This window comes from Mus musculus, chromosome 1, assembly GCF_000001635.26.
Source record: "Mus musculus strain C57BL/6J chromosome 1, GRCm38.p6 C57BL/6J".
Lineage (NCBI taxonomy): Eukaryota > Metazoa > Chordata > Mammalia > Rodentia > Muridae > Mus > Mus musculus.
In genome coordinates, this window is record NC_000067.6 from 106,917,989 (window position 1) to 106,990,077 (window position 72,089).

Consider the following 72,089-nt stretch of genomic DNA (forward strand, 5'->3'; position numbering starts at 1 on the left):
AGCCTTTAAAAAAATGCTCAAGTGTTTTACAAAGTAGCACATTAACTTTTTGTCCAAGTAGCTATAATTCCCAGATCCAAGGTCTCCAAAGACTACCAGGAGTTGACGTTGTGTGCAAAAGTCTTCATTCAATCTTAAACTTGGACCCTTCAGGCTCCTCTGATGCAGCAGGGTGACCCCTAAAGGTCCCATCACTTAAGATTTAGCCTTTTTATTGAAGTTGCAGCAGGGTTAGGAGCTTTCCAACTTGGTAGTTACGTGATTGGTTGTGCATGTAAAACTATAAACATTTCACACAATCATTAGCTAGCAGTGAGCTCAGTTATCTTGAGCAATTTATCTATGACATCTGAAGCATTAGGCACTGGGTTCTTTCCTCCTAAGGGCTGACTATCTATTTCTTTCAGCAATACTTTTCTCCTAAGGGCTTTTTATGACAGCTACCAATTCTTATTTTAGGCAAGGTGGCAAGGTGTCTTTGGATTGGCTGCTCTCAGCTGTGGTTGACTGACCACAGGTTCCTGGATTGGGTTCTCATTTCTGGGAAACAAAAACTTAGGCGTAGTCTCCCAATCTGCCAGTGTGCTGCCTGACATGGAGTCAGCCTGGCTCTGGCTAACTCCTAAGTTTAAAATGGAGCCTGCTTTAGGTAGAGTTTTGTTCTGTTATCAGGCAGGGTCTCTCACATCTCTCAACAATGTATGTTCCTGTTTCTGTCTGATTATAGTCGTGTCAGCAGGTTTAAAGTGAAATATCATTGGGACTTGGGTTTGTATTCTCCTAAAAGTCGGTGGTGGTAGACATTTTTAAATGTAGTCATTAGAACTAACCAGTATCCCGGAGCTCTTGAATCTAGCTGCATATGTATCAAAAGATGGCCTAGTTGGCCATCACTGGAAAGAGAGGCCCATTGGACACGCAAACTTTATATGCCCCAGTACAGGGTAACGCCAGGGCCAAAAAGGGGGAGTGGGTGGGTAGGGGAGTGGGGGTGGGTGGGTATGGGAGACTTTTGGTATAGCATTGGAAATGTAAATGAGCTAAATACCTAATAAAAAATGGAAAAAAAATAACACAAACAAACAAAAAAAATGTAGTCATTAGTCATTTCTTGGTTTCCTTTAGAGAGGTTTTTTTACTGAAATTATTTCCCCCAGTTTTGAATTGGGTTGCTTTAGGAGGTATTTCTATACTCTGGACACAAGTTTTACTTGACTGTAAAAAAAATCACAAGTATCTTCTTGCCCTTTGTGGGCTATCGTTTCTAGCTCTTGATAGTGTCTTCTAAAGAAGAAACTTTTAAACTTTTGATGAATTCTAGTTATCTCTAAGTTTCATATCAAATTTAACAAACCATACCACCCACCCTAGAACCATATGTGTATGTGTGTGTATATACACAAAATTTAGATTTTTATTCTTATGGAGATGAAAAGGTAGGTGGTCTAGTGGGTAAAGAGCTTGTGGACAAAGCTAATCACTTGAATTTGACCCTCCATTCACCATAAGGTAGAAGCAGATAAATAATTCCCACAATTGCATTTTAACTTCTACACACTTGTATAGCACACACCCACCCACACATATATGTGCATATAATAAATAAATAAAATGAAAAAAAATAAAAATTAGCTTTTACCTATAAGTCAGTGTTTTATTTTAAGTTAATTTCTGTACATAATTCCAGGAAGTATCCTCTTTTATTGTTTTATATGTGTACTTAAGACAGCAAGGCATGGGCATGTGGCTAGGAAGAGAATTAAAAATTCAATAGTAAGTCTTTTCAGTTACATTCAATTGTTTTTACAAGAGTGCTGAGACAATAGAATGGGGGAAATAACAGTTTTCCAACAAAAAGTTTTGGTTCAATATCTATGGATTTTAACAAGCTGAAGGGCCCAAGTAAGGACATCTCAATCTCACTTGGGAGGAAGAAGAAAGCAATCACAGGAGAGGGGAGAGAGGGAGGGAAGTGGGTGGAAAAGGAAACAGGGAGGGGAAGAGGAGAATATGATCAGGTATTGTGTAGTAGAAAATGACTGAAGCCCTGAGGGCCAGCAGAAAGAATAGAAACAGGCAACTTTGGGAGGTAGGAGGTAGGGGAACCCTCTAGAATATACCAGAGACCTGGGAATTGAAAGACTCTCAGGACTCAAAGGGAGGGATCCTAGATGAAATGCCCTATAGTGGGGAGAGGGAACTTATGGAGCCCACCTCCAGAAGAAAGACAGGGCATCAAGTAAGGGATGGGGTTGCCATCCTACAGTCAAAAACTCTGACCCATGATTGTTCCTGTCTGAAAGAACTACAGGGACAAAAATGGAGAGAAGAGATTGAGTAAAAGGAGGTCCAATGATAGGCCCAAGGTGGAATCCAGCTCAAGGGGAGGCCCTAAGTTCTGACACTATTACTGAATGTGGGAAGCCGCAAACGCCAATACAAGATGTCGCTGGTTTCTTTAAGCCAACACCCATGAATATGGGTAAACAACCAATGTGCGCATGTGCATAAGAGTTTTTTGCCGAGTCACTGTCTGGCCCGAGGCATATTAATGAGGTACTGGTAGCATAACCAATCAGGTATGGACATGTCACTTCTAGGCCTATATAAGCAGCGCCATTTCTGGGGCTCGGGGTCTTTCGCCTACACAGTCCATGCTCTCCCAATAAACGTGTTGCAGAAGGATCCTGTTGTGGCGTCTTACTTGCTGGCAAGTCGGGCGTCCCACAACTGAAACTGTGGAGTGCTCACAAAATGGGGGCTATCATGACTGCGCTTCTAAAGACCCAACAAGCAGCTGAAAGAGTCAGATGCAGATATTTACATCTAACCAAAGGACAAAAGCTGCTGACCCCTTTGGTTGAATTAGGAAAAAGCTAGAATAAGCAGAGGAGGAGGGCAACCCTGTAGGAGAACCAGCAGTCTCAATTAATCTGGACCCCGGAGATCTCTCAGACACTGGACCACCAACCAGGCAGCATACACCAGTTGATATGAGGCCTTCCAACATATATACAGTAGAGGATTGCCAAGTCTGGGTTAAGGCAGAGAAAATGCACCTAGCCTTCAAGAGACTGGAGTCCCCAGGAAGTTAGAATGTCTGGTGGGGTGGGATGGGGACATCCTGGTGGAGACAGGGGTTGGGGGGGAGAAGGTATGGGATGTGGAACAGTCAGAGGATGTATGGGGTTGGGGTGGGGTGGGAGGGGAGATAAAATCTGGAGTGTAAAAAAAAAGGATTAAACAGCAGATGCTGGCAAGGATGTGGAGAAAGAAGCACTATGCCATTGTTGGTGGGATTGCAAGCTGGTACCACCACTCTGGAAATCAGTCTGGCGGTTCCTCAGAAAACTGAACATAGTACTACCGGAGAACTCAGCTTACCACTCCTGGGCATATACCCAAAAGATGCTCCAACATATAACAAGGACACATGCTCCACTACATTCATAGCAGCCCTATTTATAATAGCCAGAAGCCGGAAACAACCCAGATGCCCTTCAACAAAGGAATGGATACAGAAAATGTGAACATTTACACAATGGAGTACTACTCAGTTATTAAAAAACAACGACTTCATGACATTCTTAGGCAAATGAATGAAACTAGAAAATATCATCCTGTGTGAGGTAACCCAATCACAAAAGAACATTCTTGCGCGCACTCAACTCGCCAGGAAGAACGACGCTGCAACAGGATCCTTCTGCACACGTTTATTCAGTCCTGTTTCTTCTTGTTTATATCTCCCTTGTTTTTATCTCTCCCTTGTTTTTATATCTCCCCTGTTTATATCTCCCCTGTTTATATCTCCCTTGTTTATATCTCCCCCTTGTTTATATCTCCCTTGAACCCTGGGCCTCTCACTCTCTTATACTCTCAGTTCCCATCCATGCACAGCAGGCCACACCACCTCACCAGGCACGCAGCTTCAGCTAATCAGGGCAGCAGGGGCAAATCTCCACCAAATTGGATTCACCTGTATCCTGGTACACCTGTGCAGCACTCAAGATGTTTGTGTCTTATATGAGGAAGTCAGGTGCAAGTCATATGACTTAGCTACAGTCCCTGGCGCCTTTGGGACTGCCGCCACACCCGCTCCCCACAATTCCCCCTTTTTTCTTTTTTGGCAGAGAGAATGTCTGTAGATAGCCCCCCGCAGCCATGCCCCTTACCCGTCCTTGGGTGACAAACAGCATTGGTTTGATCCCTGTCTTAGGTTGGTGACATGCCCAGGGAGTCTTATCACTGACTACCTCTCTATCATGCCAAGCCACTCCTGGGGAGATTGTGTTTTGCTTGCGGCAGGTGCATCAAAGGGCCAGGATGTTGATTAATCTATGGCCAGATCTTAATTGCTGCAAGCAAGCCTCATGGGTGAAGGTAGAGGTCTGATCCCCAGTGTGCAAGCATAGGGGCCCTACACAAAACCATCCCTTAGGCTCATCACCCAGAGAGGTCTTGGCCAGCTCCCGTGTCGTTTTTCCTGGGGGAAGGGAACTAGGACACTGACCCTTCATGCAATCAGACGTGCCTTCCACAGGATGCCAACAGCAAGCTATCCTCTGTGCAGTGCTTAGCCTCGCAACCCATGGCATAAAGCAGCATTATTTCTTTTAGAGCGGCAAACCGAATCTGAGGAGATTGTCCCGCCTCCACTGCAGCAAAAGCCTATGCTACCATGGCGAAAGTGCAGGCCGCACACTCTGCACCTAACACATGTGCCAAACACAAAAAACACACACACTATAACAAGCATACATCCCAGGGCTCTCATCCCCGCTCATCTTCCCTGAAGCAAGGGATAGATAGCCAGAGGGGCTATCTCTTTAAGGGAAATTCAGGGATCAAAAAGCGTGGAAAAATTTGAATGTCATGTCGAGCTGGTATCGGCTTCTGGAACACCGAAAGGATCTCTCATCTCGGCTCCATCCTTTGTGCTTGTGGGATCATCCACCACATCCACAGGGGCAACTGGATCAGGAGCCTCATTCTTGCAGCGTCTCACCAATCTCTCCGGCACCCAAAGAGGTTCCGTCTGGTCCTGTGGAAACACACAAACAGACCCTCTCGCCCACGTCAACACCTGATCTGGTCGATCCTCTCCAAATCTCCGGACAGAAGGTCCACCTACAGGTGGCTGCTGAGGAGGCATAGGGAGGCGGCACAAAAGCTAATTCGCCTTCCTCCTCCACCTCGGCTCTTTTATTTTGTCCTTTCTGTCCACCTGATAACACTATGTCTCCTTTCTTTTTCCTTTTTCTTTTTAAGCCCTTCTCCTCTTCCGACATACTTTCTTGTTGCTCTTTAAGGATTTTCTGACCTGTCTTGACTGCCTCTACACACAGTTTCAAACAGTAACAGAGTCCATATATCAGAACAAACAAGACCAAAACTATCAGACCTACCCACAAAGGGTCAATGGGAGAAAAAAGCATAACTACACAGCAAGGATCTATTGATCACTACACTGAGTTTATCATAGTTCCTTAATCTGTCCTGAAACCGGGAACCTTAACTTATCCCAAAACCGGGAACCTTTTGTTACCTTGTGCCTGCTTCCTGGCAACTTTATGCTCACCTCTATTTTATCCGAGGTCCTTCCCAAACTCCTGGGTTACTTTGTACCTACTTCCTGGCAACTTTATGCTCACCTCTATTTTATCCGAGGTCCTTCCCAAACTCCTGGGGTCGCAAGTTTCACTCACCGCGAACTTACCCTGCCGGCAACCACTAACTGCTGAAAGTTCTGAACTCGGTGGGCAGTCAGTTCCCAGTACGGGCCATCAATTGTCGCGCCCGCTCTCGACCAGCAAGAACGACACGACCACCAGTCCTTCTAACAGCAGTTTATTCCGTCTTCATCTTTCTTCTTTCTCTTCATCAGTACCGTTCCCCAGCTGAAGAGTTCTGAATCCACGCCGGATCCTTCTCAACAGTCTGTTTTACGGGAACACTTTATTAACCGCTCCTTCCCAGTGATGCAGTTCTGAATCCTCCCTGTAGCAGGGGGTCTTCACTCATGCCTGAAGATGTTTCTTTTCCCGGGTTTCGGCACCACTTCTTGCCCGCACTCAACTCGCCAGGAAGAACGACGCTGCAACAGGATCCTTCTGCACACGTTTATTCAGTCCTGTTTCTTCTTGTTTATATCTCCCTTGTTTTTATCTCTCCCTTGTTTTTATATCTCCCCTGTTTATATCTCCCCTGTTTATATCTCCCCTGTTTATATCTCCCCCTTGTTTATATCTCCCTTGAACCCTGGGCCTCTCACTCTCTTATACTCTCAGTTCCCATCCATGCACAGCAGGCCACACCACCTCACCAGGCACGCAGCTTCAGCTAATCAGGGCAGCAGGGGCAAATCTCCACCAAATTGGATTCACCTGTATCCTGGTACACCTGTGCAGCACTCAAGATGTTTGTGTCTTATATGAGGAAGTCAGGTGCAAGTCATATGACTTAGCTACAGTCCCTGGCGCCTTTGGGACTGCCGCCACACCCGCTCCCCACAGAACATACATGGTATTTAGTCACTGACAAGTGGATATTAGCCCCCAAACTCCGAATACCCAACATACAATTCACAGACAAAATGAAGCTCAAGAAGAAGGAAGACCAGTGTGGATACTTTGGTCCTTCTTAGAAGGCGGAACAAAATACCCATGGAAGGAGATACAGAGACAAAGTGTGGAGCAGAAACTGAAGGAAAGGCCATCCAGAGATTGTCACACCTGGGGATCCATCCCATATACAGTCACCAACCCAGACACTATTGTGGATGCCAAAAAGTACTTGCTGACAGGAGCCTGATACAGCTATCTCCTGAGAGGTTCTGGCAGAGCCTGACAAATACAGAGGTGGATGTTCACAGTCAATTATTGGACTGAGCACAGGGTCCCCAATGGAAGAGTTAGAGAAAGAACTGAAGGAGCTGAAGGGGTTTGTAACCCCATAGGAGGAATAACAATATCATCCAATCAGACCTCCCAGAGCTTCCAGGGACTAATCCACCAACCAAAGAGTAAACATGGAGGGACCCATGGCTCCATCCACATATGTAGCAGAAGATGGCCTTGTTAGCCCTCAATGGAAGGAGAGGTCCTTGGTCCTGTGAAAGCTGGGTGCCCCAGTGTACAGGAATGCCGGGGCAGGGAGGTGGGAATTGGTGGGTGGGGGATCACCTTCAGAGAAGCAGGGGATGGGAGGATGGGATAGAAGTTTTCTGGAGGGATAAACTGGGGAAGGAAATGACATTTGAAATGCAAATAAAGAAAATATCCAACAAAATGCACTTTAAAAAGATTAAATAATCAGGCATGGAGGTGCATGCCTTTAATCCCTGCACTTGGGAGGCAGAGGCAGGTGAATTTCTGAGTTCGAGGCCAGCCTGGTCTACAAAGTGAGTTCCAGGACAGCCAGGGCTACACAGAGAAACCCTGTCTCGAAAAACAAAAAACAAAAACAAAAACAACAAATAAAAGATTAAATAAAATTGAAAACAAAAATAAACAAATAAATAAACAACTTAGAAAAGAATAAACAGGTTAATTTTTAGAATTTTCAATTCTTTATTTTATTTTTCAAATAATGTTTTTGTTTTTGTTGTTGTTTGTTTGTTTGTTTTTAAGATTACCAAACTTCCAGTCCACAGGCACTTCAGCAGACATCATTTACTATGGTCAAGTAGGCTTCACCCTAGGGAGTACAGAAGTGGTTCAATATATGAAAATTTATAAACATAATCCACTATATAAGCAAAGTGAAAGATAAATAGCTCATGATTATTTCATTAGGTGCTGAAAAAGCCTTAAACAAAACCCCACCACTCCTTCATGGTAAACGTCTTAAAGAGATCAGGAATTTAAGGCACATACCTAAACATAATAAAAACTACATGTAGTCAACAGTCAATATCAAATTAAATGGAGAGAAACTTGAAGCAATCCCACTAAAATCAGGGACAAGACAAGGCTGCCCAATCTCTATTCAATATAGAACTTGAAGTTCTATCTAGAGCAATAAGATAACAAGAGGAGATCAAAGGGATTCATATAAGAAAGGAAGAATTCAAGGTATTACTCTTCGTGGGTGATATGATAGTATACATAAATGATCCCCAAAATTCTACCAGAGAACTCCTATAGCTGATAAACAATGTCAGCAAAGTGGCTTGATATAAAATTAATGCAAAGAAAAATAGGTTTCCTTTATACAAATGATAAACTGGTAGAGAAAAAAATTACGGAAACAACACACTTCATAATAGACACAAATATTACAAAATATCCAGGCATAACTCTAACCGAGCAAGTGAAATATCTGTAGGACAAGAACTTCAATACCCTACGGAAAGAAACTGTAGAGGCTATCAGAAGATGGAAAGATCTCCTGTGCTTATGGATTGGTAGGATTAATATAGTGAAAATGTTTGGCCATCCTACCAAAAGCAATCTACAGACATAATGCAATCCTCATAAAAAGCCCAACACAATTTTTACAGGCCTTGAAAGAACAATTCCCAACTTCATATGGAAAGATAAAAACACAGGATAGCCAAAACAAACCTAAACAACAAAAGAACTTCGGAAGGAATCACCATCCCTGACTTCAACCTGTACTACAGAGCAATGGTGATAAAAACTGCTTGGTATTAGTACAGAAAAAAACATATTGATCAATGGAATAGACTTGAAGATCCAGAAATGAATCCACACACCTATGGACATCTGATTTTTGACAAAAAAGCCAAAAACCATTCAATGTAAGAAAGCATTTTCAACAAATGGTGCTGGTTTAACTGTCTGACTGCATGTAGAAGAATTTAAATAAATGCATTTTTATCACCCTGCACAAAACTCAATTGCAAACCAGATACACTGAATCTAATAGAAAAGAAAATGGGAAATACCCTTTAATACTTTGGCTGAGAAGACAACTTCCAGAATAGAATGCCAACAGCTAAGGCAGTAAGATCAACAATTAAAACTGGGTCCTCATGACACTGAAAATTTTCTGTAAGCCAAAGAACACTATCAATAGAATAAAATGGCAGCCTACAGATTGGAAAGAGATCTTCACTAACTCTATATCTGATAGAGGGTAAATATCCAAAATATACAAAGAACTTAAGAAGTTATACTACAAAGAAACCAAAAAACCCAATTGAAAAATGGGGCATGGGACGAAACAGAATTCTCAACAGAGGAACCTTGAATTGTGGAGAAGCACTTAAAGAAATGTTCAAAGTCCTTAGTCATCAGGGAAATGCAAACCAGAATGACCCTAAGATTGCATTTTACACGAATCAGAATGGGTATGATAAAAAAAACTCAAGTGCTGGCGAGGATGTGTGGAAAGGGAGCAGTCCTCCATTGCTGGTGGGCCTGTAAGCTGGTACAACCATGCAGGAAATCAGTCTGGCGGTTCCTCAGAAAATTGGAAATAGTTCTACCTGAAAATCCAGGTGTATCACTCCTGGGCATATGCCTAAAAGCTGCTCTACCATTCCCCAAAAACATGTGCTCCACCATGTTCATAGCAGCTTTGTTTGTAATAGCCACAAACTGGAAACAACCCAGCTGTCCCTCAACCAAAGAATGGATACAGAGAATGTGGTTCATATACACCATGATACGATACAGCTATTAAAAAGGAGCACATCATGAATTTTGCAGGCAATATTTAATTTTGCTCACCCTGCTCAAAAGAGCAAGTGGATGGAACTAGAAAATATCATTCTGAGTATGGTAACCCAGACTCAAAATGACAGGCATGGTATATACTCACCGATAAGTGTATATTAGCCATAAAGTACAGAATACCCATAATACATCTCACAGACCCAAAGAAATTAAACAAGAAGGAAGGCCCAAGCAAGGATGCTTGAGTCACACTTAGAAGGGGAAACAAAATAGTTATAGTTATAGGAGGCAGAGGAAGAGAGGGAACTTGGGGGGAGTGGGGAGGGGCAGGGAATGGGGACCAAGGATCAGCTGCAGGGAGAGACAAGGACATAGGTCCTGTGGCACAGGAGAATGAGTATAAATCTGCAGTTGCTTGGGGCTGGGGTGGGGGAGGGTGGCGAAGAATCTCTAGGAAGTCCCAGAGACCTAGGATAGAGGAGGTTCCCAGGAGTCAATTAGGGTGACCTTAACCAAGATGCCTAACAGCAGGGGCACAGAACATGAAGAGGTCACCTCTGTTGCCAGACAGGACCCCCAGGAGAAGGATAGGGACACCACTAAACTTTTGACCCAACACTTGTCTTAGCTAAAAGAAATGCAGTGCCACAGACCCTTCTGGTCCCTTTCTGTGCAGAATGGGTCTCTGGTTGCAGGTGGACAAGGAGTTGGCCAATGAATGACAGACAGAATCACATGAGAGATTGTGTAGAATCTGAATGTATTGTCACAAAGTGAACACCTGTCTTATATAATACAGAAAACAAAGGGGTTGGATGTCACAGCAGGCAAAGTACATTGAAGTTACCTGACACAAAACAAAGGAATGACTTCAGAAGGACTTAACAGGAACCAGGTAATATTTACAGTAAAAACAGCTCTGCCTAGGGTCAGCTAATAACAGGTAAGGATTTCATACTCTAGTCACAATTTGTGCTACTCCTTTGAGCCTTGTGAAAGCTAGCACCAGGATGTTCTGCTCTAACAGACCTTCTTAGGTATTTTCTTCATTACATTTCCAATGCTACCTCCAAAGTCCCCCATACCCTCCCCCCACACTCCCCTACCTACCCACTCCCACTTCTTGGCCCTGGTGTTCCCCTGTACTGGTACTGAGGCATATAAAGTTTGTAATACCAAGGGGCCTCTCTTCCCAATGATGGCTGACTAAGCCATCTTCTGCTACATATGCAGCTAGAGACATAAGCTCTGGGAAGGGGGTACTGGTTAGTTCATATTGTTGTTCCACCTATAGGGTTGCAGACCCCTTTAGCTCCTTGGGTACTTTCTCTAGCTCCTCCATTGGGGGCCCTGTGATCCATCCAATAGCTGACTGTGAGCATCCACTTCTGTGTTTGTCAGGCACCGGCATAGCCTCATAAGGGACAGCTATATCAGGGTCCTTTCAGCAAAATCTTGCTGGTGTATGCGATGGTGTCTGTGTTTGGAGGCTGATTACGGGATGGATCCCTGGGTGCGGCAGTCTCTAGATGGTCCATCCTTTTGTCTCAGCTCCAAACTTTGTCTCTGTCACTCCTTCCATGTGTTTTCCTTGGAAGATCCATCCCTCCCTGTTAGCCTTTTACTAGGTACCTAACCTCTGTGGTAATACAGATTGTAAAGGAATGCTTAATATTAAAGGCTTAAATGCTAACATCCATATATAAGAGAAAACATAATCTATGTCTTTTGGGGCTTAACTCATTCATGATGTTTTTTCCCAAATCCATCCACGTACCTGTGAACTTCAACTTTTTAAAAAAGATATAAAAACTTTATATTTTAAAGTAATACCATGATGATGTGATGCATAAACCAATAAGAGGAGAATTAATATTTTGGATTTAATTTTGACTAATAAGTAAAAGTCTAATTGGCATCGGGGAGCCCTAGGTACATCAGGACAAAACTTGAGAGCAAAAAAGAACTGTGCCAGGACTGTTGAAGTACATGAGATGTAGTCTTAAGTACGTTCATAGCTCTAATAAATGAAACTCAGTTGGCCACACAGGAAGAAGACAGGAAAGCAGGAGGGGAGCTCCCTGAGCGGGAAGAGGAGGGAGAGGATGATGAGGATGACTAGAAATAATTATGTAAATGTATGAAACTATCAATCAATAACAATTATTGCTTTCTCTGAGATATTCAACTTAAGAGGACTAAAATTAAAATTCTGACCCCATATTAATTAGGAAATGTAAAGAAAAGAAACACAAAGTTTCAAAAATGGGGATTCTACAGAAAGAGTTCACTGATCATCTGATGATCCCTGTGCACAGCACACAGCAGGAAAGGGAGTTTCTAGAATCCAAAGTGATCAGCATAAAACAAGTAAGAAAAGTTCCCAGATGCCTTTTTTAGAATGGAATTTGAAAGATGAATGAGTTAGGCTGTTAAAAACTCACAGAACACTTGCAAAGAAGGTCACTGTTTCCCTTGAAGAAAGTGGTGGCTCACCAAAGCTCTGACAATTCCTGAAAGGCAGGCCAACAACGTGTGTGTGTGTGTGTGTGTGTGTGTGTGTGTGTGTGTGTGTGCATATGTGCATCAGAGCTTGCATTCAGTGGTCAGAGGACAGCTTTTAGAGTCAGTTCTCTTCTAACATGTGGGCTCCAGGGATGAGAACATGACCAGCAGAGTCATTTCACTGGTCCCTAAGTTCAATTTTTTTTTTTCTGAACAGAGAGTGAAATCCATCTTGACTCTGCCAAGGCAACTGTTTTAGTCAGGGTTTCTATTCCTGCACAAACATCATGATCAAGAAGCAAGTTGGGGAGGAAAGGGTTTATTCAGCTTATACTTCATCATCAAGGAAGTCAGGACTGGAACTCAAGCAAGTTAGGAAGCAGGAGCTGATGCAGAGGCCATGGAGGAATGTTCTTTACTGGCTTGCTTCCACTGGCTTGCTCAGCCTGCTCTCTTATAGAACCCAAGACTACCAGCCCAGAGATGGTCCCACCCACAAGGGGCCTTTCCCCCTTGATCACTAATTGAGAAAATGCCTTGCAGCTGGATCTCGTGGAGGCATCTACCCAAATGAATCTCCTTTCTCTTTGATAACTCCAGTCTGTGTCAAGTTGACACCCAAAACCAGCCAGTACAGAAACTGAACATGGATTTTATTACAGAATGGGAAAGAAAGTGCACAACTGTGGCTTTTCTTGACTGGCTTGTCACCAACTTAATTTATGGCATTTCTTGCAATGTTAAGATCTGCTGTTTTACCTTTGGTAGTGCCAAAATCTGGAGGTAACATGTTTTGGGAGGCACTTTGTGCATTTCCTTTGTCCTCTGCTTTGAAGAAGCTGGAAGAGCCCATGAGTTTGTATTGGGAGTCACAACCTTAGTGCCATTGGCTGTTATATGAGCACAATGCCTCAGGGTTTTCCTCCAGAGGTCCTGATGCCTCATTTGGACTGAATGAGCTTGCCTGTAAACATCCCCCTCTTCTGGGCTTTTATGCATAACCACAGGGCCATTAGTTTTTCTGATGGTTGATTTGAGCAAATCATTCCTCAAATGCCCAAGTTAACTGAATTCAATTTCAAAGGACTAAATTGTTCTCACCAATATTTAAGCTGGCCACCTGCCTGGTTCTCTATGAGGACAGGGAACCCCAACTCCCCAGTCTCTAGGACCATTTCTTCTCCTCCCCAGATTCTAGGGCAATTTCTTCTCTCCACGAATGGTTCCCTCCTTAGGATCCTGTGATCCCCAGCAGCAGCCATAGCCACATTCCTTCCAAAGGCTCTCAGTCAGAGCAGATGAGGGTTCATAAAATGAAAAGCAAGTATGCTCTCTGTATTCCAGTGCAGTTTTCAGAATGCTTGAGAATGATCTTAAACATAAAGCCACTCATAAAGTTGAGCAACATGTCTGCCCAAATGTGAGCTGAACAAGGATGACACCAATGAATGTGTCAAAGTGGAAGGGGAAATGCTCACGAGCCCTCAACCCACACAAAATGCTACAGGCAACCAAGGAACGTTGAGAGTGGGAGAGTCTTCCCCAGAGAAGAGCAAAGCAATTACATATCCAGAACCAAATGGTAAGCCCTGCAAACATACATATGTAGATGGAGCAGGCTATATTTAGGTCTCTCTCTCTCTCTCTCTCTCTCTCTCTCTCTCTCTCTCCACAATTAATGAAAAAAACAGGCCATGGATTTGAAGGAGAGCAAGGAGAGGCATGTGGGACAGTTTGGAGGAGGGAAGGGAAGAGAGAAATTTGTGGGCTATGTTTGTAATTCTTAATTCTTAATCTTTTTCCCTCCCCATAACTAATAATCTCCGTTTAAAAATCTCTGTAAATTACTCTCTGTTAAAAAAGTATTTTTAACATTACAACCAATAAAATAAAATTTATTTAAAAGATAGAATAGCAGTATGCACAAAGTCAGTCTCCAATAGGGCTGTATAAGCCCTGGGAAGGGTGATGTGTCACTATGCCTCAGCCAAGCCTGTCTCCCCAAAGAGTGGAAGATCTACATGAGGAACTACCATCTGTTCTCCCAGCATTTCCTCTTCACTGCCCAGCCACTTCCCCTTTCTATTTTCAAATGAAAGACCATCAAAATCCTGTAATTATTTCTGGGTCCTTACATTGACATATGGAGTAGAGTTTTTCTAAAACGAGTTACATTCTTAGGCACTCAAGGAGACAGGCGCTGTGCGGTGACCACTTTCCTAAGAAGCCCTCAGGTTGGATAGCTAGGTGGGCATGAACAGGGATGGCATGCCACAGGGACAAATTCTGCCTGTGCTGGGTCTTTTAATCTCTCCTTTAGAGCACTGCTAGAATCAGATGAATTGCACATCTGAGGACTCTTCATCCCAGGTGTTTAAAATAGCCCATCTTCTAGAAGTTAGGGTTTGTGCCCCAGAGAAGCTCAGCACAAGGATATGGGGAATTGCAATCCTGTGAGAGTCACAGGGAGGCTCTGAGCTGTCTTTGTTCCCTTAAGAATACTCAGAAAATTAGGTGGTTACACCCTGTCCCCACCCCATGGTGACAGACTCGTTTGAAGGATTCTTACAACCTGACTCGAAAGAGCCATAGAATATCTAAGTAGTTTCTTGTCTACTTATGTAGAGCAATGATTTATGTTACAGGAGACATAAGGGGTTATTTTATTTCCTCTGTTGGGGATTTTCCTTAGAAGATAAGATGACTGAGTCTCAGTTTTAGGGAAAGATAGCTTAAACAACGTCATTGGGACAGCACACTTTCCCATATATTGATTATGGGATTTCCCCACAGAACAATTTAATGAAGGATTCTGGTTTAAAAGTGCTCACAAACTGTGTTCTGTAATTCACCATCCACACATCTATTCAGAGAGAGGAGAGCATTTGAGATTAAGATCAGGAGGTTAAAAATGAGAGATTTAAATGGCTCTACTCGTGTAAATTTGGGAGTCACATTAATGTTAAATCCAGAGATGGATAAGTAATTTATAAGTAATTCTTCCAAATAGAATTTCAAGATATGGGGAAATGTTTAGATTGAAGCATTACATAGAAAATAGACATGAATCATGAATGTAATCTGAACTCAATGATGTAAAGAACATATAGTGAAGAGAAAATTAGGGACTTTTCTGACCTCGTAAATTATCTTTAATTTCTTCACTATCAAACATTTCAAAAGTGACATCATTTATAAAAAATTCATTGACACTCTTCTTTCCTCTATCATTTTTATTGATTGTCCCCTTATTAAAATTTTATGGCTTTTACAGTCATCTTACTGGTTATATTATTATTCTATGGCTTAAGCCTGTTTTTAGCATTGAAGCTTTAATTTGTAACTATGCACAAGTTTAATTACTTTTAGATCTCATGCTCTGTGGTTATAGGCACCTATGGGGGTTCGCTCACGTCTTAGAGGATAGAGTGGCCTCTGATGATGAACTGCACTGTGCTGCCTTTAGATTGAGTCTAGAGCCTTTCTCTCAAAATCCAATGGTAGAACCTTGTGTTCATTCTACCAATTAGACCAAAATGACCTCAAATTTCCTGAAGTCACCCCAAGGATTTGTTACCCTTAACAAAATACAAATTGTGCTTAAAAAAGAGCCAATAGTTTATGTTGATAGATACTATCTGCTGAATCATACTGGAGGATTAATTCATCTGTTTGGGCCTTCCTGACAAGGGGGTGCTACCAGGGAAAGAGGAAGCCACAGATGGAGACAATTGGTGGGTTGAGTCAATGGGCTAAGGAACAGAGGAGATGAGGAAGAAAGAGTTAGAGAGAGGAACTGGGGCAAGAAAGGAAGGAAATTGTTTCCTTTGCCAATTGTTTATGTATTGTTTGAGATCCCAGAAGGAAAAAATATTAACTATGAATATGGTTAGGGAATTATCCTAGACAGCTGTGGATCTGTGATCATGACTGAGTGGGCAACAGAAGTATTGAGAGGAGTCATTGAGAACACCTGAAAATATAGCTATAGATTTTCATGTGGCTTAGGACTATACAGACTCGTCTGTGCCAAGATCATTTGGTGCTGCAAGGGCACAGGTTGTGGATTTATTTGGTGTATTCTCTATGTAGATTATAAATTTGTGATGTAGCATTATGCTTAAAGGGGCATGTAAAATGCTTAGGGAGAACAAAGAGCGGAAATTCCAGGCTCTGGTCCCTTTAGCAACCAAATTATTAAAGGCTCTAGCCCCTAATCTATGGCTTTCTCGAAATAAGCAGGCAGTGTGCCAGCTTGAAAAAACAATCTGATTCACGATCATTATTTAAAAGTCACAGAATTGCTTGCTCAACACCTCTCCTTACCAGTCTCTGCAGGCTGTAGAACTTGGCTGTTCTTACCTTGAGGTATTGAATTGACTTCATCAGAGCTTGGACTTCAGTTGGAGACGGGCCTCACTAGGTTGCAGGTATGTATTGAGAAGTAGACAAGCTCCTGTAGGTAGTGATGGCTCTTGGGGCTAGTTGTCCTCGTGTGTAAGGCATGCATGCTGGAGACTTTTACGCTGGGGTAAACATGGAAAACATGTAGGTATTCAATTGCCACCCATTCTGCTACTTTCTAGCTGCATGACTAAAGTGCTGAGTTCTAATTTTTTTTCTTAAGTCATGCTGGAAGTCTGAATGAAACAGTAGATATGGAAAGGCCTACTACATATAAGAACTTTTGGTGTTTGTTTGAGAGGGTTTCTCTGTGTAACTCTGGCTGTCCTGGAACTCAATGTGTAGATCACACTGGTCTGGGACTCACAGAGATCTCCCTGCATCTGCCTTCTAAGTGTTAGGACTAAAAACCTGCACCACCAATGCCCAGCTCATATAAGATCTTAAATTGATGTTTTCATACATGAATGCAGATTGTCTAGTCTGTACTGTAGAGGTGTATTGTACCAGATTTCATGATAGAGGGACAATGCTGTCCTCATTGTTCATGTACCTAGTGTTGGACACACAGTTGGCATTTGATAACTAGTGGTCCAATAAATCAATGCCTGGGCTATTATTTTGCAGCATAATTAAAAGGAATTTAGAGTTTTACCTGGAATTGAGATCAAACCAGTACATGTATTTTTAAATTATCTATTTCTCAGTCTCTCCATTCCTGTCTCTCTGTTTCTGTCTCTCTCTCTCTCTGTCTCTCTCTGAGGGTGGGGTTGTAGGTCGTGGAGGTGCTCATGGATGTCAGAGCCACTAGATTCCATGCAGTTACAGGCAGTTATAAGCTTCCTGACATGGGCACAAGAAACTGAACTCAGGTTGTTTGCAAGAACAAGAGCTTATAACCATACCCTCTCTAGCCCTAAGCACATTTTTACTGGAAGAAACGATATTTCTTATCAGTATGCTATCCATTGAATCAGTGTACGGATCAGCTGCATATTTAAGGATATAAATACTTCACAGGCTTCAAAGTTACAAAGGGTCATCATTTATAGCGGGGCTCAGCAAACTTTTTAGAGAAGGGCAGAGGGGTCAATTTGGCTTTGTAGGACATGTGGTTCCTTCACAACTACCCAAGTCTTAGATAATACTATGTGGTTTGGTGTGTGCTTTCTGATAAAACCTTATTTTAAAAAATAGGGCAAAAGGTTGGGCCTGCCAGAGGTTAATCTTTTTTACTACTGATGACTGAATGAAACCAATCGTAACAGTTTTGGAACAGAATAAATATATTTCATAAAGACTGATTTTTACTTGTTTACAGATGAGAAGATTCACATTGAAAAGGTACTTGTTTAAGGTCCCCGGTAGTAAAGTTCAGGTTGATTCGGGTCCTGTACTCACATGCTCTGCGCCTAGGGTCCCTTATCTTCTGAGATCTTTCTGCTGTTTGGGTTGTCTGTGGCCTCCACCTCTCAGACAGACTGGGTCAGATAATTGCCAATCTTAGATGATTCAGTTTATGTTCTGAGAGAACCAAAGACTTTGATAGGAAGGGAAATTGGTATTCTCTCTCTCTCTCTCTCTCTCTCTCTCTCTCTCCCTCCCCATCTTGAGATAGGCCTTAGTTGTCTTCAAACTCACAGAGATCCACCTGTTTCTGCCTCCAAAATGCTGAAATCAAAGGAAGGTATGCAACACCATGCCCAGCACAATTGGTATTTTAAGTCGGTTTTTTTTTTTTTTTTTTTTTTTTTTTTTTTTTTTTTTGGTTTTTCGAGACAGGGTTTCTCTGTGTAGCCCTGGCTGTCCTGGAACTCACCCTGTAGACCAGTCTGGCCTCGAACTCAGAAATCCGCCTGCCTCTGACTCCCAAGTGCTGGGATTAAAGGCGTGTGCCAAGATGCCCAGCTACAGTCCAATTTTAAATTAATGTCTTTTCTGATATTTGTTCTTGTTTTCCTTGGTATTGAGGTAAAATATAGATGTGAGACTTAATATTCTCAATATCTTGAATACACTGCTGTCATCAAGAGGAGATTCTTAATCATGGTGCTTTATATCAGCAGCTGGCAAAGGCTTTGTTTGGTGAATCATCTTGGCATCTTTGAATTTTTAATTCCAGGTGGAAAAAGTTCAATTAGTCATTAAAAGGTTAATTGATTGGTTTATAACTCATGATGAGTTGTAACATAAATGGGAGGAAGCCATATATGATGAAAGCAGGTACTATTTTTTATGGTGTGGTGCAGTTGGTTTTTTTTTTTTTTTTTTAACCTCACCTTGTTTAGGATACTCAGGCTGGTTGACTTCCAAAATTCCTTCTAATTCCTTGATAACTTGACAATGAGTATGTATTTTCTTTAAATGCATCCACCAAATTCTAAAATCAAGATTACAATTAGAAAAATTGGAAAAAGTTTAGCATGTATTTCAATATCATTGATTCTTTTGTCCTTGAGGTCTCCGACATTAGAGACAGATTTTCTTCAGCTGCTCAGAGGAGGCTGTATGTGTGATGTCTTGAGGACGCTTGTCACAGACAGCTCACAACATGTGCCTTTCCTCTTTGGAGGAAATAGATCAGGTGACTTTAGCATGGAACTGCAGGTTGTTGTGGCTTCTGTCTTCACTGGAACTGTCATACCATCCCAAGTCTTTAGGCTTATTTGCATAGTCATCTGTAGTCAGATATTTTTTTTTTTTGTTAGAACTTTTTTTTTTTCTAAAATTTGAAGATAAATAGGTGAAATCCTAGATTAAGGATAATCAAATGAGATTGAATCTGCTGGAGGGCTTAGAATCTCAGGGAAATATCAGCAGCTGATAGTAACAAGAGGGAAAACCATGAATCCACGAGGTTAGGCCAGAAGCCATCCTGCTCTAGGGTTGAAGAGTGATCTTTGTAAAAGACTACAGTGATGAACCCATTCACATAGAAGCCAATGATCAGTTAGCATGAAACATTTGTTGAATCACATGGTAAATTTGCTATCTTCCTACAGATCATTACCAGTAGCTAAGTGGTATTTGGAATTGTAGAGTCACATTTCAAGTGATCAGGAAGGTGAGAATATTAATAGAAAACTTGTTTTCTCTCGTTGCTGTTTGAGACAGGAGAAAGCTTCCCACTGTTTAGCCACTAATTCCAACTGACATCTTATGCTGTAAAGATGACCTTAAATGGCTTCATTTGTGAATTAGATGAATAATTAGATGAATTTATATTCTTCATAAAAGCAATATCAGTTTTAAACAGTTTATTTGAAATTCCCTATATCTTAGCAGTTCATATTTCTGACAATATTGTTGTCTAACAAGAAATACAGAAGATGTGTGTGTGTGTGTGTGTATGAGACAGAGAGAGAGAGAGAGAGAGAGAGAGAGAGAGAAAGAGAGAGAGAGAGCGCAAGAGAGAGAATGAGAGAGAAAGAGACAGAGCCTGAAAATGCCAAGCAAGAGAGGGACCCTCATATATTGCTACATCCTGTTGGTTCCCAGGGACACTCCACAGCTGCCTCTTTCTTGATATTGCCTTTTCTAGATGACTTCCAGTTCACAGGCAAGAGCATTTTAGGATCCTGGAGTGTTTGGAGCTAGAAGTAACATCAGAATTTTCTTTGGTTCAGTTTTAAACCCTTTCCTCTCAGTTGTTCAATATCTTTTAATAAAAGCTTTTACAAAAGTGTTATAAGAGAAAAGTGGAGGTACCCAAGCTCCTGAAATTTCTTGAGTAAACATATCAGAATAAGCAAGCAGGTCAGAGGTGAGGAAGCCATTATTGACAGGGAGCCTCTTAGTAGTATTGATGCATGTCCAGTGTGTGTCTCTGCTTCCTAACAACTAGTTCTTTTCTAGAAGCTTCTATTCTCTGTCTCTATCCCTCATATGCTCTCTACCAGATTTTTTTTATAACCTCTATCATGCAATAGGTATTCAGTTACTCTAGCAAGTAGTTAAATAATAGTCCCCATGTTCACCTTTGTAGCACTGCAAGAACTATACCTCTACTTTAGAAACAGCACACCTTGCAACCCCATGTTTTGAGTTGTAGAAGCTTATAATAGTTGCAAACCACTTGTAAGACATCTAGGATAGTGAGTATGGAATATAAATGAGACCCTTGCCTTCCTTTACTGTTGACATTGGAGCGAAGAGTAATGGACAAATATTATTTTTAGGGATTCATGAAAAGACAGAACTGTAAATAGCAAAGAAAATATAAATGTATTGTGTTAAATATTTAATTTAATTGAAAGCATAGGGCATGTGACCTTGCTTTAAGAAACACCTGTCACATTTTCATTTCCCTTCAATCAATCAATGACAACTCTACTCTAGATTTCAACATGGTACCTGGAAGCTTGCCAGCATAGGAGGGGCCATGCTGATATATTTCCATTCCTGACAGGGTGTGGGTTGAAACTTCTCTGACCAGGGCTCAGAAGCAAATCTGAAGGCAAGAAGGTAAATGCTTGCATGCTTATATCATTTTGAACAACGAAGACTACACTGGAAGTTTATTTTAAATACTAGGAGCCCAAAGGATGTAATTCAAATGATCCTATATCTTATATCTGTTAAGTCAGATGCCCTTAAAAAGAGTATTTTGTTTTATGATTGTTTGGATTTTTCTGTAGCTATGGCAATACTCATTAGAATATAAGAATAACATTCTGTTCCTCAGGCCCCAACTGCCCAGTCAGAGAGTTGTTATGCCTGGTTGAGCCTTTAAAAGATGTAGCTGATTGAATATTTTTATTTTCACACTGAGATTATATCTCATCCTCTAGTACATTATTTCTGAAATATAAAATGACATGATATGCAATGTCTACATTTTAAACAATGTGAATTTAAATATGTTTTTGTGACATATCTTGGAAAACAGTTTTGATTAACATCTTTCACAACTATTTCTTTATTTTTAGATATTATTTACTGTAGCTTGTTATTTCCTGGTTTGACCATTGATTCCAGAAGAATAGCATCTGACTATATAAAGTTGGAGTTTTATTCTTGGGTTGTTAGATGAGAACATTATAGAAATTATAAATCTGAGAAAATTTTGTAGTATTAAGTTTTTTTCTATTGTATATAGTATATAATACTTTTTCTAAACAAAAATTTATTTATTTGTGTATGTGTGTGTGGGGTGGTGTATGTGCCATGGCACATGTGTGGAGACTAGAGGATGACTTGTGGAAATTGGCTCTTTCCTTGTACTTGGGGATCAGAATCATGTCAATAGGCTTGGTGGCAGCTATCTTTACCCTGTGAGTCATTTTGTCAACCAGGACAGAATAATTTTATTCAAAATCTTCTAGTTGTTAGAACATCTCTCCAGTTTAAATTTAACATTTTTTTTCATAAAAGGAAACAAACATGAACTGTTTCTAATCTAGTAAAATATTAATCAAGGGCTGATTCTACTATGCAACACTTCCACCCATTATAGCTGCAGCAGATGTCAACATGTTTCAACGATGCTGCCTAAGATTTCAGATATTAGAACTCTCTACCACAGAAACAAGGCAAAGGAGTCCATGTACACTTGCTAAATGCTTCAATGTGCTGGCATTCTGTTCTCCACTGACAAAGTACAGAGATGAATAAGAACTCTAAGTTCACCCTGAAGGGAACTGTATTTAGAAGTGAAGTGAATACTGAATATAAAAAACAAGTACTTAATGGTTAGTAAAGACAAGCAAAGAGACATAAATGTAGTGGTCATCATGTACAAATGGGGACTAATTGATCTTTGAGAAGAAGGTGGTGGCAAGTGGAAGAGGGTGTTGCATGAATAGAGAAGCCAGAAAGACAGAAACTAGGTGTGATAGATCTTGTACTGGTGCCTTAAACCATCTAAGAGGGCTGTGAATGAAGCCTGATCGTAGAGCACATGGTTAGCTCTTGGTTCTGTCTCTAGTACCATAGAAAAGAAAAACAATAAAACAGTAGATCATCAGACTCCTTCCACTAAACCAAACAACAGGAAGTTTTAAAAAAGGTCTTTTTCTTATCAAAAGAAAAACATTAAGAATTAAAAGCACACAATATACAATTAATTTACAAGGAAGATTTATCTATCTATCTATCTATCTATCTATCTATCTATCTGTGAGAAGTACACTTTAAGAATCAATTTCAGCTTTCATGATACATATTATGTGTATAAATGTATATGCATATTATATATGTATATATAATAAACTGTTACAAATCAACCCATACATTTCACAACTTCAATAGATGAGTTACAGATAAACATGAAAAGAGAACTAAGAGACAATCTCTAAGTAGGAGAAAACATACACTAAATGTTTCCACATTAGCAAGTATAACTGGAATATTAATCAAATGCAATACTATTGTTTTGTATATTTACTTTTAAAGACTATTAATGTGTGTGTTTGTGTGTGTGTGTGTGTGTGTGTGTGTGTGTGTGCACCCATGCCCATGCTATGATGTATGAGTGAGGCTCAGAGGACAACTTACAGAAATTAGTTCTCTCTTGTATCAGTTAGGGTCCTAAGGATCAAAGTCAGGTCCTCAGGCTTGTCAGCAAGGACATCGACCATCTGAGCCATCTCATTGACCTCATTTTATATTTTAAGTAATAAAGAATGACAGTGATATTATCTGAACCTAGATTATGATTTGTGTGTCTTTATCTGAATCTCTGAGATGTTAGTGTGAAAGATAAAAACTCTTACATTATTTGACCTAGAAATCTCATGCTGAAGAAGTATTATCAGGAAATAAGATGACAGAGGGAATGACTATATTTATGAAGATGTTTGGTTTGTAATAGTGAAAGATTGAAAACAAATAAAAATGACCAGTATTAAGCCATCTGTTTATAAATTGTGTATATTCATTGAATTGTACAGAGAGTAAAAGGACAAATATGAACTCAGTTACAGTGCCGACATAAATGTAAGATATGGTCTTGAAGATGATGTATGTACCCAGAGGTACACATGCACACACACACACATGGACATGCACACATACATGAATGAGCACACATACATGCATACATTTGCACATACATGCACAGGCATATGCTCACACATATGCATGTACATACATACACAATGCACACATTTGGACACATGCACACACAAAATCTATACATAATATGAAGTGCATGCTGAAATTTTAAGACCTTAAAGCACATGGGAAACAAAGGCAATGAAGTTATGAATACAATGAGCACAAACCTCTCATTGTCAATATCCTCAGATATGTACAGTGAGTAACAATTTGAGAATCAAATTTCTTTTATATTATCACATTCTTTATATCTTGTTAGATATAAATAGTATATCAGTTAGTTGGAAATATTGGAAAAATATGATAGCTTTTTTTTTACATGGATGGGTTTTTATTTTATTTTTTGAATCAAAGTTATCTGTTACCTCATCTCTGTATAGCCATAATCAGAAAGAGGTGATCTTGGGGTTAGTAGGTATGGACTATGCAAGACAATCTCAATTAAAGTTATGCACAGTTTTGGTATCTCAATTTTTGTCTGTAAGCAATATGAACAGTTTTGCAAGGCCAGTATTATGAGCAATGATTATGGGAATCATAGGAGAATACACTGGGGTCTAAGACACATTTAGGCAGAAAGGAGATACAAGGAGGAAGTCCTAAGAAGGACTCTCTAGGCTGGGAGTCCTTTGTGCAAATAGTTGCCTTGGTGAGCGACACAAACTGGACATGTGCCTGTAGCAGGGATTGTCATAACAGAGATGAGTGATGGGGTATCCAGGATGTGGCATTAGAGTGCTAGTGTTTGTTGAGGGCAGGGCATGCAGAAGGTGAGACAATGACTCTGGTGTCAGTCTGAGTCGACAAGTTTGCAAACTACTGTTCACTTTCTAAATTTATAAGCTGTAGGTTTTTTCTTTTTTGAGAATTAGAGACAATATTTGTAAAACATTGGGTACACTGTGGCTAGTATTCTAAAGTCATCATGGGTGAGGGTAATTCTAATAAATTGAGCGGAGTGGCTTTAGGGGGACTTTATTACTGTAAAAGGTTATTTCAGGGGTGTTTGGAAATAGTGATGACTGGGGCAAATCAAGTTCAAGTTTTTCAAGTTGCAGCTGAAGAGGCTGCCTTCACTAGCAGTCAATTACCTTTAGACTTACACAATCTCAGTTTGTTCAGTGACTATTTCCCAAAGTAAAAGGGAAGCACTTCCTTTTGATCTTGGAGAGCACACCCTGCTTGCACCTACAGCCCGAGTTTCACTGTGAGGTATTGCTTTTTAGTTTTCCAATCCTCGTCATTCTTGTACCAAATGAAAACTGGCAGTGTCTTAGGCTGTCATGTTTGATAATATATTTATAATGCATTTTAAAATTAAACATATACATGCAAGTTATCTTTATACCTAAAACCGCATGAATGTGTAAAGATGTAAGTTTACCATGCAAGCCACATCTAGATAAGGAACATGATCAGCTTCTAGAAGTCTCCATGCCCGGGGCCTATGCTCAGGGCCTAGGGTGTCCTGGAACGGATTCCTGTTTTTTATGACATCAGATTCTATTCTTTTCCAAATCTGGGAATACTAATGCTCTCTTTGCAGTTTAAACTTTCCCACAGTGGGTGCATTTACACTATGGAATTAAGCAAACACTAATGGTTCTTCTTGGGGAGTCAGTCTGTCGAATTACTAATGTTTCTATCCAAGACTGACCACTGTCTCCCAAACCCATCGTCAAATGTAGTTGTTCTCGCCTTTAGACACCAGATTGGGTTGTTTGGGAACTTTATGTGTTCTGTCAGTGTTTCTCAGAGGCAGACATTGCATCTCTTTCAGTTCATCCATTTACAAAATCTAACCCAGTCCAAGAATGTTATAAGCATTTATTGAATGGTTAGGTTATTTTCAAGTATAAAAATGGCATCCCTAACTAATTAGCTAACCAACTAACTAACCAATCAACCATAGAAACAACCTACTGACCAACCAACCAACTGACCTTAAGAAATTGGTTATCAGATGGAATCTTAATCAAGATAATACATGTTCATTTTTTCAATATTCTAGACTTTTGTGTAAAGCCAGGCAGACCAAACATTGATATTTTGTTAGTGCTGTGAATTAACTCTGCTGCTTCTTTTTCTGTTTCTGGACATCTTCTGTTAAAACTTGAAAAGAAGTGCTAAAGGCATGCAGAGTACAGTAGGGGATGCGAGCCAGTCTGTGGCATGCTAACAGGCTCATATAATCAGAAAAGGAAGCTGAGATGAGAGCAGCCAGGCCAAGAGAGTCACGGAAACTAGTTCATAAAATCACTGAACATTGTCTGCAGAAGTGGCAGAGAGAGTGTGAGGATACTCACAGAGTCAGCAAGAGATAGCATAAGTGCTAGAAACAAGTGCAAATATTGCTAAGAAAACAAAGTGTTGTAATAGGGAGCAGGTCTGGGCATGGTGAGGTCTCAGCCAGGCTTTTCTCCTGGCCCACACACAGTAGTGTGCAAATCCCTGCACTTCATCTGTTCTCAGAGTATTTTTATTCTGAGAAGAAGGGAGTTGGTCTACAAGAACGGTCATGTTCTTCCTAAAGCAGTGAAGCTTTCGTTCCTTTAGTTCTGTGAGCACTAATGCTGGGGATGAACAGCCCTCCTGAAGACCAGAGGTGGTGTGGTGCGACTGCAGAGTGGCCATTCACCAGGCTGAGACCACCGCTTGCCAGCCAGGAGCAACCATTCTGTGTGTCCTCTGGCCCCTTTGAGTAGCAAGCAGCCAGCCAGGGTGACCACTGCCCTCTTCATCCACACTGAGGTCTTCCCTATATCAACTGTGCCAATAAAATCAAGGTTTTCAAAGTATTAAGCTTTTTAAAAAAAGTTATCACTAAACCCCCTCAACTCAGGCCATTGGCATCCTTTCTTTACTTCACTACTACACTTATTTCAAAATTGCTAATGGAAGCAGAATTTAAAATAACTATATAGAATGTGAAGGTATTTCCTAACAAAAACAAGGTTTCTGAGGCAATGCGACTGTATTGAGATACTCAGGCTATTTTCATTGAAGAGGCAATATTGATGTAGGTAAAACTGTGTAGCGTGGCAGTGTTAATATGAACCTTAGTGTATGTGTGATTTGCTTCTTCAATGCTTTGCTCTGTCATATGTAAGTGATGGGATCCACTTTGCAGAATTCCAGAATTAAAGCTCATGTATGTAAACTAACACATTAAAAAAAAAGTTGCCTAGGATCTTGTTGGGCTGTGTTTCATATGTACAGCAAGCTTCTATCAAACTGGGACGATGTTAGAGCCATGAGCACCATTCCCTTCAGGGCATTAACTATGTCTCAGTGCTTAACTCTGTGTTCAGTGTCTTATGGTAGTAACACAAACCAGGGTCTTAGAAATACACCAGGTCCAATAAGCGAAGAGAAGACAAAACCACTTCATTTGAGAGGGAGGGTGAGACCTACACACTAGTCTGTATTTCTAGATGGAGTGAGGGTGAGTCAAGGACTTGTCACTAGGGACGTCATTCTCCTAGTTTGGCACTGTTTTACCTGTGCTGTTAGCTTGTCACAAAGGAATTAAAATCAACAGCCTCTACATTGTTGGTGGCTTTCAAGCGCTGTTGCCTCTTGAACAGTATTGATGAGTAGCTAAAGTATGTCAAATTAGATTGTATATATGGTTAGTCAAAAGATGAAAAAGTCATTAACAGAAGACATGCCACATAGCAATTTTCTGGGCATTTTTTTTTTTTTTTAGTCACAGACCATGGAGGGAAGAAGAGTAAGCAGAACAGGACATAGCTCAAAGGGGAGAGAGAGATAGATCCGTGTTTTCTTGGCTGCTGACTTGGTGTCAGACTCTTCCTTATTTTACCTGAATGAAGTTCTGGCACGAGTAAGAGGTCTTGTTCTACCCTCTGTTCTCCCAACTGCAACCTTACTTGGAAACAGGAAACAGTCTTTACAGATATAATCAAGATAAGATGAGGTCTTGCTGGTTCAGGTTCCTGATTCAGTGGAAGAAGAAATGTGGATACATGTATGTGCACATACATGTATAAGATATACATGTCATGTGAAGATGGAACAGAGGTTAGAATGACACGACTGTAAGCTGAGGAACAGAGAAGACTGAGAACACCAGAAGTGGGTGGGGTGTGGGAAAGCCTTTTGCTGAGAGCCTCAGGAACAACCAGCTTTGTAGATACCTCAATTCTGGCTTCCTGGCTTCCAAGGCTGTGGGAGAATAGATTCCTGTTTCCTAAGCCTACTGGTATAGTGACTGGTGGGACTGTTTTCTGTTATGGCTGTGAACGAAAGTACTATCTGTATTAATACAGATACCAATTTCATTATTCATATGGAAGATTGATGACTTTAGTGTTCCAATTTTTCCACTCCCCACACAAATCTGCTTTCTTCACACTCCTCTTCTTCCTCTTCCTCTTTCCTCTTTTTCCCTTTTCTTCTCCTTCTAGATCATCCTCTTTTTCTCTTTCTTTCTCTCTCTCTCTCTCTCTCTCTCTCTCTCTCTCTCTCCCTTCCTTCCTTTCTTTCTTTCTTTCTTTCTTTCTTTCTTTCTTTCTTTCTTTCTTTCTTTCTTTCTTTCTACCTCCTTTCCTTCCTTCCTCTTCCTTCTCCTTTCCTTATCTTGCCTATGCTAGGCAAATATTACAGTTGCTAAGAAACACATTGAATGGGGCTGAAGAGATGGCTCAGTGGTTAAGAGCACTGACTGAGTTCAATTCCTACCAACCACATGGTGGCCCACAACCATCTACAATGTGATCTGATGCCCTCTTCTGGTGTGTCAGAAGACAGCTACAGTATACTCATACACATTAAATAAATAAATAAACAAACAAACAGATCTTTAAAAAGGAAGCACACTAAATAATTTTATATTGTTGTATTTTGGGCATTAAAAATAAGAATTGCTTGTTTATCTGTTTTCTCAATTCACTTTTTTCTTTTTCTTTCAGACAGTAACCAGTTTTACAATGGACTCTCTTACTGCAGCAAATAATAAATTTTGCTTCGATTTTTTCCGAGAGATTAGCAAAGATGATGCTCATAAAAATATCTTCGTCTGCCCTCTGAGTCTCTCAGCTGCCTTTGGCATGGTCCGCCTGGGAGCTCGAGGGGACAGTGCACATCAGATTGATGAGGTATTGACAAGGATGCCACACAGGGCCCTGAGCTCGGGCTGGGTCTGCACAGGAAGCTAATCTGATTCTCAGTGAGCTGCAGTTGCTCACTGTGCTCAGCATTTGGGCTTGGAAAGCTCCAAGGTTTCATTTACATTTTCATTCATCTTTCCTGTGGGATTTCCCTCTCCTCCCTGCCTCATAGCTTTTCCCATTCATCTTTGTTTCTTTACCTCTTCACAACAGTCTAAATCTCTGTCACTCTTTCCCTCTACAATTATTGATACCAATATTGTTTGTACTCTTCAGTGGGAGTATGCTTCTTCTTTTGCTCTTCCCATTAACTAGAAGTGTATTAGGGCCTAGGTATTTACCCTTAGATGTGTGAATTTCACTGGTCAGAGAACCCCATTGGCTTTCCCTTTGATAAGTCTCCTGAGTCAGTGCACTTCAGACTCCCTGAGTTCTCAGGTCCACCATTTCTTCTTGCTTCTCTGGCAACATCCTGTGTTACTCCAATTGGCAGTATGTTCCTAACACTGATGCCTGAGACTCCTTAAGACAGAAATCAAACTTTTAAAATTCTTTAAAACCAAGACTTCTCATTAGGCTCAAAATAGAAACCCAAGACCTTATATTGGCCTGAAGATCTGGGCATGTGAATCTCCATACCTATGTCTCTTAGCTTCCTTCCCCTCTCTCCAGCTTGTCACAGTCGTCACTTGGGTCTCTTGTGAAAGGGAAGTGAGCCTTACTTTGGGGCCTATGTTTGGGTTCCTTTGCCTTGTGTGTCTTCCCTCAAAGTATTAGTTACTTTTCTATTGCTTTAACAAAACACTGTGAACACAGCAATGTATAAAAGCAACCATTTGATTGGGCTTACAGTTTCAGAGGGTTGGAGTCCATGATAGCAGAGCAAAGGCATGGGAGCAGGAACAGCTAAGAGGCATATCATGATTAACAGACAAGAGGTAGAGAGAGCACACTGGGAAGAGTGCAAGTCTTGAAACCTCAGATCCCCCAACTAGTGACACATTGCTTCCAAAAGGCCACCCATCCCCATCCTTTCAAAACAGTTCCACTAACGAGGGGCCAGGTACTCAAACATGTGACCTCCTGGGGGCCATTTGGTTTGAACTACCACACTCAGATACCTAATTGTTTGGTTTACTTTCTCCTTCATCAATGTTTCCAAACTTTAAAAGGCTCACTGTAGTCATCCAAGCTCCCAACCTCATAAAACAGCCTAGTTACTTTTACCCACAGATCACTTCTGATCATCACACACACAGTAACGAAGTACTATGTATAGTATTTTTATATCCTCTGAATTACTACATGATCTCAGAGAGATTTTGTCCTACAGCAGCAGCAGCCTAGTGTAGGCATCAAATACATAGTTGTAGGAAAAGTGATTGTACATGACAAGACCCTTCTGAGCAAGGCCAGCCTTGCATCTCCTTGGCTCTAACACACAGCACACAGGTTAGGTATCAATGAGGCTGCTGTTTCTGAACATAGAGGAGTTGGATTCACAGGTGAAGGCTGGATTATTCTGGGTCATTATGCTCCTGCATCTACTTATACCTGCTCTACGTTATTTCTTGTTCCATAAGTAACCCTTAGCTGTAGAATGGAGTTAGCATCTCTCAGGAGTGACTGGTGTTCTTTTCCTATGAAGTTTGTGGCCACTTGCCAATACCTGGATCTGAGCTGTGTGGGATATGCCTCTCCTTCTTCACTTCCTCTGAGATACTGAGCAGCTGTTCCGTTCAATCCCCTGACAGACCAGACACCCAGATCAGTGCTGTCCAACACAGTATAACTCAAGCCACATATGAACTTAAAATACTTTAAGGAGTTACATAAAAATTTCAAGAGACAAGGCTAAGTTTAATAATACGTTTAAGACAATTCAACATTTCTGTAATACCTTATCAACACATAATCAATATGCAGTTTAATTAGATATTTTACATTATCTTTCATTCTATCCTCAAGACCTTGTGTACATTTTATACTTACACTCAATCAAGAGTAGGCGTGGCTAAATATAGGTTGTTAATGGCCCATAGCTCTTAAATTTCTTATTTTCCCTGGTTTGGCTATATTTATTCTAGCTTTTGCCTTTTCTTTCTGTTTTGTGTCTGGAAAAGGTATCGTGCATCATGGGCTGACCTCAAACTTATTATAAAGCTGAGGACAATCTGGAACTTTTAATCCACAGGGTTAGAGGAGTGAACAGGGATAGAACTCAGGGCTTTGTGAATACTTGGCATACAACTGAGCACATCTCTGGTCTTAAGTGTACTCAGAGGATGAGGGCTATATTCAGTGAGCCTCATTTCTGCGAATTATCATTGATTATTTTTGTTGACTTCCCATTCTTCATATTCTCTGAAAGGCCCTCCCTTTGTCATTATCACACAGGCATTACATTTCAATGAACTTTCTAAGGATGAACACAAAGAACCCAATGATCCCTCTCCACAAAGTGAAAGCAAAGCTTCTGACAGCTCTCTGGAAGGGCAGAAACAAACATCAGCTTCTCAGGATCAGCAGGTGAGTATCTGAAAACTCCCTTCTTTGCTAATTGCTCGCTCTGCCTCTGCTGTGCTTGATACATGCTTATTCTGAAGAGTAGGGGCAGGCTGTCACAAATAGTAATTGCAAATGATCTGCAATTCCTTTCTGCCTACACCTTTTTTTTTTTATGTCCTCAGCTGTGCCCTATTCTTCTCTGCATCCCCAAACCTGATAACACAGGACAATGGCATCTCCATAGCCAGCTCTGTATTGCTCCTTTAAACCTTTAGTGATGCTTAACTTCCCAATTGTTATGAAACCATTTGTTTCTTCTTTTGTTAGGGTGAATCTACAAATGACCATCAATTGCTTGGCTGCCACTTTGGGAAACTTCTCTCCAGAATAGACAGAGACAAATCTTATTACACTTTAAGTATGGCCAACAGACTCTATGGAGAGCAGGAATTTCCAATCTGCTCAGTGAGTATCAGGGCAAGGTGTCCACAGAGCATGCTCTGTAAATAAGTTGAGTCCATGGGGCTATTGACTGGTACATATCTGTGACCTGCTTCTGAGGTCCCACATTTCTGTCTCCTTCCATACAGTTTTCATTTTGGGCTTAGGAGGGCACTTATAAATGGCACAACATGGATAGAAAGGGTCATGTAATTCACAGCCCATTGGCACATGAGTGAGCTTCATAAGATACCCATGTGACTGTTTTCCAATCGATGTGTGTGATAGTCATCTTTTGTGTCTTGTGTGCCTAGTAAGACAGAAAGGCATCACTCTAAGATCCCTTATAGTGCTTTGATCAGACGGTTCCCATGGGAATAGTGTTTTGCTGATGGTACATGGTGCCCCCAAAAGATATACTATTGGGAGCCTAAAGCCACAGGCCTTGTTTCTATGGATAAGCAGCTTTTACCTGAAGCAGGGTATGCTCCAGTTAGGATTTTAATATCAAGAAAGAGTCACACTGTCAGTAAGCTTGAGGGGTATGAATAGAGGCAGATGTGACACAGCTGGTGTGAGTCAGGAAAACAAAGACACTACTTTACATCACACTAAGTTTCTTTACCAGGTTTGAATCTTATATATCAGATTATATATCTAGGATTTTATAAATCCATACATGTAATGAACTTATTAAAAAGTATACAAATCAATGTTTTTGGTAATGTATTACTTATTTAAATTATACTAACATATATATTAATAAAAATACCCATCTAAACCATTTTAAAGTTTTGTTTGAGTGTTGAATTAATTATAATTATATTCACAATGGAATTAATATGGTCTTCATGAAACATTGTCATCACCCAAACTGAAAGTCTGTGACTATTAAGGTGGCCAGTCCGCTTATGTTAGATGGCCAGGAGGTTCTTTTTCAGAGTCTCTTGGTCACCACCTCATCCTTCTGACCAGCACCTCCATATGATTTTGTCATACTCTTTACCACGTATTTAAATTGAACAGGAATACTCTGATGACGTAACGGAATTTTTCCACACAACAGTCGAAAGTGTAGATTTCCAGAAGGATTCTGAGAAATCAAGACAAGAGATTAACTTCTGGGTTGAAAGTCAAAGCCAAGGTAAGAAAGGTCTGAGCAGTGAGGCTGCCATAACTTTCCATTTCAAATAAAAGCAGTGCCCCTCCCCCTATGTTTACAACTTGCTCTTCTTCTGCAACCTACATGAGGTGCATGCTCAGAACTCCTTTTGACTAGCATCAGATGAGACAGGGTATGTTCAGGATGGAGGCTACTTAGGCACTTTTATCATTTGTTTCTGATTTTCTTATTTTCTCTTAGGACCTCTTATTTTAAAGGATTTTTGCAATTACATTTATTTACTTATTGTATGTGTATGTGTGTACTCATGTGGGCATGTGCCTGACATGTGGATGTCAGAGGAACACTTGCAGGAGCCGGTTCTCTCCTCCTAGATGCATCCTAGGATTCAGCTCACGCTGTCAGGCATCTTAGCAAGAGACTTTACCTCTGAGCCATCTCGCCAGCCCATGACACTTACAGCCATGTTTCAACACTCCAGTGCTTCTTTTATGGGGCCTCCTTATGCTGTGAATGAATCATTACCTTTTTCAGAAACACCAATGCTTACTGTAACTGAATGTTTCTTTGTCCATAGGAGCAAAGCTCATCTTTTCTATAAAATATCTTTTTAAAATTAAAGTCATTTGTCATATTCAAATTACTGAGGACTCTACTTTTACTTATAATATCTCTCATGTAACAAAAATAATATAAAACATTGAAAGTTTAGAATTATAATGTTGAAAGCTACAGTAGCATACATAATGGCTTATATGTACTTGGAATTAATATAGAAATATATTGACATATAAGAATCTACCCATGCATATATGCCTTTAGCATTATTTTAATGATGAATAAAGAATGAAGGGAAACTAGAGAATGTGAGATAGGGAAATGATTTTGTGTGTGGGTTGGTGTCCTTATCTCTATACTGGGGATCCTGCCTGGATACAAGAGGTGGTCTATTCAGGTTCCATGTCCCCACTATTAGGCATCTCAGTAAGGTCACCTGAATTGATCTTAGAATGGACTTCCTAGAGATTCTCCCCACCCCCACCTCGGCATACCCTCAGGCAGTTGCAGATTTCTATTCATTCTCCTGTCTTTCCTGTCTCTCTCCACACCTGATCCTGCCTCTCCTCTCTTACCCAGTTCCCTGCCTCCCTCTTCCTCTTATAACTATTGTTTCCCCTTCTAAGTGTGATTCAAGCAACCTTGGTTGGTCCTTCCCTCTTGTTTAACTTCTTTGGGTCTGTCGATGTATCATGGATATTCTGTAATTTACGGCTAATATCTATTTATCAGTTAGAACATACTATGCCTGTCCTTTTGGGTCTGGGTTGCCTCACTAAGGATGATATTTTCTAGGTTTCCTGTACTCTCATCATGGAGTTGAGATCAGATTACTAATGGTGTTTTCTTAAGGGAAATCTTTAAATCCACCAATTATTTAGTGTTCCTTTTCTGCGTGCCTTCGAATTTTTGCACTTTCAAGATTCCATTCAGCTATCTAGAAGGTAGTAGTTTGGTGAAGAAATTCTGTCTGAAACCTAATATATATTTTCTCTTTAATGAGTATTTTAAGAGTAGTTGATGATGACATAGTGTGTTACAAGATCTATTTATAGCCTTACATTGTATCTCTATGTAAAAGGATTCTCCCTCACTAAGGCCTCAACATATATTGGTGATTTAAGGTGGAAATGCCTTGACATGGACTAGTACTGGACCACAGCAACAAGGCCACGTCCTGACATTTTCAGGGGTGCTTTCTGTTGTCCTTACTTTTATATCACAGGGTACATGGTCTAGGATCAATGCTATCTAATCTTGTTCCTTTTTTGACTATTTGGCATCTTCTTTTATAGCTTATAGCAAATTACTCCATGAGGAAGGGACAACTATTGGTACTTCTCAAGGCTTAATGTCTAGGTGGGGCTTAGAAGGTGCTCCCTTCTACAAATGAATGTGTGTGTGTGTGTGTGTGTGTGTGTGTGTCTGTGTGTCTGTGTTTACAAAACTGAATGGGTTCTTCTTTTGAGGTGAAATAAAAGAGGGTATATAAACCTCTACAAAGTAGGCTTTTATATCATGGCCTTGTGTGTGTTTATATATGTATCATCTACCTACTTGTTTATATGTGAGAATATATAATGAATTTCAATAACTTCCATAGAGATAGTGTACAGGCTGGTTTTGTGTGTCAACTTGACACAGGTGGGAGTTATCACAGAGAAAGGAGCTTCAGTTGAGGAAATGCCTCCATGGGAAATACCTCCATGAGTTCCAGCTGTAAGGCATTTTCTCAACTAGTGATCACTCAGGGAGAGCCCATTATGTGTGATGCCATTCCTGGGATGGTAGTCATGGGTTCTATAAGAAAGCAAGCTGAGCAAGCCAGGGGAAGCAAGCCAGTAAGTAACGTCCCTCCATGGCCTCTGCATCAGCTCTTGCTTCCTGACCTGCTAGAGTTCCAGTCCTAAATTCCTTTGGTGATGAACAACAGTGTGGAAGTGTAAGCTGCATAAACCCTTTCCCCCCTAACATGCATCTTGGTCATAATGTTTTGTGCAGGAATAGCAACCCTGACTAAGACAGATAGGAAGTTCATATTATAGTTACTCTATCCAGTATACTATAAAAGTCAGGTGATTAGGTCTATAATGAGAAACATGAAGTCTATGTTTGGTGACAATTTTAAACCAAAAGTGGCCAAGAGAACAGAGGAGATGCTTATATTCACAGTGCTCTTGAGTGGGTCTTCCTCCACGGCAGTGAGAGTTCTCCTCCCCTCCTACCTTCCTTCAAGCCTCCCATAATGCTCTGGGTTTCTTTAGCCAGTGCTTCACTCTCCAATGTCTCTGTGAACACTTTTCATGGAACACATGCTCTGGCATGCTTTTCTAGGTAAAATCAAGGAACTGTTTGGCAAGGAGGCTATTGATAACTCAACTGTGCTGGTGCTGGTGAATGCTGTTTACTTCAAGGCCAAGTGGGAGAGAGAATTCAACTCTGAAAACACCGTTGATGCATCTTTCTGTCTCAATGAGGTACTTACTGTATTAGCTGCCATTTTCTAGGTAGCCTGCTCCTGATTCAATGAATGGTGATCAGGGTGTTTAGAGACTCAAGCCAAATACGTAGATCCAGAGTTATGGCTTACAATTATAATAAACCATTTGGGCTTTACAAAAGCCTGTACCTAAAGTCCACTGAACCTTTTAAATATAGCTATTCTGTAACATAGCACATATTTCAGAGCATCCATAATACTAAACACATACAACTTGTTAGTCAATTAAACGTTTGTGTAGATTGGTGTATGCCTATTAGCCTAGCACTTATGAGGCAGAGGTATAAGGAACACAAGTTCAAATCCAGCCTAGTCTACATAAGTAATAGGAGATCTTGTCATAAATTAGAATGGAACAGAACAAAACAAAACAAATGTATACACATAAGAATAGAAATGGAAAAAAAAGAATAGAAATGGGCCTCTTCAATTTGAATTTGATTCTGGTCTCACATAACATATGAACCAATTCAGCTTTCCTCTATAATTTCCAAGACCCTCTGCCATCTCTCCAGAGATTTATCTGTTCTCAATCCCCTTGCCCAGAATGGTAAACACTCTAAATATGTGCTTCCCCGGAAAAGTGGTCTGGCATGTTGTTGGCAGTTCAGAAAAGAGCAGATCAGCCTGATATTTCCTGAATATTATCATTTCATTATCTCGTTTTTATCTGAAATAGCATAATGCAAGGTATGATATTATCACCAGTTGATGTTTGAGGTAAAAGATGCAAGCTAAGTTAATTAAAGGGTAAATTTATATTCAAAGCCAGATAATTTAATATTGGAGGAAAGGCCAGAGGTCAGATCCCAGCCAATCATATGTTAGCCAGTTAGCTGTACTAACAAGTTTGTCTTACAACCATGGTATGTCCTCATTTTTATGTTGACAACCTCCCCTATCCCAATGTTACTGCTAAGTGGAGGTGTTGAGAGTAGTGTCTTTGCCTCTGAAGGAAGCCTGTGATGCAGCTGTTATTTTAATGTCCAGATGATTATTGTTAACTGAGGTTCCTCTTGGTGCCACATAAAGTCATTCAGGCAGAAGGGACAAAGACAACAGGTTGGGATATGCCAAACATTGAAGACTCTGTGCTTTCTGGCCTTGCTTTCTTTGGCTGATTAGGGTATGAGAGATCTTTGGATTGAAAACAGTAAGTAGTCTTGGGAACTGAATAGCTGATGATGGACATGGGAGGATAAAGTTTTAGCAAAGCAGGGGCCATGTTATTGATTTGTAGGTAGGGAGATGTCTTAGGTTGGGTCACTGGCTTGACTCTGAACTTCTGGTATAGATCTTTCCATTCTTCTTTGCATTTGTTATTACTATTATTTTTATGTATTTATATTCCCGACGTTGTTACCCCTCCCTTCTTAAAGCACTTTCCTTCTCAGGGATGTTGGGCCAATGGGTGTTTGGGCTTTTTATTACCTTTGTAATCTGTATGTACCTCTGCACACTGCAGAACGAGAAGAAGACTGTAAAGATGATGAATCAGAAGGGTAAGTTTAGAATTGGCTTTATCGACGAGCTGCAGGCACAGATCCTGGAAATGAAGTATGCCATGGGGAAGCTCAGCATGCTGGTCCTGCTTCCATCTTGCTCAGAAGACAATGTGAATAGCCTGCAAGAGGTAAAGCTTCAAATTCTACTATGTCTGTACAAATTCCAGACCACTGAGGAGCAGCAATCGTGTCCATCATCCAAGAAGGATGCTGTCTTAGCTAATAGAGACATTGGAGAACACATGGAACCTGAATGAGATTAGATATTTACTTCTTCCTTGTTTCAACTCAATGAACAAGTGCTAGAACAAGAGTCTTCCTTGCTCAAGTTCACAGATTTCTGCAATCACTTTGTAGACCAGAGAATCTGAATGCTGAGTAGCTTGAGAATTTCCACAAATGATATGGCTCTTTCTAAAATAGTTTGACCTTTGGTCTCTGCCTTAGACTAGTTGACTGCCTAGCTGTCTATTTTTTGAAAGCATGAAATTAATGAAGCCTGGGGAGCCACACTGTTCTGAGGAAGGGGAGGAAAGACAAGATAGGTAAATAGATAAACATATAGAAGATAGATAGATGGATAGAGATATCAGCATGGTACTTATAAGAACTGCCATTCTTCAAAAACGTGACACACCAGCATTATTTTAATGTATATTAACTATATTATATGTCTTATTTTGGTTAGTCCTTGGAAGAGCCTTTTCCTATTATCCCTGCTTCACAGAAAAGAAAATTTTACTTGCAGTGGAAGTGCTGGCCTGAGTTTACCCAACTGAATTTTCTGGTGTTTGAGTGTGAGCCTGCCAACATTCAGTGAGATGCTGACTGTCCTGTAATTTCTAGGGAGGAAAGATATACGTGAAGTCTAGAGAGGAAAGATTAAAAAGAAACTATTTTGAGGTTTAAAGAAAGTCTTTGAAGCATTATGTAGCTGACTATTAAAACAGATTAACTCAAGAACTTTGAAAAAGCAGAGATACTTTTTCAGGCTTATGATATGGCCTTAAACTTTTTTTTTCTTCTTACAGCTTGAAAAGAAAATAAATCATGAAAAACTACTGGCCTGGAGTAGCTCAGAAAATTTGTCAGAAAAACCTGTAGCTATTTCCTTTCCCCAGTTCAACCTGGAAGATAGCTATGATCTCAAGTCGATTCTACAGGACATGGGCATCAAGGATGTCTTTGATGAAACGAAGGCTGACCTTACTGGAATCTCTAAGAGTCCCAATCTGTATTTGTCCAAAATTGTCCACAAGACCTTTGTGGAGGTGGATGAGATGGGTACCCAGGCAGCTGCAGCCAGTGGGGTTGTGGCTGCAGAGAAGGCCCTTCCATCTTGGGTGGAGTTTAATGCCAACCACCCTTTCCTCTTTTTTATCCGTCACAATCCAACCCAGAGTTTACTTTTCTGTGGCAGAGTCTATTGCCCTTGAATCTACTCTGGCTTTTGAGGGGTTTAGAAGAATGGCAATATGGTTTTCTCCTTACAAAACATGGGCATTTGTGTTTGGCTGAGTGCCTGAAGCTGACCACCTGCTGCTACAGTTGTTCACGGAATCCCACAAGCCTCCCTTGAGTTTGGTTCTGATAACCTCTGTCACCAGAAGCCAGATCTCACTACCTATCAATGAAGCAGCCTTGCTTTCTCCCTAATCTTTATTGCTCTAAACTTTCAAGCATATAAATTCACCTTCTATGATTTGAAGGTCAACACAATGCAAACTGGTATTGATTTTGTTTAAGCTACTTCCCTCCTTATGAACAATTCTGAGTAAGTTAGTCCTTAGAAGATTCTCGAAAAATTCAAAACTCAAAATGAGGTTAAATGTGCTTGGGGATACTTGGTTCTATTTCTAGGGTTCTTATATTCACAGATATCCTATAGGCAAGACTCCTGGACCCCTTTTCATATGTGCTGTGCTTCATGGAGATGTCCTGTGATATCTTTTCAATCCAGAGAAGATAGGAAATGGAGACTTATTAGAATGATGGCTCAAGGATGTGTACATGTCCCAGCTAAGACTCATTTTGCACAAGACGATGATGTTTCTATCATGTTTCTCACCCTGAGCAAGAAGGTGGCAAGGTTCAAAAGGTCCAGGCTTTCTTACTTTTCCATATTGAATTCTTTTATAGTCGTGCCTCCTAAGCATCATTACCATGAACTCCCCTCTGTCTCCATCAGAGTATTCCTGTCTATAGCTAGTTGCTCCTCATCACTAGGGTGCTGGGCAAGATGTGGATGGCTTGGAGACCCTCTTCTCTCTTTTATTTAACTTTCCAGAGCTCTAATGCTGGCCATACAGTAAGAACCGCCCTTGCCTGGACACAGTGCTTATGAAAACCCAGGAAAATTGTTGGTTTCACGTCAAGCTCCAGGCTACTGAAAGACAATGAATGCATGCTCTTGGGGCTCCAGCTTTGCATCTGAAATAGCACTCAGAGTTCATGACCTCTGCGTTAGCCTGATGCTCTGAAATGGGGAACCAGTGAGGCTCTCCTCTAACAAGTGTACTTCTTGGTACTTGTCCAGCTTTCCTGCACTGCATAGTGACTGTCCTCCTTCCAGCTGCCATCATGCAGGGAAGGGTGGCTGAAGCAGGTTTTGCAGGAAACTGATCCATTGTTCCTGATCTGACATTGTCCTCTTCCTTCCTTCCTTCATTTCTTCTTAGTGACTTTTTTCTGTTATGAGAGACAGTCCTTGCATTCTCCACACAGCTTTTTTCATCTTTCAAGCGTATCAATGTAGCAAAACAATTTGAAATGGTAGGCACTTTGAGGAAGAAAATTTCACTCTTTTTAAGGATTCATTTTTCTCTTTTATGCATATAAGTATTTTGTTTGTATCTATGTGTGTGCAGTACCTGTGGAGATCAGAAGAGAGTATTGGATCCTTTGAGCCTGGAGCTACAGATGCTTGTTAGCTAACATGTGGATGTCAGGAACTAAACCCAGGTCCTCTCCAGGCTCAGGAAAGATTTGGCAAGATTTACTCTCTAGAGGCAGAAAGAATGCTCAGCTCAGTGGGCTGAGTAATGGCCAGGAAACCAAGTAGATTATCACAGTCACGAGCATCAGTGCTGTTGCTACCCGGTGCACAGTTCCTTCCATCCAGCAGTATTGACAGGAGGTACAGGTGGGGTATTGCAGCTTCAAAACCAATGGCTTGCTTTCTGATGATCACAGGGTCTGGTAAGAAGACTCTGGATACAGAGGCACCAGCTGTCCTAGTGTTGCTCCTTCAGACTCCCCATGATCTTATTCTGACACATCTCCTTTTTACATCTCCTATTTTGTCTAATACATCTTTGTCCATCCATCACCTCCCTAAGTTTTCCTCCTGAGCTGGGCCAAACTGGAATGTGTTGCTTCATGTAATTGCTGTTTACTTCTTTTGCATGGGTAGTGCTTTAAAAATCACTCTATCATTATCTCAAGACTGTTCACCCTATGCAGCAGAGTGGGAGGGTGTGCAGCTGGCTCAGTGGATTTCTTAGATCTGTAGTTGAATGTCAGTTCAAATATAAGAAAACCCATAAAGATAAACTGTGCTGAGATTATTAAACTGCTAGAGAAATACAAATTCAATATGAGACTAATAGATTTTAAAGGTGATCAAGAAGCAAAAATAGCACACTAGAATATATAATTAGTGAAATATGACAATAAGATGATTTCTCTTAGAATTTATGAGAAATGGAAGTTGTAGATATAAAAAGAGAATGCAGATTGGGGAGATGGCACCACGGGGAAAGCACTTGTCATGCAAGTGTGAAGATGACCAGAATACATGGAGAGCTGGACACATAGCAGGTGCCCCTGGAGTCTAGTGCTTCTACTGTGAGAAGGAAATTGAGGAGAATTTCTGGAAGCTCTCAGGGCAGTAAGAAACAATAAAAGATCCACTCTCAATTCATGGAAGAAGGAGAGGACCAGCCTCCTACACTTGAGGTTGTCCTTTGATCTACACCCCCCACTACCCCCCCACTCTCACACTTACACACACACACATACATGCACACACACACATACATGCACACACACACACACATACATGCACATATACACACACACACACACAGAAGAAGAAAGAGAGAGCAAAAAAGAGAGAAAAAGAGAGAGACAGAGACAGAGGCAAAGACAAAAATGGAGATAGTCACAGAGACAGACATAGAAAGACAGAGATTAGGCAGGGACAAAGAGATATAGAGAAACAGAGATAGACAGATATTTCCTTTGCCATAGGAAGTAAAACCAAGAATTACACAGAGAGACACAGAGACAGACATAGAGACATAGACAGAGATAGATATAGAGAAACAGAGATAGAAAGATACTTTCCTTACCATAGGAAGTAAACCCAAGAATTACAATGTTCCTGAAAAATATACATGCCAATAAACTTTACAAACAAAAGTTTGAGAAAGCTATCAGGATGAAAACAGTGACCAAAATAGCTTATGTATAAAGGTCAAAATCACATGGGCTTAAACATATTTTTTTTACCTTTTCTTTGAGAACTTCACACATGTATATAATTTTGCTTAGACTATTTGTGTCTTTCTAAGCAAAAGTCAAGGACACAAGGAGGCCTTGATTTCCATTTCTTTAATTTGCACATTTGGCTTATGAGAGCTCAGAACTTACTGGGAAGTTTTGGGTAAGCGAGCAGAATCTGGGCTTAGAGTGCCAATGTTCTTAAAGTGCAGAGATGGAACATTCAGGAGAGCTCAGAGGATGAAGTTAGGCAACCATTGTGGTGTTCGGTTTCAAGACTACAGCAGGAGACCTACAATGCATCAGGTCAGACAGGAATAGGCCAGGCCTTTGTGGCAATACTGTCTCAGTGTGTCAGCTGGAGTTATGGTGCTACAGTGGTGCCTGAAGGTGTCTGGCAACCTCAAGGGAAAGCAGACATTCTCAAGCAACGTTCTATGCCAATAATTCACCTAAGTGGAAGCACATGCAGTCTCTTCCACTCATTTCTAAGGCAGGTTGTGGTAAAGCCCCAAAGGGCATTCATTCACAGTTTGATGAAGGATTAGATTTGTACAGATCAGCCTATCACCTAGACCTACTCAATATCAGAGGGAAATAATCACACAAGAAAGTCAACTTGAACAGAGTTCATAGACCAAAGACTTAAAAATGTAAAAACTGGTGTCACAGTAGCCAGTAATTAAGGAGTCATTCTTCCTATGAATCTCATTGCCATAGCAGACTGACCACAGCCAGACAACAGAATGAACTGCGCTAAAGCAGGAAGCTAAACCAGTAGAAATGGGAAGAAATTAGGAATGGTAGTCTGGCTCTGTGTCTCATGCCTGCAATCCCAGAGTTTAGAAGGCTGAGACAGGGGAATCAATGTGAGTTTGAAGCTAACCTGAGTTACACAATGAAATCTTCTCTCAAAAAATGTTGAGTCCCATATCTGGTGGTTTAAAAAAATATAACCAACCATTCACAAGCATCTCAGGAATACAGGAAAGAGGAATTGAGGGCAAGTATAAAAACTAGATGTTCAGGGCCCAGGAGGGAGCTCTGTGGTAAGAGCATCTGCTGAGAACTGGCCTGTCATGGACCCACACTTTCACACTGTGGACCAGTTTATACAGATCAAAGGAGAAGAAAAAGCTTTCTAAAAGCAATGATAATCAAGAGAAATAATTCATAGAAGAATAAAAATCAGGATTCCTTTTGGTTCTACAAGAGACAGAACAGTAGTTTGAAGTTCTGAGAGAATAAAATTAACATGTTCTGGGCCGGAGAGATCAACCACTGGGCAGAGTTCCAGAGAACTCACAGGGTGCTTGCAATGCTTGTAACTTCAGGCCCAGGGAATGCAGCGCCCTCTTCTGACCTCTGAGAGCACTGCAAGTGCTTGATGTACAGATACACATGCAGGCAAAACACCCAGACATATAAAAAAACCCAAACCATAACCACAACCCCGAGCTAACATATTAGCCACATAAACTGTCATTATTCCAGGTTGAGGCCACAAGAAAGGCCTTTTAGTTAGCCCTAACTTTTAAAAGTAGCTAGTTTTACTCTACAAATATAAAAATAATGATAAGGAAGACCTATGGACTATGATTAGCAATGGTAAAAAGTTCACCCATGATTTTAAGTTAAGGTAGAATTAACACTGATAAGGAAGGTGTGCATGGCCTGTATACAAGAGGTGGCAGGTGGATGGACTAAGGGGAAGAAGGAAATGAGAGAGCAGAGAGGAAGAAGAAAATCCTTTGGTGTTATTGCTCTATTTTGAGAGGCAGTGAGAAAATAATTTAACTCTAGAAATTAATGGAAAGTGATATGAAGGATTTGTATTAAGCTATGGCTACACAGCAGGAGAACTATTTCCAAAATCATTAGGAAAAAAAAAACCCTGAACACTTCAAATTAAAGAGAGTAAAAATGGACACAATGAAGTGTGCATCCAGACATTTAATAGTCTGTGCATCCTCAGGATATACACAGACATCCAGTGGTCAGTACATTCCCAGGGTAGATACAGACAATATCCAGTGGTCAGTACATCTTAGGGCACTGGCTTAAGATGTGAGCTGAGCTGGGTTGGTCAGTTAAGGACAAGCTGCATTATGAAGACAAGGATAAAGCTACAAACTATGTTCAGAGACACTGTATGAGTCAGCTTTCTCCAGGGAAACAAGACTGATAGGAAGAAGACATAGATGCAAAGAGTTATAGAAAAAGTGCTCGATTTTTCTCTCTGGTGACTGTCTAAGGCAGGAATAGTCAGGAGTGCACAGGCTGCAGAAGTGGCAGAGCAGTTGGGACAGGGTCCTTCTGGCCTACATCTGCACCTGGGAGGTAGGGCTGTTTCTTAGCCTCTGTACACATTTCCTGCCAGGGGAGAGCTTGCCTCCAGGGAGTGCTCTGACTCTAGGACTCAGATGATATCACCATTTTTTCTCTGGTGACTGTCTAAGGCATGACCAGTGAGGAGTGCACAGGCTGCAGAAGCAGCAGAGCAGCTGGGACAGGGTTCTACTTGCCTCCATCTGCACCCAGGAGGTGGGGCTATTTCATAGCAATCTGTGCACTGGCCTTGCCAGGAGAGAGCTCATATCCCTGGAGTGCTGACACAGGTTTACAGACTCACAAGAAGAACAAGTTACAGCCAGAGACAGCAAGACCAGAGATTATCAGATGGTGAAAGGCAAACACAAGAATCTTACCAACAGAAACCAAGACTACTTGGCATCATCATAACACAGCATTCCCACCACAGCATGTCCTGGATACCCAGCACACCAGAAAAGCAAGATACTGATTTAAAATCATATCTCATGATGCTGGTAGAGGAATTTAAGAAGGACATATATAACTTCCTTAAAGAAATACAGGAGAACACAGGTAAACAGGTAGAAGCCCTTAAAAAGGAAACACAAAAATTCCTTAAAGAATTACATGGAATCACAAACAAACAGGTGAAGGAATTGAACAAAACCATCCAGGATCTCAAAATGGAAGTAGAAACAATAAAGAAATCACAAAGGGAGACAATTCTGGAGATTGAAAACCTAGGAAAGAAATCAGGAGCCATAGATGCAAGGATCACCAACAGAATACAAGGGATAGCAGAGAGGATCTCAGGTACAGAAGATACCATAGAAAACATTGACAAAGAAAATCAAAGAAAGTGCAAAATGCAAAAAGATCATAATCCAAACATCCAGGAAATCCAGGAAACAATGAGAAGACCAAACTAAGGATAATATGTATAGATGAGAAGGAAGATTTCCAACTTAAAGGGCCAGTAAATATCTTCAACAAAATTATAGAAGTAAAGTTCTGTAACCTAAAGAAAGATGCCCATGATATAGAAGAAGCCTACAGAACTCCAAATAGTTTGGACCAGAAAAGAAATTCCTCCTGTCACATAATAATCAAAACACCAAATTCACAAATCAAAGAAAGAATGTTAAAAGTAGTAAGGGAAAAAGGTCAAGTAACATATAAAGGCAGACCTAATAGAATTATACCAGACTTCTCACCAGAGACTCTGAAAGGCAGAAGACACTGGTCAGATGTCATACAAACCCTATGAAAATACAAATTCCAGTCCAGGCTACTATACTCAGCAAAACTCTCAATTACCATAGATGGAGAAACCAAAGTATTCCATGACAAAACCAAATTTACACAAAATTTTCCCAATGATCCAGCCCTTCAAAGGAAAATAAAGGGAAAACTCCAACACAAGGAGGGAAACTACGCCCTAGAAAAAACAAGAAAGTAATCTTTCACAAACCTAAAAGAAGACAGCCACATGAACAGAATCCCAACTTTAACAACAAAAATAACAGGACACAACAATTACTTTTCCTTAATATCTCTTAATATCAATGGACTCAGTTACCTTATATAAAGATATAAACTAACAGTCTGGATAAGTAAACAGGACCCAACATTTTGCTGCATACAGGAAACCCACCTCAATGACAAAGACAGATACTACCTCAGAGTGAAAGGCTAGAAAACAATTTTCCAAGCAAATGGTCCCAAGAAATAGCTGGAGTAGCCATTCTAATATCGAATAAAATGGACTTTCCACACAAAGTTATCAATAAAGACAAGGAGGGGCACTTCATACTCATCAAAGGTAAAATCTACCAAGATGAACTCTCAATTCTGAATATCTATGCTCCAAATGCAAGAGCATCCACATTCATAAAAAATATTTTACTAAAGCTCACAGCACACATTACACCTCACATGATAATAGTGGGAGACTTCAATACCCTACTCTCAACAATTGACAGATCATGGAGACAGAAACTAAACAGAGACACATTGAAACTAACAGAAGTTATGAAAGAAACGGATTTAACAGATATCTATAAAACATTTTATCCTAAAACAAGAGGATATACCTTCTTCTCAGCATCTCATGGTACCTTCTCCAAAACTGACCATAGAATGGGCCATAAAACATGCCTCAACAGATCCAAAAATATTGAAATAATTCCATGCATCCCATCGGATCCCCGTGGACTAAGGTTGATCTTCAATAACAATATAAATAATAGAAAGCACACATGCACATGGAAGCTGAACAACACTCTACTCAATGGTAATGTGGCCAAGGAAGAAATAATGAAAGAAATGAAAGGTTTTTTAGAGTTTAATGAAAATGAAGCCACATCATACCCAAACTTATGGGGCACAATGAAAGCAGTTCAAAGAGGAAAATTCACAGCTCTGAGTGCCTCCAAAAAGACAGTAGAGAGAGCATACACTAGCAGCTTGACTGAAAACTCTAGAACAAAAACAAGCAAATTCACCCAAGAGGAGTAGATGGCAGGAAATAATCAAACTCAGGGCTGAAATCAACCAAGTGGAAACAAAAAAGAAATATACAAAGAATCATCCAAACCAGGAGCAAGTTCTTGAGAAAGTCAACAAAATAGATAAACCTTTAGCCAGACTAACTAGATGGCACAGAGAGCTTGTCCTAATTAACAAAATCATAAATGAAAAGGGAGACATAACAACAGAATCTAAGGAAATCCAAAAAAATAATCAGATCCTACTACAAAAGGCTATACTCAACAAAACTGGAAAACCTGAATGAACTGGACAATTTTCTAGACATATAGCAAATATCAAGTTAAACCAGGACCAGACAAATCATCTAAACAGTCCCATAACACCTAAAATAATAGAAGCAAAAAAAAAAAAAAAAAAAAAAGGCCAGGACCAGATGGGTTTAGTACAGAGTTCTATCAGACTTTCAAAGAAGACCTAATACCAACACTCCTCAAACTATTCCACAAAATAGAAACAGAGGTAGTATACCAAATTGGTTCTAAGAAGACATAATTACTCTCTTACCTAAACCACACAAAGACCCAACAAAGAAAGAGAACTTCAGATCAATTTCCCTTATGAATGCCAATGCAAAAATACTCAATAAAATTCTTGCAAACTGAATCCAAGAGCACATCAAAATGATCATCCATCATGATCAAGTAAACTACATCCCAGGGATGCAGGGCTGGTTCAACATACAGAAATCCATCAACGTAATCCACTATATAAAGAAACTCAGAGAAAAAAAAATATGATCATCTCATTAGATGCTGAGAAAGCATTTGACAAAATCCAACACCCCTTATGGATAAAAGTTTTGGAAAGATCAGGAATTCAAGGCCGATACGTAAACATAGTAAAAGCAATATACAGCAAGCTAGTAACTACATCAATGGATAGAAACTTGAAGCACTCCCACTAAACTCAGGGACTAGACAAGGCTGCTTACTCTCTCCCTACCTATTCAATATAGTACTTGAAGTTCTAGCCAGAGGAATTAGACAACAAAAGGAGATCAACGGGATATATATTGGAAAGACAGAAGTCAAAATATCACTATTTGCGGATGATATGATAGTATACTTAAGTGACCCCAAAAATTTCATCAGAGGACTCCTAAACCTGATAAACAACTTCAGCAAATAGCTGGATATTTAAAATTAACTCAAACAAATCAGTGGCCTTTCTCTACACAAAGGATAAACAGGCTGAGAAAGAAATTAGGGAAACAGCACCCTTCACAATTGTCACAAATAATATAAAATACCTTGGTGTGACTCTAACAAAGCAAGTGAAGGATCTGTAGGCTAACAACTTCAAGTCTCTGAAGAAAGAAATCAATAAAGATCTTAGAAGATGGAAAGATCTCTCATGTTCATGGTTTGGCAGGATTAATATAGTAAAAATGGCCATCTTGCCGAAAGCAATCTACAGATTCAATGCAATCCCCATCAAAATTCCAACTCAATTCTTTACAGAGTTAGAAAGGGCAATTTTCAAGTTCATCTGGAATAACAAAAAACCTAGAATAGCAAAAACTATTCTCAACAATAAAAAGAACTGGTGGGATTACCATCCCTAACCTCAAGCTGTATTATAGAGCAATTGTGAAAACTGCATGGTACTGGTACAATGACAGACAGGTATATCAATGAAATAGAATTGAAGACCCAGAAATGAACCCACACACCTATTTATGGTCACTCGATCTTTGACAAAGGAACTAAAACCATACAGTGGACAAAAGACAGCACTTTCAACAAATGGTGCTGGCTCAACTGGCGGTTAGCATGTAAAAGAATGGGAATCTATCCATTCTTATTTCCTTGTACAACGTTCAAGTCCCAGTGGATCAAGGACCTCCACATAAAACCAGAGACACTGAAGCTTATAGAGGAGAAAGTGGGGAAGAGCTTGGCATATAGGCACTGGGGAAGAATTCCTAAACACGAGTGGCTTGTGCTGTAAGATCAATAATTGACAAATGGAACCTCATAAAACTGCAAAGCTTCTGTAAGCCAAAGGATGCTGTAAATAAGAAAAAAAGGCAACCAACAGATTGGGAAAAGATCTTTACCAATCCTAAATCCGATAGGGGGCTAATATCCAATATATACAAAGAACTCAAGAAGTTAGACTCCAGAGAACCAAATAACCCTATTAAAAATGGGGTACAGAGTTAAACAAAGAGTTCTCAACTGAGGAATACCAAATGGCTGAGAAGTACCTGAAAAAATGTTCAACATCCTTAATCATCAGGGAAATGCAAATCAAAACATCCCTGAGATTCCTCCTCACACCAGGCAGAATGGCTAAGATCAAAAACTCAGGTGACGGCAGATGCTGGCAAAGATGTGGAGAAAGAGGAACACTCCTCCATTCCTGGTGGGATTGCAAGATGGTACAACCACTCTGGAAATCAGTTTGTTGGTACCTCAGAAATTTGGACATAGTATTACCTGAGGATGCAGCAACACCACTCCTGGGCATATACCCAGAAGATGCTCCAACATGTAATAAGGACACATGCGCCACTATGTTCATAGAAACCTTATTTATAATAGTTATAAGTTGAAAACGACTCGGATGTCCCTCAACAGAGGAATGGATACAGAAAATATGGTACATTTACACAATGGAGTACTCTGCTGCTATTAAAAACAATGAAGTTATGAAATTCTTTGACAAATGATTGAATCTGAAGGTTATCATCCTGAGTGAGGTAACCCAATTGCAAAAGAACACACAAGATATGCACTCACTGATAAGTGGATATTAGCCCAGAAGCTCAGAATACTCAAGATACAATTCACAAAACACATGAAACTCAAGAAGGAGGACCAAAGTGTGGATTCTTTGATCCTTCTTAGAAGGGGGAACAAAATATCTATGGAAGGAGTTACAGAGACAACGTGTGGAGCAGAGACTAAAGGAATGACCATCCAGAGACTGCCCTATCTGGGGATCCATCCCATATATAACCACCAAACTGAGATTTTATTGTGGATGTCAGCAAGAGCTTGCTGACAGGACCCTTATATAGCTGCCTCCTGAGAGTCTCTGCCAGTGCCTGACAAATACAGAAGTGGATCTTTACAGCCATCCATTGGATGGAACAAAGGGTCCCCAATGAAGGAGCTAGAGTAAGTAGCCAAGGAGCTGAAGGGGTTTGTAGCCCCATAGGAGGAACAACAATATGAACCACCCAGCACCCCTAGAGCTCCCAGGGACTAAAACACCAACCCAAACAAACAAACAAACAAACAAAAAACCCAAAAAACAAAAAATACCCAAACCACATGGTGGGACTCATGGCTCCTGCTGCATATGTAGCTGTAGAATCCATGGTTTAGAGTTTCTTCAAATATATTGTTCCACTGAGGGGCTGTGGATGTGATGCTGTTGGTAAAGTGCTTGCCTAGCACACAGGAGGCCTGGACTTAATTCCCAGTACCCATATCTGAAACCCTAGCATGTGCATGCGTGTGAACACACACACACACACACACACACACACACACACACACACACACACACACATTGTATGATAGTCAAAATATTTATATGTTCCATTAATTTGCCTGTTGTTCTCAAGAATTTTAAATACTCTTTTCTGTGTTTTATAGTGGATGACTTGATTCAACCTTCCCTCCATCTTTTCATCCCTCCCTTCCTGCCTCTCCCCTCTCTCCCTTCCTCTTTCCCTCTCTCTTACCCTCCCTCCTCCTTCTCACCCTCTTCCCTTTTCTCTCTCTCTTTGGAAATGTTAAAGAACCAACTACCTGGAATTTTCTTAGTTTTCATCATTTGCTGTTGTCTTTCCCAGGTACAGATTCCTAGGCAATTTCAATAGCTAGAGTCAGGATTTATTTTATTTTCAAGATACTTTCTTTGAGCATAGGTTTATATATTCTACTTAACTATCTTATTTTTATCTTTCCCAGACTCCAGCTGCACATATTTTAGGCTTCTTTGTTTTCTCTATTTTTGTTCTATGTGACCTTTTCACCTATGTTTTGCTTTTGTTTTCTAGGCTGTTCTTATAGCTTTTTCTCTATGCCTGTATTGTACTTTACCCTGCAGGCAATTGCAGGCAAATTACTCTCATTTCAGAAAAGAATTATTTCTTTCTATAAATTCATTTCCTGGTTTAAGACAATGATACTTACACACCTTTCTTTTTGTTATTCACATCTATGCTAAAGGGACATTTTCATGTCCCTATTCCTTCTTGATGTTACTATCTGGGTTTCAGGCTTCTGCAGTGGTTACCCTACTGGCAGGGTTCTCAGTAGCTGGGAGGTGTTGATCTTACTGTTTCCCTCCTGCCGTTTTTCAAGATATGACTCAGACTTCATTATTCACACCCAGATTTCCCTATGTTCATATCCTTAGGCGATTTAGAGTTTATTTTATTTTTGAAAATTTTAATATATTTTAAGGCGCCCTTTCCTCTGTGTGCTTAACTATGTAATATATTCAGACTAAAGTTGAATGACATGTTATGAAAATTATGGAGGGGGTGCCATATTTTGTTTTGTTTGTTTTTGTTTTTGTTTTTTTGTTTTGTTTTGCTCAAGACTGCCCTCTTCTGTTTGTGTAGATAAGTGCAGTTTTAGAGAGGGTGTGTAGGGGATGGTGGTAATAGTTCACATATATATGAAATGTTACAGGGTAAATACCCAAAGACTGTGCAGGTTGACCAACGTTCAAATTTAGAGTCTGAATTAAGTCAGCCAGTTATTTCCTGGAGAACAACATTTCTTTCTTTCTCTTTTTTTGTTTTTGTTTTTTTTGAGACAGGATTTAACATTTCTTTTATTTATTTATTTATTTATTTATATTTTTATTAGGTATTTTCTTCATTTACATTTCCAATGCTATCCCAAAAGTCCCCCATACCCACCCCCCCCCCCACTCCCCTACCCACCCACTCCCACTTTTTGGCCCTGGCATTCCCCTGTACTGGAGCATATACAGTTTGCAAGTACAATGGGCCTCTCTTTCCAGTGATGGCCGACTAGGCCATCTTTTGATACATATGCAGCTAGAGTCAAGAGCTCCGGGGTGCTGGTTAGTTCATAATGTTCCACCTATAGGGTTGCAGATCCCTTTAGCTCCTAGGGTACTTTCTCTAGCTCCTCCATTGGGAGCCCTGTGATCCATCCAATAGCTGACTGTGAGCATCCACTTCTGTGTTTGCTAGGCCCCGGCATAGTCTCACAAGAGACAGCTATATCTGGGTCCAAACCAAATCTTGCTAGTGTATGCAATGGTGTCAGCATTTGGAAGCTGATTATGGGTAGCTTTGAATACATTTTACAGGGACTTTTAAAGGCAAAGAACACAGGAAAAATGACATCTTGATTGGCAGTTGCAGGGGGAGCTAAAGCAAGCAAGCACTTTAGCAGAAGCTGAAACCCATGTTGGGCACTTCTACCCTGAGTTTCTAGAACAGGGCTGTGTACTTTCCCATGGGATTTCTCACAGGAGAAGTAGAAAAGAGTGGAGTCAGTTAAACCAAAGATGGATCTAGCTGAGGCAAGATGGAGGAATCTCTCCCCGCAAACTGCTTTATTTAAATGTGTGTGTGTTTTCTTATTACTACTGTTTTTGATGCATTATACTCACTGAAATTTGAAATTAAGTGGCTTCAGTTCTATCACAGGAATAACTACTGGTATAAGGACACTAAAATGTCATTTAACAATTTTATTGTTGTTTTTATAAGAATCCATATGGAAATAACTAGTAAATTTAACAAGAGAGAATTCATCAAGGAGGTTAGTGTGCTATCCTGTACAAAAGGTTACTTTACTTACCATCAATAATTATACAAATTCAAACTGTTAATTAATTCATAACACTACAGTACAGTAGAAACTGTCTTTTGGTATAGTATTGTATATATCTCATTGAGATGACATGGGTTTAATGATACAAACCCCCGGAATCAGACCATTGCTGTACTTTAGTAGCATTTACTGTGAATCTAATATAAAATAGACTCTCAACATTTGTTGAGTAAATGATGGAAAATTCCCAGATTGATTTATAATATCAAAAACAAACAAACAAACAAACAAACAAACAACCTATGAAGGACTTATTAATGAATCTAATCAAGGTGTGTGTGTGTGTGTGTGTGTGTGTGTGTGTGTGAGAGAGAGAGAGAGAGAGAGAGAGAGAGAGAGAGAGAGAGAGAGAATCTTAATCAGTGACTTGTTTGCAGTCTTAGAGGTTTAGTCTATTATCAGCATATCGATAAGCAAGGTGGCAAGCATGGTGCCATGCAGGAAGTCTTGGTGCTGGAGAAGGAATTGAGAGTTCTGTATCTGAATTCTCAGGCAGTAAAAAGAGAGAAATTCTGGGTTGAGAATGGGTTATTTGAAACCTCAAAGTCCATTCACCCTCAGTGACCTGCTTCCTCCCATAAGTCCACACTTCCAACTCTGTCAAATAGTGCCATTCCCTTTGAGCCTGTTGAAGCTATTTTCATTCAAACCACCACAGTGATGTGCTACACTGATAGGGAACTATTAAAATATGTGTGTGTGTGGTTGGATGTGGTGGTACATTCTGCAATCTCAGTCAGTGCTCAGGAGAAAGAGCTAGGCAAACTACAAATAGGAGAAAAGACTGTACTACATATATATATAGAGAGCTTGTTTCCAAATATGGAACCAAAAATGAATCAAAATTTCAAGCATAGCTTAAACACTGCCACAAAGCAGAGAGTATGTAGCCACTCCCTGGGTAAAAAGACAGAACATTCTCTTTCACGTGTCCACTTTCTGCCCTTTTCTAGTGCTGCCCTTCTTCCTCTTCTTCAAAATGTAATTACTGTTTAGATCTTGTGCAGCACAACCAGGCAACCTTTAATATTATTGCCCATTTGTTTGTGTGTCTCATTGTAGCCTAGTAACCCATTCATAATGGAAATTTGCGTATGGCATCTGAAAGTAGTCAAGATTTTCTTTTCCTCGTGTTTGTATCTGGTGGATTCAGTATAGTTTGTTGGAAAGTGCATTCTTTCCCCATTGCCCTACAGCATCAGCTAAAGTCAAGTGTGCACATGTGATTCTGTGCTGGCCCCACCCTTTATACATCTGACAGGCTTACTTAGTAACAGGTCTTGCAGTCTGAGAGGATAGCTGACCCCTCTTTCTTCCTGCTCTTGAGCTGTGTGCCTATTCTTGGCCCTTTCCTCGTTCCTATAAATTTGACATCACTTTGCCAGTGTTTTGAAAAATAAAGCCTGGAATTGTGTCTGAGAGTATGAATCATCAGTTTGGACAAAATGAACATCTTTAAGCGGTGGAATCTTCCAAACCATAAATCAAGCACAAGAATTATTTGTATGTTTTCCTTTAAAAGGTTTATATAGCTTTTGAATTTCCCAGTATATGTTGATTTTTACATTCTGTTCTGTAAGATGCATTTGTTATGTGGGCAGGCTAGTCTGACTCCCTATCCTGCCCTAGTTTGTTGAGTGTTGGGATTGCAGCTGTTATATTTCATCCAGCCTTCAAAAGCTTTTTGATGTTTTTAAAATTATGATAACATTTTTCTAATATATGTTGTTAGTATATTTGATTTTTATATTGATCTTGCTTAAATTCATTGTTCTAAATTTGTCCTTTATTTATATGTTTGTCTCAATTTTTTGAGAGTATAATTGTAATTTTTCTTTTGAATAATTATCTAATTAATTGATTAATTAATTAACATTCATATTTTACTTGTGAGTACATACCATTTCAAATGGAGATAGTGATGGTCTGGGCAGTCTTTGTGTTTCTTTATTGTGTATATAAATAATATTTAGTGCCCATTAAGATCAGAGTTCTTTCCTTTAGATTCTGTGTATCAATCTTAAGTTATTTGGAGAAAAACACTTCAATAAACAAATTTTCATGGTGATTATAATTATGTATAATTACAATGATAAGCATAAAATCTTACATTTCAGATATATTTCAAGTCATATTTCAGTTTAATTTCCTTCTTCGGATTACAAAGCAATAAAATTTTTCTTTCGATATATTTCTGTCTCCCTACAAACACTCCCAAGGGACATGAAAAATGATAAACTCCTTGCACAGCATGTAAAAAAAGAACTCAAATCTATATCCAAAAAGAATTATTATAGGTCTTGTTGAATCAAAAATTTATGTAAAGGAAAATATATATAAGAATCACTGAAGAACCCTTCTGGTCGGCTCCAGCACTGAGACACTGGGGCACAGAGTCGGCAGACACCCCCAAGGTCCCTAGAGTACTCTCCACGCAATCTTAGGACCTCTGGTGAGTGGAACACAACTTTTGTTCCAATCAAATCTCGAGGGACCTGAGACAGGATTAGGGAAGCAGAAAACCTGGCCTGACCAGGGTCACAAGACTGTTCCGTTAGGCACCAGCACTGGGTCACCTAGGCACGGAGTCAGTGGACAACCCCAAGTTCCCTAGAGGACTCTCCACTCGATCTTAGGACCTCTGGTGAGTGGAACACAACTTCTGTTCCAATCCAATCGTGCGGGACCTGAGACAGGATTAGGGAAGCAGAAAACCCGGCCTGACCAGGGTCACACAGCCCTTCCAGTTGGTGCCGACACCGGGTCACCTTAGGCAGGGAGTTGGCGGATACCCCCAAGGTCCCTAGAGGACAGCTTCTAAGGCAGACACTGTTTTGGGCTCCAGACATCAGGGCACCTTCCCTGCCAGACGAGAGGTGTCCGCCCCACCCAGGAGGGCTTTGCCAGAGCACCTAGGGGAACTATCTTGGCTCCTGGATTCCTCTGAGACTAGTTTGCACAGGTGAGAGCATGGACTACAGAAGCTAACAGCTTCTGGGACAGGCCGAAGCTAGACAGCTTTTGGGACAGGTCCTGTTTCTGGCCTTCATTTTCTGCCAGGAGGCAGGTCCAAACATCAGATATCTGTGCACCTTCCCTGCAAGAGGAGAGCTTGCCTGTAGAGAGTGCTCTGACCACTGAAACTCAGAAGAGATCTAGTATAGCAGGTCTGCTGATAGAGGCTAACAGAATCACGAGAGGAACGAGCTCTAACCAGAGAAAACTGTAACAACTAACTCCAGAGATTACCAGATGGCAAAAGGCAAATGTAAGAATCTTACTAACAGAAACCAAGACCACTTACCATCATCAGAACGCAGCACTCCCATCTCACCTAGTCCTGGGCACCCAAACACACCCGAAAAGCTAGACCCGGATTTAAAAGCATATCTCATGATGATGGTAGAGGACATCAAGAAGGAATTTAATAACTCATTTAAAGAAATACAGGAGAACACTGCTAAAGAGTTAAAAGTCCTTAAAGAAAAACAGGAAAACACAACCAAACAGGTAGAAGTCCTTAAAGAAAAACAGGAAAACACATCCAAACAGGTGATGGAAATGAACAAAACCATACTAGACCTAAAAAGGGAAGTAGACACAATAAAGAAAACCCAAAGTGAGGCAACGCTGGAGATAGAAACCCTAGGAAAGAAATCTGGAACCATCAGCAACAGAATACAAGAGATGGAAGAGAGAATCTTAAGTGCAGAAGATTCCATAGAGAACATTGGCACAACAATTAAAGAAAATGGAAAATGCAAAAAGATCCTAAGTCAAAACATCCAGGAAATCCAGGACACAATGAGAAGACCAAACCTACGGATAATAGGAGTAGATGAGAATGAAGATTTTCAACTTAAAGGGCCAGCAAATATCTTCAACAAAATTATAGAAGAAAACTTCCCAAACCTAAAGAAAGAGATACCCATGAACATACAAGAAGCCTACAGAACTCCAAGTAGACTGGACCAGAAAAGAAATTCCTCCCGACACATAATAATCAGAACAACAAATGCACTAAATAAAGAGAGAATATTAAAAGCAGTAAGGGAAAAAGGTCAAGTAACATATAAAGGCAGGCCTATCAGAATTACACCAGACTTTTCACCAGAGACTATGAGAGCCAAAAGAGCCTGGACAGATGTTATACAGACACTAAGAGAACACTAATGCCAGCTGGGACTACTATACCAAGCCAAAATTTCAATTACCATAGATAGAGAAACCAAAGTATTCCTTGACAAAACCAAATTCACACATTATCTTTCCACGAATCCAGCCCTTCAAAGGATAATAACAGAAAAAGACCAATACAAGGATGGAAAGCACACCCTAGAAAAAGCAAGAAAGTAATCCTTCAACAAACCAAAAAGAAGACAGCCACAAGAACAGAATGCCAACTCTAATAACAAAAATAATAGGAAGCGACAATTACTTTTCCTTAATATGTCTTAATATCAATGGACTCAATTCCTCAATAAAAAGACATAGACTAACAGACTGGCTACACAAACAGGACCCAACATTTTCTGCTTACAGGAAACCCATCTCAGAGAAAAAGACAGACATTATCTCAGAATGAAAGTCTGGAAAACAATTTTCCAAGCAAATTGTCTGAAGAAATAAGCTGGAGTAGCCATTCTAATATCTAATAAAAATGGACTTCCAATCCAAAGTTATTAAAAAAGACAAGGAGGGACATTCATACTGATCGAAGGTCAAATCTTCCAAGAGGAACTCTCCATTCTGAATATCTATGCTCCAAATGCAAGGGCAGCCACATTCATTAAAGAAACTTTAGTAAAGCTCAAAGCACACAATGCACCTCACACAATAGTACTGGGAAGCTTCAACATACCACTTTCATCAATGGATAGATCATGGAAACAAACTAAACAGGGTCAAAGTGAAAGTAACAGAAGTGATGAAACAAATGGATTTAACAGATATCTACAGAACATTTAATCCTAAAACAAAAGGATATACCTTCTTCTCAGCACCTCATGGTACCTTCTCCAAAATTGAACATATAATTGGTCACAAAACAGGCCTCAACAGATACAAAAATATTGAAATTGTCCCATGCATCCTATCAGATAACCATGGACTAAGGCTGATCTTCAATAACAACATAAATAATAGAAAGCCAACATTCATGTGGAAACTGAACAACACACTACTCAATGACACCTTGGTCAAGAATCGAATAAAGAAAGAAATTAAAGACTTTTTAGAGTTTAATGAAAATGTAGCCACAACATACCCAAACTTACGGGACACAATGAAAGCATTTCTAAGAGGGAAACTCATAGCTCTGAGTGCCTCCAAAAAGAAACTAGAGATAGCACACATTAGCAGCTTGACAACACACCTAAAAGGTCTAGAAGAAAAGGAAGCAAATTCACCCCAGAGGATTAGAAGGCAGGAAATAATCAAACTCAGGGGTGAAATCAACCATGTAGAAACAGGAAGAACTATTCAAAGAATCAACCAAATGAGGAGCTGGTTCTTTGAGAAAATCAACAAGATAGATAAACCCTAAGCCAGACTCACTAGAGGGCACAGGGACAGCATCTTAAATAACAAAATCAGAAATGAAAAAGGAGACATAACAACAGATCCTGAAGAAATCCAAAACACCATCAACTCCTTCTACAAAAGGCTATACTGAACAAAACTGAAAAACCTGGATGAAATGGACAAATTTCCAGACAGATACCATGTACCAAAGTTAAATCAGGATCAGCTTAATGATCTAAACAGTCCTATATCCCCAAAAGAAATAGAAGCAGTCATTAATAGTCTCCTAACCAAAACCAGCCCAGGACCAGATGGGTTTAGTGCAGAGTTCTATCAGAACTTCAAAGAATGTCTAATTCCAGTGTTTCACAAACTATTCCACAAAATAGAAGCAGAAGGTACTCTACCAAATTCATTTTATGAAGCCACAATCACTCTGATACCTAAACCACAGAAAGACCCAACAAAGATAGAGAACTTTAGACCAATTTCCCTTATGAATATCGATGCAAAAATACTCAATAAAATTCTCACTAACCAAATTCAAGAACACATCAAAACAATCATCCACCCTGACCAAGTAGGTTTCATTCCAGGGATGCAAGGATGGTTTAATATATGGAAATCCATCAAGGTAATCTACTATATAAACAAACTCAGAGAACAACCACATGATCATCTCGTTAGATGTGGAGAAAGCATTTGACAAATCCAATACCCATTCATGATAAAAGTCTTGGAAAGATCAGGAATTTGAGGCCCATACCTAAACGTGATAAAAGCAATCTACAGCAAACCTGTAGCCAACATCAAAGTAAATGGTGAGAAGCTGGAAGCAATCCCACTAAAATCAGGGACTAGACAAGGCTGCCTACTTTCTCCATACCTATTCAACATAGTATTTAAAGTCCTAGCCAGAGCAATTCGACAACAAAAGGAGATCAAGGGGATACAAATTCGAAAGGAAGAAGTCAAAGTATCACTTTTTGCAGATGATATGATAGTATATATAAGTGACCCTAAAAATTCCACAAGAGAACTCCTAAACCTGATAAACAGCTTAAGTGAAGTAGCTGGATATAAAACTAACTCAAATAAGTCAATGGCCTTTCTCTACACAAAGGATAAACAGGCTGAGTAAGAAATTAGGGAAATACCACCCTACACAATAGTCACAAATAATAGAAAATACCTTGGTGTGACTCTAACTAAATAAGTGAAAAATCTGTATGATAAGAACTTCAAGTCTTTGAAGAAAGAATTTAAAGAAGATCTTAGAGTTACAGAGGCAAAGTTTGGAGCTGAGATGAAAGGATGGACCATCTAGAGACTGCCATACCCGGGGATCCATCCCATAACCAGCCTCCAAACGCTGACACCATTGCATACACTAGTAAAATTTTTCTGAAAGGACCCAGATATAGCTGTCTCTTGTGAGGCTATGCCAGGGCCTAGCAAACACAGAAGTGGATGCTCACAGACAGCTATTGGATGGATCACAGGGCCCCCAATGGAGGATCTAGAGGAAGCACCCAAGGAGCTAAAGGGGTCTGCAACCCTATAGGTTGAACAACAATGTGAACTAACCAGTACCCGCCCCCCCCCCCCCCCCCGAGCTCGTGTCTCTAGCTGCATATGTATCAGAAGATGGCCTAGTTGGCCCACATTGGAAAGAGAGGCTTATTGGTCTTGCAAACTATATACCTCAGTACCGGTGAACCCCAGGGCCAAGAAGTGGGAGTAGGTTGGTAGGGGTGTTGGGGGAGGGCAGGGTATGGGGGACTTTTGGGATAGCATTGGAAATGTAAAGGAAGAAAATACCTAATTAAAAAATAATAATTTGCCACACACAAAAAAAGAATCACCGAAGAATTTTGTAATTTTTGCAAAAGCAATGTTGTGTTTGAAACACATGTTAAAACATGTTTGTCTTAGGTTAATTACTTAAAATCAAAGCCGAAGACACTCATTTTTGTTCCTCTAATTTTTCAGAGGGAGATTTTTTTTTTTTGAGAAATGGAAGTCAGAGCAAGGGTAATCGTTAATTAGTAGTGTGTTTTCTCTAGAGAGTTCATTCTCTAATACCACAGAGCAAGTGCAGAACCAAGGCTATGTGACAGTCAGTTGGTGAAGTGGTTTTGTTCCTTATGTAAAAATTGTTACAGTCATACATGTGTGTTACATATGTATGTATTTGATGTCATTTCACACCATTTCCTTTGGTCACTCCTCTTCTCCATTCACTAAGCCTTTCTGTTCACAGCTCTCCCTCTATATTCATGTCTTCTTTATGGGAATGTGTAGCTAGATGGAGTCATGTTAGTGCCCAGTAGTTTATGCTTGGAACAAACAAATAAACTTATCCTAAGTGTTACCATTTCATTTTTAGACTCCATTTAATCATAGGGAAAAACTAAATTCAAAGTCCTAGACCCTCGAGGAGCTGGGGACTTCCCAATAGTTGAACAGCTTCTGTTGTAACCAGTTGCCTGAGTCCAGACATCTCAGGGACAATTTGTAAGGAGATAGCTGTCTTAGTCTATCTGTCTCAGGGACAACTTCTCCATCTTATTGGCAAGGTCAAACAAATTCATGTTCCCAGGCCTAGGAATGAACCCCTATTTCACTTCTCCAAATGTTTTCTTTATTGTCTGTTAATTGGTAAAGAATATAGAAAGTGCTGGTCTCTAAGACAAGGTGCATACATTGTAAAACTACATAACTAATGCCTGCCAAGCTCTCATTAACTACATGCAACTGACCCTGTCCTTTGTCTCCTTATCCCTCTGAATTCTGGACCTAATGTCTAGGGCAATGAATTAAGGACCTTGAAACTAGGTGCCCTGGATACAGCCCAGTTTCCAACAGGTCCTCTCTTGTTTAATGCATAATGTCAACATTCAATTGGATAACACTTCACAAAATTGCCCTCTCATTTTGTGTTCCCATCTTTTAAAAATGTACAATCTCTCTTAGGGAACTGGTTCAGATCCTGAACTGGCTGCTTGCCCGAGTGCTCAGGAAATAAAGCTTTTGTGTCTGATGTGAGTTTTCTTCACCTCTACCTCAACCCAACACATACGATAGGAGCAGTTTCTGGTGAAGACAATGAGTGTGTGAGTGGACCTTTAAAGGAGAGTGAATACAGTCAGGGAATGGGAGATGCCCTCAAAATGTATATAGACTGTGAAGTGGTGGGAGCAGTTAGAAAGGCCAGAGGCCAGAGAGGCAAAAGCAGAGAAAACGTTTCTCTACAGAAGCAGAGGTTTAAGAAAATAGCTACACAGTGGGGCTGTAAGTGTAGGGGCCACAGAGAAAAGGATAAAAGTGGATAGACATATTAAGGCATATAATATTATTATAGACTCAAGGATTTTGGGCTATTAACCCCCCTAACATTACATATCTTTGACATTAGAGTTAACTATAACTAACATTTCCATATGGCAGATGTTAGGGTTAACTTTAAGTGCTGATTCTTTGAATCCTTACTCAATTTGGGTATTTCCAGTGACAATTACAAAAGAGAAGCTACTTAAATGCTGCTTTAAAATTATTTTAAAAGTTTGTATATGAGCTATGCCTTAAGGCTGCATCTCTAAGAAGAACCATCTTCAGGGTTACTGGAATTACAACGCCCTCCCAGGGGCAGCTGCTCAGCAAGGATGACTAACCACACCCTTTTTAAATACTGAAGCGGGATCCAGTCGTCAGTGTTTCTCTTGTTCTTTTGATGAACTGGTAGAGCCAGTTGGGATGTGCCAGGGTTGGCAAAAATGGAATTTGGAGGTGCAGTTTCCTATCAAGCTTTCCCTACTTTGCAAATAGTTTTCCAGAACCTCTGTTGACTATTCACGAAGTACTTAACATAGTGTCTAGTACATGGTAGACTGAATAATTATTTATTGAATACATTCTGATTGGCATCTTAATAAATGGACACAATATTTGGGATCATACATGGTTTTGTGTGTGTGTGTGTGTCTGCCTGCAAGTTTGAAGTTGCCTGTCCAGTTGTTCTTTTTTTTTCTTTCTAGTTTATGCCTAGCATAATAATGTTTGTTTATCTTCTTACTTGCATTTGGCACTACAAAATAATAAAACCAGAAGCTAGAGTTTCATATCCTGAATGGCTTGTCAGGACCCAACACTGTTGGTCTGTGGTAAATAAAGTATGCTTTCACTGATGTCTTCATTAGACTACATAAACAAGTGGCGCCGAACCTTGTCTGAGCATCCATCCTAATCACCATAGGTGATTAAAAATTCTGAAGCTGGCTCTCACTACAGAGAGGCTGACTCTGGGTTCAGGCTGGGATGTAGGTATTTTTCTCAAGTCCCTCAGAAGAGTGTGTTGTATTTCTAAGGTGCTCTAACACTTTTTGTCTTCCTGGGGCATCCCTTTTATCATTTAAGTATGAAGGGCCTCTTTTGGGTTGCTCTCCTGCCTCATGGGCTATAATTCCCTTGACCTGACCATTAAAGTTTTACCCTTTAGTACTTTGAACATCTGCTTTCAATCTTGTTTTGCTCTCTGAATGATTTGAATGTCTTTATGCTTGGTTTCCAGGCAGAATTTCTGAGGGATCTTGAAGTTACCTTCCAGTGTACTTGAAGTACATATTAAAGTTGAAAACACAGTTGCTGATAACTTTAACTACATAATTTCATCACTACACACACACACACACACACACACACACACACACACACACACACACACAAAATAAAAGAAATTAAGCTCTTAGTTTTCTCATAAACCTTGCCTGCTATTTTTATTAGGGAAACTGTTGTTGAGAAACCAGAGGCTGTTTCACTGGAAAGATAAACTGTAATGACTAGGGAGAGGCAGAGAGCACTCACTATAAATTAAAGACCTCAGCTACTCACTCTACATAGATTCCTAGTCTCTGTCCAGCCACTGCTGTCTCTTCAGAGCCAGGTAAGTTCTTCCTCAGATCCAGTTTGAGTTCTCTGCTTTGAGAATATGGCTGTTGTGGATTTGAAATAAATATATATTTTTTTGTGCATAGACTGTTCTTGAGGTTATTTTATTTCAGTGCCCAAATGATCATTGCAATTTATCTTGTTTGATAATGAGTTAAATCCTTTTATTTCTGAGTAAGGAATCCCTATAATGAACCGAGGTGGAACCTCTAACAGCAAATGCAAGATGGCGGACTTCATAGCAAGGATGAGACCTAAAGTGTGAGGGCTGTTGAGAGCTTTATGTATCTTACTCATTTTGATTTTTTTTTAAAAACCTTTATGAAATAAATGCTGAAGAAAACATAAAGCATATCCATACTCTACTTGTTTATTTGGTAGATATTAACGGTTCTTCGAAAATTATTTTTTTTTGTGATTTTAATAACAGTAAGATTAGTTCACTGAAAAAAATCCAAAACAAATTTTTAAAAAGTGTAAGAAAGGAAAACTCTTAACGTAACCCATGAGTATGGATACTCCACTGCCCTTCAGGAGAAAATTCAGACCGTATTAAACTTTTTGTGGGGTTAGGAATCAGGGATAGGGATCTAACATGTTCTCCTATATTGGATTGTATTTGGATGTCTTGAGAAATGAAAAGTGTCAGATAAGAATACAACTGTTGTATTACAATGAGTCTGGATTGGAGAATACTGCTTGAATGTAAGACCTGTGGGGATTCCCATGCTGTCAGAATCCTGCCTTCCCACAAGCTGGGCAGCTGGATAAGCTACACTTGTGCAGGGCAAAGGGTGGGTCTGCTCAGTGGAACTTCGATGATGTCTAGGACGGGATGCAGATTCTGACTACAGATAAACCAGAGGAGAAAACCATTAAGGCATTACCATACCTCCCTGGGAAAGAAGAACTGATAACCACTGGATGAAACTAGTTTATGCTTCTTATGCTGACTTACATCTTCTGTTATGGGAGCAGGACAAGGAGTGGGCAGTAGTTCTGAGGGTCAGGAATAACAGTGTTCTGGATAAATGAAGGAAAGAATAACTCGAGCATAAGGCAGCCCAGTCCAGAAGTGGTGTTGATTGTTATTGCTGTTCTAGATTACTTGGAAACAATCATGGACTCACTAGGCACAGCAGCCACACAGTTCCTGTTTGATCTTTTCAAAGAACTGAATAAAACAAATGATGGCAACGTCTTCTTTTCCCCTGTGGGCATCTCAACAGCCATTGGCATGATCATCCTGGGGACCCGAGGAGCCACTGCTTCTGAGTTACAGAAGGTGGGGAGCTTCCTTTCCTGTCCAGAAAGAGGCTTGGTTTTGAGATTTACCCTCTAGCATTGCCTTGAAAATGTGTGCAACTTGACCTGCTGATGAATGTGGAGTAATTTCAAGTCTGTCAGGGAAGGCCTCTTCCCTGTCCAGGTTCCATTTGCTCCTTGATGCTTGGCATTCCTTTAAGTAGGGGTATGATAAACAGCCTTTTTAAAAGCCATTATTCTATAGTTAAAGAGGATATGAAAGCCCAAGGTAACTTTGATTACTTATGGAATTTCTATTTGGCCTAAATGACATATCTAAGATGAAGACCCAAATGAGCCTATTACTAGGCTCCTCTGAAGATATCAGGGGGCAACATAGACATTTCTCTGGCTTTTCAAGGAGATGATGTTTCCTGTATGCCACTGAAAACACATGAATATCAGCCTTTCCTTGACCATGTGAAATTTCTATTTATTTCTGTCTAATAATAACAATATTTTCTCTCTGCTAGGTACTTTACACTGAACAAGGCACAGAAAGCTCGAGAATTAAGTCTGAAGAAGAAGAGGTGGGGCATGTGTGTTAAACACCTTCCAGTGTGATTGATTACCTTTCAGGTGTAAGAGGAGTAGGAAAAGTGTGGAAGTGGCTAGTATTGCTTACATCACACTCTCAAGTAGTAGTCACTGAAGACAAATCATATTTATAGGTATATTAGTTTATTTTTTTGCTGCTATAACAAAGTCCTAGAGGCTAAAAGTTTTATAAATAAGAGCTTGCTCAAAAGCTCCTGGATTGGGTGTTGAAAGTCCCAGATTGGGTGGCTTTTTACCTGTTTGGTTTTGTAGAGAGTCTTCTGAAGTGCACTATAATGTAACGGAATGAACTCTGGTGGTACACAGAAGGGGCTGAGCTTGTGGCTGGTCTTGCTTTATGAAATCTACTCTCAGAGAGCTAACTTCTTCTGGGAGACTTTCATTACCCTTTTTGAGGGCAGTGTCTTGGGTGACCTAATCACCAAGTCCCTTAAATGTTTCCCTCTCTTGACACCAATTATATCTAGTGCAGGCTTTTAGAACAGGAACTCAGGGGAGAAAGATCACCTCCAACCACAGCATTTGGACTGCACAAAACTAAATTTCCAATAAGAAGAAATCAAAACAGCCAGCAGTCACTATGAATACTGACACACTGAAAAGTTATAACAGCTTTGAAATTATAGAGAATTGGGTCAAGTTCTGGCTTGGGCTTGTCAGGACTGTGAGACTTTGGCAAGTAATTCACTTTCTTTAATCCTCTGTGACATTTCCAATAGAATCATCTAGATAATGCATTTAACTCACCCAGTAATGCTAATTTGAATTAATTATTGCTAAATGGAATTAATTTTTTGCCCCTCCTATTACTATTTCCTTAAATACTATCAGCACAGGACCATTGGTCTTCTTCCAGATCTAGTGCTCTGGTATCTCTCACTTGGTCTTACCAAATACCCGGTGGAGATAAGGCCCATTAAGTCAGAGTTTTAGTATCAGGGATGAGCAGATCCCTCAGAAGGGCACACTGGGTCCAACAGTAATCATAGCCCAGTGCCTTTCATAAAGCAATTCTTTGAACCTCTTGTTCAAAGATCTGTTAGTTTCACAATCCCACAATGCTGGGTTGTCTGGAAGGCTCAGTTTCAGTTGGGGACTTCTTTCTCCGGATTGTTTAACTGAGTTAGGTCAGGTGGCTGCTCCCCTGTGAGATCAACTGTGATATGCAGTGGCTTCCAGTGTACTTCCCTTTCTTAGCATAAGAGTGCCTGCAGAATCTTCCTGAGGACTAGACAAGGCATCTGACCTAGGACAGACGCCCTTCTTCTGGGTGGAGAGCTTCAGAACTGCCTGGAAGTTGACTTACAGCTTTAGGCAGGTCTAACCTGCACTCTTTCACCATGAGCCAGCTCTGTCCCTTCCTCAGGAGATTTTGGGAGCTGAGGCTAGACAATTCAATCTCTTTATTAATAGATGAGGAAGTAGATGAGTAAGGTCCAGTGGCAGCCCTTGGTGTGTACCATTTGATTATCACATGAATTCAGAGTCTTCTGAATCTTTCTGTTACAAAGTGATGTTGAACTCTCAAGACTAGCTAGGAAGGTAGAAGCAATCAGGCAACGAGTACCTCTCCTAGTGTGGGAAATCAGAGATTACCAATCCCTGGTGCACTGCCCTACAAACCTTCTCTTTTGATAGGGCAGGCTCTATTCTCCTGAATTAGGAATTCAGTATCCCAAATGCACTTCTTATTTTGTTACATATGATAGCTTTTGTCATCATTTTTGCAGTGTGGTTATTTTTGGGCCAACACTGTAGACCTAGTTTGCTCATTTTTACAGGTGCTTTGTGTGTGTGTGTGTGTGTGTGTGTGTGTGTGTGTGTGTGTGTGTGTGTGTGTGTTAATAGGCCTTTTTTCTTCCCTCCCTCACCCTCCCTTTCCTCTTTTCTATTACAAATATTGTGTAAATTATCCTTTACACAAGTCTCTTGGTATGCCTGGATTGTGGATGGTATCCAGTCAAGTGAGAGCACTTGACATGCATCCGGTTTGAATTAAGATGTGCTAAAAGTATAAACTACTCACAGGATTCCAGGAGTTTAGTATAAAATATTCATATAGAAATCATTAATTCAGCCAGCGGTGGTGGCGCACGCCTTTAATCCCAGCACTTGGGAGGCAGAGGCAGGTGGATTTCTGAGTTCGAGGCCAGCCTGGTCTACAAAGTGAGTTCCAGCACAGCCAGGGCTATATAGAGAAACCCTGTCTTGAAAAAACAAACAAACAAACAAACAAACAAACAGAAAAAAGAGAAAAGAAATCATTAATTCTATGTGCTGTGTGTTGAAACATATATCTATGGGATCTATGAGCATATAATTTATTTATCTTATATTTATATACAAAAATGAAATTCTAGACATTTTGGATTAGATGAAATATTTTAAAGTTAATTTCTTTACTTCTAGTTGTTTCAAAACAGATTTATTGAACTATAATTAATGTATCCTGAAATCTATCTATTTCTGTTGTATAATTCAGTGGTTCTTAGTAAGATTCCACAATTGTGTGGCAATCACAATCACATTTAGAATACTTTGTCACTCAAAATGAGATCTTCATAGTCACCAGCAATGATCCCCATCTGCCTTTGTTATCTCCATAGCCACCAGCACTGATTCCCATCTCCCTTTGGGATCTCCATAGCCACCAGCACTGATTCCCATCTCCCTTTGGGATCTCCATAGCCACCAGCACTGATCTCCATCTCCCTTTGGGATCTCCATAGCTACTAGCAGTGATTCCCCCTCTCCCCTTTCCTCTCCTCAACTTATCATTTCTCCTTCATCATCAGGCCCTTAGAAAGTCACTTCCTGACTCTGTCTGTTTGTCTGTACTAGACATGATTTTAAAAATATCCCTTCTATTTGAGGATAAACATATATCCCCTGGCCAATATTTCCCCCTGATTTCTTTCCTCCTATCTACCCCACCTCTGGTAAACAGCATTTACTCTCTACTGTGAGAACAGTTTCAGATTCTCCACCTGAGTAGGACTGTGTGGAATGTGTATTTTAATGCTTGGTTTATTTCATGCAACATAGAATTCTCTAGGTTATTTCATGCTGTATCAAAGGAGAAGAGTTTTTAATGGCTAAATAGTGTTAGATTGTGTATATAAGCCTGTGTATGTGTGGCATTTTCTTTAGTTACTCACCTGTTTTTTAATCTTTAAAACATAGTTACCAAGGACTTTGTAGTACATATGAGGTTCATATCTATGTGCAAATATTAATAAAGATTAATTGCTACTAAGCAGTTTGCTAAAGGGACTGTATCAACACTCATCACTATCAATAGTCATTATAGATTCATTTCATAATTTCATTCAGCTGTCCAAAGCCTTATTGAGGGCTTGAAATCCCATAGGCTTACAGCCTTTGGGCATCTGTGAATACATGGACTATTTCTCTACTTTCTGTTGCTACTGGTGAGCAGATGTCTTTTCTATGTCATTGGAATGGGTTTCCTTAATAGAATTTCTAGTGATAAATCTTTTATTGGTTGGATAATATACTTAGTCATGATATTTAAAAATCAAATGGATTCGTCTACTAAGATCTTATTAGTTTTTTAAAATGTTGTGATGTCAGAAACATTTTTCTTGGGCATTTTTGTGCTGTTTCAGTACCAAAATAACATTAGACTCTTAAAATGCAGGTGGTCTTACTGCATAGTTCAGGTATATGATATTTTACCAAAGTTTCAAATGCTTTCTCATGGATACAATGTAGTGATCATATTCTGTCCTCAAGACCTCGAAGATTCCCCTACCTCCTAGTTTTCCCTTCCATCCTCATTTCCTCCTTTTTAAAATTTAAATAAGCCATGGAGTCTAGTTTATGCTGTCCATATACTCATGAATACAGTGTCAACCACTTGAGTATCTATTATCCACCAAACATGGGCAACAGCTTAAAGAAGGCTGACTTTCTCTCCCGAGGATCCAGCAACTGTCAACAGCTTCTGAGCTAGGGTTGGGGCTCCTGAACCCCTCTCCCAGTCTCTTTGCTGGAACCCCAACCTTGCATAGGTCTTGTGCAGGCAACCACAGCTATGGTGCATTCACGAATACAGAGGTCTTGTCATGTCCTGTAGACACCTTTGTTGTGGTCCTTCCCAACTTCTGGCTCTTAGTCTTCTGTGATGGTCCCTGGGCCCTGGAAGAAACAATGTGATATAGAAGTCTCATTAATGGTGGAGCACTTCTTCTCTGTATTTTGACCAGATTTTTAAAAAATTGTGAATGAATTTCTGTAATTCAGAAACACTCCTAATTTATTGGGTAGTGTAATCATGGGTTTTGCAACCAGTGCCCCAGTTCCTTAATAATTACTTAGAGGCTTACTCATTTATGAATAAATGCCCAGTCTGTAAGCTTTGGTTTGTTCCCTGACTAGCTTGCATCTTATATAGCCCATTTAAACCATTCTATTTCTGCCACAAGACTTGTCACCTTTCCTCAGTTTCATGTGTCCAGCTTCCTCAGAGTCCCAGGCAAATCTCCTCCCACTGAGTAGCCATACTAGAGTTCCAGTATTTCTAGCAGAACTTCCAGCTTATACGTCCTGCCTTTTGCTGATAGACGATCAGCATTTTATTGACAGGTGATGCTTCCACAGTGCACAAGAGGATATTACTACAGGTTAGAATTTGGATTAATTTGGCCTTGGCTTTTGTTTCTTTTTTTTTTATGTAACTTAGGTTTGTATTTACTTAGTGAATTTCTTATTAAAGAGTACTTTTGATTCCTATCTCATTTTTATAGTTTGAACATTTAACCTCATAGCAGTCTGTGATTTTCTTAGATCTTGCATTTGCAATATAGATTTTTACGCTTAACTTTTTCTACCAAATATAAAAGCATTTTATGAACTACAGAATTCTATATTTTCTGTATATTTACTGTATCAAGACAGTTTAAGCTTTTATAGTTTCTTATCATCTTTTCATTTTAAGTTGAAAAGCTCTAGTCAGTACTTTTCAATCAGGCCTCTCACTTTTTTTTTTAAAACTAGGAAAGTCTTAACTTCCTCTTTGCTTTTACTTTTTCATCTTTTATTGGTTATTTTATTTATTTACACTTCAAATGTTATCCCCCTTCCCTATTTCCCCTCCACAAGTCCTCTATCCCCTCCCCTTCCCCCGCCTCTATGAGGGTGCTCCCCACTTGCCCACCCACTACTGCCTCAGCACCCTAGAATTCTCATAACCTGGGTCATTGAGCCTCCACAGGATCAAGGGCCTCCCATCCAGTGATGCCCAACAAGGCAATTCTCTGCTACATATGCAGCTGGAGACATGGGTCTCACCATGTGTACTCTTTGGTTGATGGCTTAGTCCCTACGAGCTTTGGGGAGTCTGGTTGGTTGATATTGTTGTTCTTCCTAGGGGGTTGCAAACCCCTTACGTTTCTACAGTCCTTGCCCTAACTTCTCCATTGGGGTCCCCACACTCGGTTCAATGTTTGGCTGCGTGCATCTGCCTCTGTATTGGTTAGGCTCTGGCAGAGCTTCTCAGAGGACAGTTATACCAGGCTGCTATCAGTAAGCACTTCTTGGCATCAGCAACAGTGTCTGGGTTTGGTGTCTGCAGATGGGATGGATCCATAAGTGGGACAGTCTCTGGATGGCCTTTCCTTCAGTCTCTGCTCCACTCTTTGTCCCTGCATTTCCTTTTGACAGAAGGAATTCTAGATTAATATTTTTGAGGTGGGTGGATGGTCCCTTACCTCAGCTGTGGGCCAGGCCTATCCACTGGATATGGTCTCTACAGGTTCTTTCTCCCCCTTTTTGTGTATTTTTGCTAATGTCCTCCCTGTTGGGTCCTGGGAGCCTCATGGGTCTGCAGCTGGGACTTTCTAGTGGTTAACCCAATTCCCCCTTTTCTACTGCTACACACCTACTTTAAATTTTCTGACCCTCTTTACTTCTCCCCATCTCCCCCCATATCTGAACTTGCCCCCGTTTTTCCATGCACTTCCTCTCTCCCTCCCAGATCCCTCTCTCCCTCTACTTCCCAGAGATTATTTTCTTCCCCCTTCTGAATAGGACAGAATAGTATCTACACTTTGGTGTGACCTTTTTCTTCTTGGGTTTCATATGGTCTGTGAGTTGTATCATGAGTATTCTGAGCTTCTTTTTGGCTATTATCCACTTATCAGTGAGTACATATCATGTGTTCTTTTGTGACTGGGTTACCTCACTCAGGATATTTTCAAGTTCCATCCATTTGCCTGCAAATTTCATGAAGTCATTGTTTTTAGTAGCTGAGTAATACTCCATTGTGTAAATGTACCACATTTTCTGTATCCATTCCTCTGTTGAGGAACACTTGGGTTGTTTCCAGATTCTGGTTATTATAAATATGGCTGCTATGAATATAGTGGAGCATGTGTCCTTATTATATGTTGGAGCATTATTTGGCCTAGGAGTGTTATAGCTGGGTACTCAGGTAGAACTATTTCCAATTTTCTGAGAAACCATCAGACTGATTTCCAGAGTGGTTATACAAGTTTGCAATCCCAACAGCAATGGAGCAGTGCTCCTCTTTCTCCACATCCTTGCCAGTGTCTGCTGTCACCAGAGTTTTTGATCTTAGCCATTCTGACTGGTGTCTTGATCTGCATTTCCCTGATGACTAAGGGTGTTGAACACTCCTCTAAGTGTTTTTCAGTCATTTGAGATTCCTCAGTTGAGAATTCTCTGTTTAGCTCTGTACCCAATTTTTAAATAGAGTTATTTGGTTCTCTGGATTCTAGCTTCTTGAGTTCTTTGTGTATTTTGGATGTTAGTCCTCTATTGGATGTTCTCCTTTGCTTTTAAAGGACAGTTCAATACTGTCCTTCTGAATATAGTATCCTTGGTATATTCTGTAGGATTTTCCTCTCTTTGAGTGCATTTTAAATAGTACACTAATCCTTTCATAATATTTTTATTCTGAAAAATCTGTCAATAGAATAGATACCCCTTGTATATAACAAGGTATTTACACTAGCTACTTTCTAGTTTCTCTTTTCATGGTCTTTGACAGTGTGGTTATGAAGTGTGGCACCAGAGGTCTTTGTAGCTTTATCTTAGATGGAGATCTTGGAGTTTCTGAATGTCTATACTTGTTGAGATCCAGGCCAATTCCAGGTTTTCTCAGAGGAGCTGGTGAAAAGGAACATAGTTCTGTGTC

General features: G+C 40.2%; 2 protein-coding genes across 3 annotated transcripts in view; both read left to right on the forward strand.

The window, feature by feature from the left end:
- The first annotated feature begins 16,460 nt into the window (after positions 1–16,460).
- Serpinb12 (serine (or cysteine) peptidase inhibitor, clade B (ovalbumin), member 12) lies at positions 16,461–39,092 on the forward strand. 2 transcript variants are annotated; one of them, NM_027971.3, is made up of 8 exons: positions 16,461–16,576; positions 28,541–28,726; positions 31,136–31,267; positions 31,574–31,711; positions 32,714–32,831; positions 35,703–35,845; positions 37,334–37,501; positions 38,405–39,092. In NM_027971.3, the coding sequence occupies exons 2-8, from the start codon at positions 28,559–28,561 to the stop codon at positions 38,807–38,809; spliced, it is 1,272 nt and encodes a 423-aa protein (NP_082247.1). In that variant the 5' UTR covers positions 16,461–16,576; positions 28,541–28,558; the 3' UTR covers positions 38,810–39,092. The 2 variants fall into 2 exon arrangements, with proteins under 2 accessions (NP_082247.1, NP_001186142.1); NM_001199213.2 differs by lacking the exon at positions 16,461–16,576 and adding an exon at positions 20,969–21,014.
- A 23,903-nt stretch (positions 39,093–62,995) lies between these two features.
- Serpinb13 (serine (or cysteine) peptidase inhibitor, clade B (ovalbumin), member 13) overlaps positions 62,996–72,089 on the forward strand; it is a 20,212-nt gene continuing 11,118 nt past the window's right edge. The window contains exons 1-3 of the mRNA NM_172852.3: positions 62,996–63,041; positions 64,150–64,331; positions 64,825–64,881. Coding sequence (NP_766440.2) covers positions 64,167–64,331; positions 64,825–64,881 — 222 coding nt within the window. The 5' untranslated portion in view covers positions 62,996–63,041; positions 64,150–64,166. The remainder of the gene's footprint in view (positions 63,042–64,149; positions 64,332–64,824; positions 64,882–72,089) is intronic.

What these genes read in the sequence shown, in the direction of transcription:
- Serpinb12 (NM_027971.3), top strand. Translation starts at nt 28,559, where the DNA reads ATGGACTCTCTTACTGCAGCAAATAATAAATTTTGCTTCGATTTTTTC. An exon ending in AGGAATTTCCAATCTGCTCA is followed by an intron (nt 31,712 to 32,713) that starts GTGAGTATCAGG and finishes TAAATTGAACAG; the next exon opens with GAATACTCTGATGACGTAAC. An exon ending in CATCTTTCTGTCTCAATGAG is followed by an intron (nt 35,846 to 37,333) that starts GTACTTACTGTA and finishes TGCACACTGCAG; the next exon opens with AACGAGAAGAAGACTGTAAA.